Source organism: Lacerta agilis, chromosome 8 (assembly GCF_009819535.1).
Source record: "Lacerta agilis isolate rLacAgi1 chromosome 8, rLacAgi1.pri, whole genome shotgun sequence".
Taxonomy (NCBI): Eukaryota; Metazoa; Chordata; class Lepidosauria; order Squamata; family Lacertidae; genus Lacerta; species Lacerta agilis.
In genome coordinates, this window is record NC_046319.1 from 3,237,898 (window position 1) to 3,299,731 (window position 61,834).

General features: G+C 45.0%; 2 protein-coding genes across 3 annotated transcripts; both read right to left on the reverse strand.

Moving 5' to 3' along the window:
- Positions 1 to 21,968: 21,968 nt before the first annotated feature.
- LOC117052261 (stAR-related lipid transfer protein 7, mitochondrial-like) lies at positions 21,969 to 42,316 on the reverse strand. 2 transcript variants are annotated; one of them, XM_033159054.1, is made up of 10 exons: positions 42,198 to 42,293; positions 41,787 to 41,894; positions 38,599 to 39,042; positions 31,557 to 31,747; positions 30,664 to 30,713; positions 29,740 to 29,850; positions 29,571 to 29,653; positions 28,663 to 28,762; positions 26,323 to 26,407; positions 21,969 to 24,061 (listed from the first exon to the last, which is right to left on the reverse strand). In XM_033159054.1, exons 3-10 carry the CDS (start codon positions 39,021 to 39,023, stop codon positions 23,862 to 23,864), a joined length of 1,245 nt encoding a protein of 414 aa, XP_033014945.1. In that variant the 5' UTR covers positions 39,024 to 39,042; positions 41,787 to 41,894; positions 42,198 to 42,293; the 3' UTR covers positions 21,969 to 23,861. The 2 variants fall into 2 exon arrangements, with proteins under 2 accessions (XP_033014945.1, XP_033014944.1); XM_033159053.1 differs by lacking the exon at positions 41,787 to 41,894 and having other exon boundaries at positions 42,198 to 42,316.
- A 2,727-nt stretch (positions 42,317 to 45,043) lies between these two features.
- LOC117052263 (transmembrane protein 127) lies at positions 45,044 to 58,406 on the reverse strand. The gene is made up of 4 exons (XM_033159055.1): positions 58,290 to 58,406; positions 55,708 to 56,133; positions 49,411 to 49,575; positions 45,044 to 47,843 (listed from the first exon to the last, which is right to left on the reverse strand). The coding sequence occupies exons 2-4, from the start codon at positions 55,949 to 55,951 to the stop codon at positions 47,536 to 47,538; spliced, it is 717 nt and encodes a 238-aa protein (XP_033014946.1). The 5' UTR covers positions 55,952 to 56,133; positions 58,290 to 58,406; the 3' UTR covers positions 45,044 to 47,535.
- Positions 58,407 to 61,834: the final 3,428 nt, after the last annotated feature.

Here is a 61,834-nt window from a genome sequence, read left to right on the forward strand (position 1 = left end):
GGTGCTGAGTGGGAAATGCTACAGCCAGGTGCTGTGGGAGACTCCCAGAATCACAGAAGATAAGCAATGCCAATTGCTTTTTTAAAAAAGCACAGTATTCTTATTAGCAAGTGCATATAAAGAATAAGTAGATGGTTGCAACCACAACCCGTTTTTTAAAAGGTCTCAATGCTGGTGCCTGTAACCTGTAACAGGGTGAGTGCATTCATTTGTGAAATCCCTAGCTGTTATATCATCACCCATACAGTAGCTAGGTCACACTGGTTTATGCAGGATTCACTGGGTTCAACTGCAGGACTTTTGGAAGACATCTGAAGGCAGTCCCGTATTAGGAAGTTTTTAATGTTTGATACTTTACTACGTTTTATATATGCTGTAAGCTGCCTGGAGTGTCTGAGGAAATCTAGCCAGGTGAGCAGGGTATAAATGACATAAAATAAAATAAAAAAGTAATACAGTTGTGAAACACAGCAATTTACCAGAAGATTGCAAGTTAAAGCAGCAATATAATCCAATCTGAACAACAATAAGAGGCTGGCATTTACCATTAAAACCAGCTAAAAATTCAGTTCAGTTTCAGCAAGGGATGCCATTGGATCTTTAAGAAGAAGTGGAGAGACCCTCCACCCAGGGGTGGCCTGTCATTTACCACCTGAGGTAAAATGGGCTCCACCCCGCCTCATACAGAACTAATAACAGCTCTGCATCTCAATTCAAGCTTAAATAATTTTTAATAAGCCATGTCCAAAGAGGTTCTAATCAGCTTCCCCAAGGAGCCTGGTGCCCTATAGGTGTTTTGGACCACATCTCCCATGCTGACAGAGCCACATGAACCCGGCCTTGTCCAGGCAGCAGACCCCACTGTACTTGATACCTACAGCTCTTTAAACTCTGAGGATTTTTCAAGGTGGGGAGAGCGGCCTGAATCAGAGTGGTGACATGTCACAGCATCGGCATGGTTCATTGTAGGGTGAAAGTGAAAATCCAGACCACATGCACGCAGTGTGTGTTTGTGTTCCATTCAGATTTTTCTAAGTCAGTTCTCCTTTGAAGCTCAGATCTCAGCCTTCCCCCCATCTGCAGGTGGTGAAGGGAAGGAGCAGCCACACGTGTCAGAAAGCAAACTCTTTGCAAACAAGGAGTGGGAGCTGGACTGAGTAAGCAAAGGCTGGGAAGCCGGCAGAGCTTCAGCACAAGCAAAGTGTAGAACTGGGTGAGGCTCCTCCACCCACTCTGGCCTGGGCGAGGTGGCAGCAGCAGGAGCTCGTGTCACAGGCAGGTGACAGGCTGGCCCACTTTAGGGTGCAGAGTGGGAGAGCAGCTTCGGGAAAGGCGAGGTCAGAGAGTGAGCATGGGTCCCAGACTCTGCGCAGCATGTCGTCAGAAAGAAGGAGGCAGGGAGGGTGTGAAAGGGGGCAGCCATAGCTGGGTCCTTTGCCCAATGCCTGCACTTACATGTTTTATGGCACATTGGTGGCAATGCCGATGCCCGTCCAGCCTGCAGGGTCAGGAGCATTGGAGGTGCACCATGTTTATTCAGTTACAGGTAGGTACCCGTGTTGGTCTGCCATAGTCAAAACAAAATAAAAAAATAAAAAAATTCCTTCCAGTAGCACCTTTTGTTGTAGTTGTTCAGTTGTTTAGTTGTGTCCGACTCTTCGTGACCCCATGGACCAGAGCACGCCAGGCACGCCTATCTTTCACTGCCTCCCGCAGTTTGGCCAAACTCATGTTAGTAGCTTTGAGAACACTGTAGCACCTTAGAGACCAACTAAGTTTGTTCTTGGTGTGAGCTTTCGTGTAGATGCACACTTCTTCAGATAGAAGATGAAGATGATGAAGAGTGCATGCACACGAAAGCTCATACCAAGAACAAACTTCATGTTTATTCAGTGAGCCTGAAACTTAGAATCATAGAATCCTAGAGTTGGAAGAGACCACAAGGGCCATCCAGTCCAACCCCCTGCCAAGCAGGAAACACCATCAAAGCATTCCTGACAGATGGCTGTCAAGCCTCTGCTTAAAGACCTCCAAAGAAGGAGACTCCACCACACTCCTTGGCAGCAAATTCCACTGTCCAACAGCTCTTACTGGCACCCCTCTGCACGTCCCTTCTCTAGGGTTTCATCCACACCTTAAAGCACTCTTCCCTCGTGGCTTCCCTTAACACAGATGTTAAATTAAGATTATTGGCCCCAAAGGGCATCACTTTTACATTTATTTACATTGAATTGCATCTGTCATTTTACTGCCTGTTCACCCACTTTGGAGAGATCCCTTTGGCACTCCTCACATCCCTTTTTGTTTGAGCCACCCTGAACAACTTATTATCAACAAACTTGGTCACCTCACCACTGACCCATAACACTATATTGTTCCCTGGAGGACTCCCTGGAGAATCCCTCCATTGGGTGAACTCTCCATTTGCTCCTACTCTCTGTTTCCTGTTTCCTAACTGGTTACTGATCCACAAGAGGACCCTTATTCTATGTCTGCTAAGCTTCCTCAGGAGGACTCAGGTGAAGGACTTCATCTGAGCACTGTCAGAAAGAGTAATATTTGGCTACATCTAACCTCCACGATCTCATTCAGCAGGGCTCCTCTTGTGTTCTTACAGCCAGTTTGTTCCCCCTTTTCCTGGATAGCCCATGTTTCTATGTGTGGAATGAAGGCAGTCATCTAAGGGGAGACTTGAATTCTCTGCTTCCTGGGCTCCAGACAAGAGCCTCCTCTCTTTGACATTGACCGCCCAGCAAAACCCTTTCCAAATATCTCCAGGAGGCTTGAATTCAGTTCTCTCTCACTGGCCGGACCGTGGCAACAGGCTGCCCTGCACTCAGCAGGCCTCCAGTGCTTCCGTCACATCTCTGACCTACTGAGCTGCATTTTGCTATGTGCATTAATCCAGCGTCAACCCTGGTTCCTGTCCCAGGCCTTGGGCATTAATAAGTCTGTTCTTTCAAGGCAATATATGCCCATTAATTTCAGCCAGAAGCTGTAATGCAGCCTTTCCAAGCAAGAGGGAGGAGCCTGTCTATGAAAAGAGCAAGCTTGTTGTAATTTTGTTTTGTGTTTTTAATTTATTTTTATTGCATTTTTCTATTTGCATATCATACATTACTGTCAAGTATTCTTTCCATATAGACTTCCCAGCCAAGCCTTCCATTGCATTCATACTATACCTAGCACTGCTGCATATCCATATATTAATCTACCCTGCTTTTTCCTTTCTAGTCCTTCTTTGTATTTAACTGTTGTTCACAGAATTACCCCTACTTGTAGCTTCGCTTTAGTATCAAATTTTCTTAAGTGCTTCCCAAAGGTATACCATTCCATCCTGATTCCTTATTTTGGCTGCCATGCTCACGAGTAAGAAACGCATAGAAAACACAGGAAAACTTTCTCTAAGACGCTACATCTTCTCAAGAATCAAAGAAATTGTTCTTGTTCAGTTGTTCAGTCGTGTCCAACTCTTCGTGACCCCATGGACCAAAGCACGCCAGGCACGCCTATCCTTCACTGCCTCTCGCAGTTTGGCCAAACTCATGTTAGTAGCTTCGAGAACACTGTCCAACCATCTCATCCTCTGTCGTCCCCTTCTCCTTGTGCCCTCCATCTTTCCCAACATCAGGGTCTTTTCTAGGGAGTCTTCTCTTCTCATGAGGTGGCCAAAGTACTGGAGCCTCAACTTCAGGATCTGTCCTTCTAGTGAGCACTCAGGGCTGATTTCTTTGAGAATGGATAGGTTTGATCTTCTTGCAGTCCATGGGACTCTCAAGAGTCTCTTCCAGCACCATAATTCAAAAGCATCAATTCTTCGGCGATCAGCCTTCTTTATGGTCCAGCTCTCACTTCCATACATCACTACTGGGAAAACCATAGCTTTAACTATACGGACCTTTGTCGGCAAGGTGATGTCTTTGCTTTTTAAAGAAATAGAAACTATATATATTTTATACACTTCTCTAAAAAAAAAACAACGAGCTGAGGAAGGCGTCTACACCAAAACGGGGCCCTGTCCTGGTCTCCAGTTATCTCATTATACATCCGACACGCATCGTAGAAGCCCTTACATCAACTTCTAAAAGACTTTCAAGGGATTTTTCAATGTGAAACTACTTCTTCATTTAAGACTGTAATTCTTAACAGGATTGATACTATATTTGTATTTACTTACGAGTAAACACATCTTTTTGGTTGAAACTTCCAGCCAGAGTTCTTAATTATATTTATTTCAGTGTATTTTGTAATAAGAACTCCAACTTTATTTATGCTCATGAGTTTGGCATATTCTGTCAATTTATACAGCCATTGTTGATTTGTTGGTATTTCTTTCTTTTTTTCAACTTTTGGCATAAAGTATTCTGGCTCAGCTTGTTGCAGTTTTGGAACCTGCTCGGCGTGGGAGCTCCTCCAGGCACTGGTGATTCTGGGAAGTGTGGCAGGGTGAGGTGCTCTGGGCTGGCAAGGTGCCCATGTGTGGTTGGACAGGTAAGGCAGTCTCCACCAGACAGGGACAGGAGACAGCTGTGTGCTCCACAGTGCCGGGATGTGCATCCATCTGCCTGCATGTGTATTAGCGGCAAAGCACCTCCACCCACAAACCCCACAAGCCGGAGAGATTTAATTGCAGAGACCTGGGAAACTATAACTGGCACAGACAAAACAGTAGGTAACCGAACACCCCCAAAAGTAGGGTCAGTGATTTATTGGTGCTGGAAACTAGAACATTGGAGCTGTCCTAAGTAACAGCAAGTATTGCATCCTGTATACCAGTGTTCCAAGGACACGGGGCAAATGGGAATTGCAGCCATGGGGGGTGGGGAGAGAATTTAAGAACACTGCAAAAGCAGCAAGCCAGTGCCAGGTGATAAAATCCAACCAACAAAAAACATGCAAATGCTAAACCCACTAGACTACCTGCTAGAATAGGAAAAGTCCTTGTCTGGCACTGAAATGAAATCAGGAGAGGCAACAGACAAGCATGCCTTTGGAGAGGATTCTAGATATGAGGAGTCACCACTGGGAAAGCCACCTTGTTTCTGTCTGGCTTCTGCTATTGAGAAGAGGTGTTGGAAGCTCAACAGCAGGGATCATTCCTTTACTGTACTAACCTAAGGGTTAATTCTGTTGATTGTTAGTCAGCCAACCAAGAGGTGGTGGTGGAGTTGTTGCCTAGCAAAAAATCAGAATGAATGATCCTTGCTTGCTACCCTGACTGGGGTGTTAACTACTGGATGTGCAGTTCAGATGGAGTTTTCTCCTGTGTGTGTTGTTGAATACATTCCTGCCAGGAGCAGGATTTCAATCCTGTGAAAAAGGCAAAAAACCTCTGTTTATTTCTTCTTGTACTGTTGGGATTGGGCAAGGCTTTCCTGAAACCTGCCTGTGAATGTGCCAAAGACTGCTTTGACCTTTGGTGTAGTCACACCATTGGTTCATCTAGCTCAGTATTGTCTGCACTGACTGGCAGTGACTTTCCAGGGTTTCAGGAACAGGCACATCTCCAGCCTCACCTAGAGATGCTGGGAAATGAACCTGGGATCTTCAGCATGGGCCTTTCCCCAGGTATGAGGAACACTGGAAGATGTCTTATATGGAGCCAGGACATTGGTCCACAAAGCTCACTATCATCATAGACACTGGGAGTTGCTCTCTGGCATTTCAGGCAGGCAGGGATCTTCCTGCCCTACCTGGAGATGCCAGGCTTTGGAGCTGAGGCCTTCTGATCAATGCACAGCCCTTTTCCATTTCGCTTGATTTAGGAATAAACCTGGCTGCGAGCTCCACAATCAAGCAATTAGGAATACAGGTCCATCGGTCCATCTAGTTTAGCATTGTCACTGGCTCTCCAGGGTTTCAGGCAGGATGCCTTCCCAGCCATAGCTGGGAATGCCAGGAATCAAACCTGAGGCCTTCTGCCAGGCAGGGGCTCTAGCACTGAGCTATGGCGCTTCCTCTTGAGCCACCTTGGTTAGGAGTATGGCGGGATGGTACACTAATGTCTTGGGGTCGGAAGGGCATCCCTTGGGGGAGGCAGCAGTTAATGAAGAGGCCTGAGGTCCCCTCTTCAAAAGGACCAAGGGGAAAGGTAACATCAGGCTCATTCTGAAAGCAGATAGCCTAGTAAAGAACATGGATGCATGTGCATATGAGAACACATGTGGAGAGAAACGGCACTGGGCAGGAGGTATAGGGAAGCCTACACCAACCTGGTACCCTCCAGATGCCAGTTGGCAAAGCTGGTCTAGGCTCTTGGGCATTCCTGCGCCTGCCTGGGCCCCTCATTCCTGGGCCAAACATTCCAGCTTCTTTTAGCACAGCGTCAGTCAGCCTGGCATCCTCCAGATGTTTTGGATAGCCTGTCATGGGTCGTGCTGGCTGGAGCTGATGGAAGTTTTAGCCCAAAGGCTCTATACTTCTGTGGTTCTGACTCTGTGTGATTCTGTAAGAGGCACCAGGTTGGCAAAGGGTGGTCTAGTGCCGCTCCATGGCACCCACCTGACGAATCTTCCCGCTGCCCCACACCAGTTGCTAAGCAATGGGATTAAATGCTGCTAAGTCCTGCTACCTCAGTCCCCACTGATCCTGTCAAGGCCAGCTAAAATTCACTCACAGAGCCCAAAAGGATTAAGGAGCTGAACTCTCCCTCCTCCGCCCTGTAGCCCAGGCACCAGCAACACTCACAGGATAAGCAGGGATCAGCCAACACGGCTTGGCAGGGAGGCTAATATAGAGGCACAAATCCGGCAGAGGGTGCAAAGGGTCACAGAGGTGTAGCCAACAAGGCCCCTTCTTTCGCCAACCCTTGGCACACAGGCTGTGGCATTTGCCAGCCGCTGTCCTTCATTAAGGAAGTGACCTCACAACTGAGCTTCCCACCATCCTCAGGAAGAAACGCTGGAGGAAATAAAAGAAAGAAAAAGCAAAGGCCTGCTTCACACAGGACACTCTTACTCCGTAGAACCTGCTGCCACAAGAAGTGGCGACATTGGCCAGGAGCTTAGATAAAGCCAGTGTGGTACAGTGGTTAAAGTGTCGGGCTGGGACCTGGGAGACCAGGGTTCAAATCCTCACTCAGCCTTGAAGCTCAGTGCGTGTGACTTTGGGCCAGTCAGCCTGACCTACCTCACAGGGTTATTGTGGGGGGTTAGACAAGGACCAGGAGAACTATGTACATCACCTTGAGCTTCTTGGAGGAAAGGTGGAATATAAATGTGATAAGTAAAATTAATAATAAATAAAGTAGTGTCAGAGGCTGGTCTATCAATAAGTACATTAGTCATGATGACGAAATGGAACCATCAAAGGCAACCATCCCCTGCATACCAGTTGCTGAAGAGCTACAGTGTGTGTCTGGGGGCTGCTGTCATGCTGTGCTTGAGGGCTTCCTGGGTGCCACTGTGGCAAACAGGCCTAGGGCTCCTCCACACTTACCTTTGCTCTGTGCTTTCCTTGCACAGATCTGGGTTTTCTAGGTTTAACTTTGAGCAGTTTTATTTTGTCCCAGTGCTTTCCCCGAGAAAACCCACCTTTTACCACTGAATCAGAGCAATGGCAATTTGAGGAAAACCTGATTACCGTTTGCTTTGATTCAGCAGTAAAACACAGGTTTTCTTGGGGAAAGCACCAGGACAAAAAACAACAACCTGCTCAGACACAGACCTGGAAAGCCCAGACCTGTGCCTAGAAATGCAACACAAAATGAAGTGTGGATGAGCCTTGAATGGGCCTGTGGGCTGCTCCAGCAGGGCTCTTCTGATATTCTAAAAACATTGAGTTATATCCCAGAAATGGAGTTTTCTTCAGGGTTGTTAACACACATGCATTCTGCAGAGCCAGACCAAGATATTTTGTTGCCTGAGGCAAAGGATTCAACATCCTACCCCCCCCCCCCTGCAGATTCCAGTCACACTAGCAGTTGAATCTTACTTCCACACTGCACATCATTCAGCTGCCTTGAATTGAGACATTGTGGATTCACAGGAGCTGCCTCTGTGATGTCCCGCTTCTGCCGCCTCACCTTCTGTGGGTCAGCTATGACAGTCTCCACCAAAGGCTGCACCGCCATCATGGCTGACTTCTGCTGCTGCCTTATTCCCAGAAGCAGGCACTGTGCACCTGGAAGCACACTTCAGGACGCAGCAGGGGGCCACTTCTGGCAGCCGTGGCGAGACTGAGAAGGCTTTGCGATAGGCCACAAGAAGGCTAAGGCCTAGCCACAGCGGTGCAGAGAAAGAGTCCATGAAAGTAAGCCTGCGATGGGGTGGGACATGACAATTGGGCGGATGGGGAGGAGAGAGAGTGCACAGGTGTCCTGCTTTGCCTTCCCCAAAAGTTGGATGGTATGAACTGGCAACAGCAGGAAAGCAGAACTCAGGGGCAGCAGGCTAGCATAGAGGACAAAGTGGCAAGCTCTTAGTTCACCATGACACTGGAACCCAGGAACATCTGACGAAGCTGAATGTGGGAAGAGTCAGGAGAGATGAAAGCAAATACTTCTCTACACAGCATCCTCCCTCAGGAGGCAATGATGGCCAGTAACTTGGATGACTTTAAAAGAGGATTGGACAAATTAATGGAGACTAAGGCTACCAATGGTTACTAAAGAGCTCAAATTCTGCTTGCAGGTTTCCCATGGGCATTTGGTTGGCCACTGTGAGAACAGGATTCTGGACTAGAGGGGCTACTGGCCTGATGCGGCAAGTCATTTTCTTATGTCATTCTGCTGTCCCTTCCCTCCTCCCACAGCACCCACCACCTGAAGTGACTGCCTCACTCTGCCAGCCCTAGAATTCTGTCACTTAGTGGAAGTTGTGTTAAGAGAAGGTGTGAATGTGAGAATGGACTGACGCAGATATGGTTCCAGGGCAAAGCTATACTCTCTGTTCACAGCTGCCTCCAGATGCAATGCTTTCCATTGCCTAGTTTGGACAGGAGGGAGGAGGAGGAGAATACCTCAGAAGGGGGTACGTTGGGAGCAGCCCACCCCGGGTGTCATCCCTGAGGGGGGTGACATTCGGCATGCCACCCGCCCATGACTCCAAGCGTACCCTGGCCGTCGGGGGAAGGGGGAGATGCACCCCCCTCCTCCCAACAGCTCGAGGTACACTTGGAGTCGCGGGCAGGCAGCGAACCAAATAATCCGCCATCAGCGGCTCGCTCTGCCTCTGGCTGCAGGGCACATGCGCCACTCCAGGCACCCAAGCAGCTACCCCGCGTCTGGGAGGGCACCCTCCATACTCCTTGGAAGTGTGTCCGCCCTGGGCTCCACCGCTGATGAAAGGCCCCACCTCACATTCTGTGGCTAGCTAGACTAGCACAAGCTTTGAGCCAGGGGTAGGCAACCTAAGGCCCGTGGGCCAGGTGCGGCCCAATCACCTTCTCAATCCGGCCCACGGACTGTCTGGGAATCAGCTTGTTTTTACGTGAGAATGTGGGCTTTTATTTAAAATGCATCTCTGGGTTATTTGTGGGGCATAGGAATTCATTCATTTTTTTCTTCAAAATATAGTCCAGCCCACCACATGGTCTGAGGGACGGTGGACCGGCCCACGGCTGAAAAAGGTTACTGACCCCTGCTTTGAGCAGTCCCTTGCTGGGCATATATTCATGGGAAACAGCTCGATAAGACTCCAGTGTACACTGTTTCACAGAAAATGACAATGAGTGCTCCACATTCCCAACTGTTTCCCCAAAAGGCCATTTCCTATCCCACACACTCAATTTTTGGGGTGTGTGCACATGTCGGGGGTGATCCCAAAAAAACTGGAAGGTTTGATCCAGCAGCCATGGCAGGAGAGAAACCTGTCTGGGGGAGTCTGGAAGGAAACCAGTTCTCCTGCCTGATGGCACAAGGCAACCAGCCACGTGCAGGCGGAAGAGGGAGAGAGAGAGAGAGAGAGGCCTGCGTTGGTGGAGGGAGTTATCCAAAATGGCCCTGGGCACTTTCCCAGGTGACAGATGGGAAAAGTGAATCTGCTTAAGAGGGGGCGGAAATTGGTGTGACAGGAAATTGCAGGGAAGTGGCTCTGGGCGGTAGCAACAAGGCCTTTCACCTCCACGAGGAAAGGGCAAGAGTGAAGCAGCAGCCGTGACAGGCCCAGCAAAAAAGGCTCCTTGGCCAGTTGGCCTGTTCAGCACAGGAGCCTGAGGCAGCAAGGAGAGGCTGGCCTTTCTGCTCTCCTCTTCCCGTCACGCTCACACAAGGCCTGTAGAAGAGGGCAGTTTCTCTAGGGTCACAGCCTGACAGGAAAGAAGGCCAGGCCAGGCTGCTCTTGTGCTCTTAATAGAAGTTTGATGTGCATAAAACAGCAAGGGAGAATTTTCTTAGCCAAGGGAGAGTCATTGGCTTGCTCACTGCATTTACACAACTCCTTTCCTCCGAGGAATTCAAGGCACTGCACATGGGTCTACCCCCTCTGTTTTATTGTCACAACAGTCTCTTGAGGTAGGTTGTGGCAACAAATAGTGACTGGTCCAAAACATCTGCAGGGCACCAAGTTGGCAAAGGCTGCCTCAGACCACATACTGGGACCAACACTTCATACACTATCATAGAATTGTAGAATCATAGACTTGTAGAGTTGGAAGGGACCCCAAGGATCACCTAGTGTAGTCCATCTCCCTGCAATGCATCCATGACAGGCGGCCATCTAACCTCTGCTTAAAAACCTCCAAGGAAGGAGAGCCTGCTATCTCCGGAGGGAGTCTGTTCCACTGTCAAACAACTCATACTGTCCAAAAGTTTTTCCTGGTGTTAGTCAGAATCTCCTTTCGTGTAACTTGAAGCCATTGGTACAAGTCCTACACTCCAGAGCAGGAGAAAACAAGCTTGCTCCCTCCTCCATGTGACAGCCCTTCAGATATTTGAAGATGTCTATCATATCGCCTCTCAGTCTCCTCTTCTCCAGGCTAAACATACCCAGCTCCTTCAACCTTTCCTCATAAGGCTTGGTTTCCAGACCCTTGATCACCTTGGTTGCCCTCCTCTGCACACGTCCCAACTTGTCAACATGCTTTTTAAATTATGGTACCCAGAATTGGACACAACACTCCAGGTGTGGTCTGATCAAGTCGGAATAGAGTGGGACTATTACCTCCCTTGATCTGGACACTAGACTTCTGTTGATGCAGCCTAGGATAGCATTAGCTTTTCTTGCTGCTGCATCACGCTGTTGACTCATGTTGAGGTTGTGATCCACTAAGAACCCTAGATCCTTGTCTCATAAGAATGCTAAGATGAGCACTGGACTTTGGTGAGGAAGATTCCAAACGTGCAGTCTAACCATTTTTTAAAAAAGCTAAAGACAAAAGAAGTTTAGTTTGTGGACCTTCTTTTCAAAAGTCCACCCACGTAGTCTTCACAGAAGTGTTCAAGTTAAAAGTTTTCTGATGATTGTCCCACCCGTGACAGCATTTTTCCCTTAATTTTGTATCGTTAAATTTCTTAAACTTAATTTCTGATTGCATAGTTGTAACCAATAAACATTGATTTAAACAGATATGCTGAGTTTATCAGTGATTCACCTCCCAACTCACAGAGTTTTTCCATAAATCAAACTTATCTCAAGCTCCATGTCCTTTTTTGTCCCACCCGTGACAATACTTTAACATTTAATAAAATTGTCAAAAATATCCATAAAAATATAAAAAATAGTAAAATGTTCAGTATCTTATTAAGAACATAGTTTAAATTTTGGTTGTTAATTTTTATGTATATTTACATTGTTACACATGTGTGAATACCAAAAAACATGGTCCAAGTGTCCCACCCGTGACAATGGAATGGCCCAAATATGTGGTTTGATTTTTTCCATGCAATGTTTAAGATACCTTTTTAAGACCTGGGTGTCAGCCAGGATCAGGCCACCCTCCCTCCCCTGTCACAGCCCAGCACAGCCTTTGGTCTGGCTTCATGAACTTCCCATCTACCTTCCACCCAGGCTGAGGTCTGGGGTGTGTCACAGGGTTTCATAGTCTCCTGCTGCTGGTAATTACACAGCAGAGCAAGGCTTGTTTTCTTGATCACTGTCAGGTTAAAAGGTTGCCATTATTTCCCAATACTCAATATTCAGTACTTTATTATTATTTTAAAGAAAGCATAACCTTCTTTATCTCTCCTGCAGAACGAGTTACACCTAAACCAGGAAACAATTTTCTTTGTTGTTCACCTCTGAGTATTTTCCCACGCTGCCTGTCTGGTGTGGCAGGGACAGGAATTTTGCCTTTGAAAGCCCGGAAAAAATTCACTTCCCTGCTAGGCACTTTACAATTCCAAGCAAGTATGGCCTTTCCAGCCTAATGGGACTTTTGTTGTTGTTGTTCAGTCGTTCAGTCGTGTCCGACTCTTCGTGACCCCATGGACCAGAGCATGCCAGGCATGCCTATCCTTCACTGCCTCTCGCAGTTTGGTCAGACTCATGTTGGTAGCTTCGAGAACACTGTCCAACCATCTCATCCTCTGTCGCCCCCTTCTCCTTGTGCCCTCCATCTTTCCCAACATCAGGGTCTTTTTCCAGGGAGTTTTCTCTTCTCATGAGGTGGCCAAAGTACTGGAGCCTCAACTTCAGGATCTGTCCTTCTAGTGAGCACTCAGGGCCGATTTCCTTGAGAATAGATAGGTTTGATCTTCTTGCAGTCCGTGGGACTCTCAAGAGTCTCCTCCAGCACCATAATTCAAAAGCATCAATTCTTCAGCGATCAGCCTTCTTGATGGTCCAGCTCTCACTTCCGTACATTACTACTGGGAAAACCATAGCTTTAACTATACGGACCTTTGTCGGCAAGGTGATGTCTTTGCTTTTTAAGATGCTGTCTAGGTTTGTCATTGCTTTTCTCCCAAGAAGCAGGCGTCTTCTAATTTCGTGACTACTGTCACCATCTGCAGTGATCATGGAACCCATGGCACTTTACATCTCGGCAAATGTGTTTGCAGCAAAAGGCTAGTGGGTGATAAATATTCAGAGGCTCAAGTACAATGGGGGGTCCCCCCAGGCCTCTCTGCAAACGTCCATCAACTGAAGTCCTGTGTTCCATGTCCTTTCAACACACAATTTAAGGCTTGCATTCATTCCACAATTGTTGTCTTGGTCTTCCCTTTTGTTTTATGGAGGTGCCATATTTCTGAGCACACAAAGTGCATCATTTTGTAATTATTATTTTTTTTAATACAAAACCCCACGCCAAGGGTGGGTGATCAAGTGTGGGTGATGTTTAGCCCTGGGAGGAGCCTTCTAAAATCTAGATTTTATTGGCTGATTAGGACTACAAGACCAACAGAACATGGTTGAATACTGGTCAAATAAGAAGATATTGGCTGGTTAGCAACCCTAAAAATGCAGTACCCTCCCTGCATTTATCCATAACTCTTCCATCACTACAGGTAATTGATGCATTTTCCTTTTTTGTATTCATTTACCCGATTAAAACTTTTTTTTTTTACAGTCCTACACTTATCAATGAAATGGTGTATTAAATTTCAATAAATCTTTGTGTTACCAAACTTTCGCAGTATAGATATCTTTTTGGAGATACCAGAGGACATGTGAGAATGTACAATTTGATTTATTTACCCAGTATTTTGATTTCAACAAAATTAACATACCACTTGATTGTAACAAGAAATATTTTAGCAGCTGCTGAAAAGAGTACATTTCATGACTGCTTGCATGGAAAGTCCCAGCCCAGCCAAATATAGCTCCTTCTTCTTGGTTGTGGCTTCTTGGAGAACTGGTTTGTACATTCTCACCTAAACTGACTGCCTCTCATTCACTTCCTCCAACCTCTGTCTGAAGAGCTGGCTTTTGCACCCTTGACACAGGGAAGTGGATCAAAGTCCCTGTTGCAGTTCAGAATAAGGGCTATTGGGGGCTGGCCTTGGATCAGAAGAGGAAATCTCTCCCCGCCCCCATCCTGTCTTGTCCAAACTACTCCTGCTTGCAGTTTGTACAACTTGAGCTTTCTGATGGGTGAAGCATTTTCTAGAATGAATATGCACTTATGAGAAAAGCTTCGCCTATTGACATTCTGCCTGCCAATCTCCTTGGTACTTGTGTTGCGTGTGACCTCTTGTTTATTTTTATGTGGAATATCCCATTGGATTCTTCCGTTGGGTCAGATATATATCCAACTCTCACACTGCTGCCTGAGACAACCTGAAATCCACCTTAATTTCACTTTTCCTCATCGCAGAGTTGTCTCTGATCCAACGCAAAAGACTCCAGTTTCTCTGTAATGTGGGATCTCCTTCTAAACTGTTGACTCTCAATCCTGCATACTGAGATATTTAGGATATATCCCTCTACATCAGGGACGGGAAACTGTCTTGAACAGAACCAGGCTCTTGGTTCATTGAGGCCAGTGTTGCCTGTTCTGGCTGGCAGCAATTCTCCAAGGTAAGATCCTTTTGACTGAAGTCACCCGCAACAGGATGAGCTCCCATTGCTCGGTCCCTGCTCCTGCCAACCTAGCAGTTCGAAAGCATGTCAAAGTGCAAGTAGATAAATAGGTACCGCTCCGGTGGGAAGGTAAACGGCGTTTCCGTGTGCTGCTCTGGTTTGCCAGAAGCGGCTTAGTCATGCTGGCCACATGACCCGGAAGCTGTCTGCGGACAAACGCCGGCTCCCTCAGCCTATAGAGCGAGATGAGTGCCGCAACCCCAGAGTCGTCCGCAACTGGACTTAACTGTCAGGGGTCCCTTTACCTTTATTACCAGGACCTAAGCCCAGGATCACCTGCATGGCAAGTGGATTACCCCTCTCCACCAAGGCCCCATCTGCCCTATACATTTAAAGCAGTCATGGTAGTTTGTTAAGGGTGTCGACAATTGTTAAGAGACCTATTCCACTCACAGAGCTACAATCTGTAGAGTGGTTTAACTGTCAATCTCCTTATCTGCAAGTTGTGATTCTGTGAGAGAAGCAGGGGTCTCCTAACAACTCTCAGCACCTTAGCAAACTACAGTTCCCAGGATTCTTTGGGTAAAGCTATAACTGTTTAAAGTGCCTTGATACTGCTTTAAATGTATAATGCAGATGCATGAAAGATGAGATGGTGAAAACAGTGATGATTAATTGGGCAAAAGACATAGGACATAACAATGTTGGAGGACTGGGAAAGGTTGTGGAAACAAGGGGTCAAGTTCACTGCATGTTATGAGCTGAAAGAAAATATGATGAAAATGATGTACCGGTATAGATGGTATTTAACACCTGTAAAATTAGCAAAAATGTATCATACACATGATAACAAATGTTGGAAATGTAAAGAGAAAGAAGGAACATTTTATCATTTGTGGTGGACATGTCCAAGGGTAAAAGACTTCTGGGTAATGATTTATAATGAGTTGAAAAAAATATTTAGAAATACTTTTATTAAAAAACCAAAAGCCTTTTTAACTGGAATAGTAGGAAAAGAATTGCCCCCAAAAGATAGAAAATTCTTTTTATATGCCACAACAGCTGCGAGAATACTGCTTGCCAAAAATTGGAAAATACAGGACATACCAATGATAGAAGAATGGCAAATGAAGATGATGGAATATATGGAACTGGCCGAAATGACTGGACGAATCTGTGACCAGGAGGAGACGATAGAGCAAGATTGGAGCAATTTTAAAGTGTACTTTAAAAAATATTGTAATATTTGTTACAGAGGAAAGGTTTTGGAAGAAATTGAGGCTTAGGTGTGTATTTAGAATTGGAATTAATTAGAAATTAGATAGTAAAGTTAGATAAGGATAGAGTAAGAATGTAAATTAGAGGATTATAAACAAGAATGTTTAAAATGAGTTGGAAGACTGCTAAAGATGTATTATAATGAAATCAGCAAAGAAGGATTAGAGGAAGTCTTGAAACAAAGTGAGAAAGAATAAGAAAGTTTTTATATGTTTTCAGTAATGAGATGTATTTTTTCTTGTTATAGAAAATAAGTTTTAATTGTTTCAATATGTGAAAATCAATAAAAAATAATAAATGTATAGTGCAGATGAGTCCCAGGACCAAACCACACATTCAACATTGCATAGACAAGACTGCACCACTATGTCCTGGTTTCATTTTAGCATTTTCTTTTGGGCTTTTACTGCCAAGTGTTTCTTTGGTTGGTTGCATTTATATTCCATCTGGGAGGGGTAAGTCTCACTGGCACAGGCTGCCACCTTTGCTGTTTTCTCTTTTTGTTTTGTTTTCTCTGTTTGCCCATGAGTTACTTTGAGTATTTGTAGGAGAATGGTGGCCCATTGCTCATTCATTCCAATCAACCCAGCAATCAAAACAACAGAGTTATGGGGCAGTGTAGTGCTGGGTGGTTAGGGAGTAGGGAGTCCTGGGTTCAAGTCCTCTCTCAGCCATGAAGCTCACTTGGTGCTCTTGAGCCAGTCATCCAGCCTAATGAAGCCCTAGTGGTTAAGAGCGGTAGACTCGTAATCTGGTGAACCGGGTTTGCGTCCCCGCTCCTCCACATGCAGCTGCTGGGTGACCTTGGGCTAGTCACACTTCTCTGAAGTCTCTCAGCCTCACTCACCTCACAGTGTTGTTGTGAGGGAGGAAGGGAAAGGAGAATGTTAGCCGCTTTGAGACTCCTTACAGTAGTGATAAAGCGGGATATCAAATCCAAATTCCTCCTCCTCCTCTACCTCTACTTCTTCTCACCAACAACGGCAGATCTAGGGGGGGGGGTGATCAGTTTGGACGCACCAGGTGCAGAACATCTGGGTGCCACAGCAGGTGCCACAACTGTGATAGCCAATGGAGAGCAAGAGATGAAGGGTGCTAGATTTTGGCACTGCACAAAGCACCACTGAAATTTGAGGTGCCTCCAGATGTTTCTTAGGGCTCAGTTTGAATCAGTGCTCTCTACCCAACAACCAGCTTTGAATACCAGGTTCCAGCTTGAGACAAAATGAATGACACGAGCAGAATGTTTTTCCTTCACTCCCAGTCAAAGCCCAGGCAGTACCCCGAGAGCTCCCAATCCTGCTCCCTTTCTAGACACAGACCCTGGCTGACAACAGTGTTAGCTTTCCAGTGGCCAAGCAAAGTGGATTTGGCTTCCTTGCATCTTCATTGATTATAATCCCTATTCATCTCTTCTGAGCTTGACTTGGGGCATTTAAGCACATTATATTTTTTGAGAGGACAATCAGCATGGCGTAGTGATTTGAGAACATTACACTAAGACCAGGGTTCAAATCCCCACTGGGACATGAAGCTCACTGGGTCACCTTGAGGCCAGTCACTGCCTCTCAGCCCAAACTACTGTGCAGTGTTGTTGTGAGGATTACAGTAAATGAGGAGGGGGAGAAACATGTATGCCCCCTTGAGCTACTAGGAGAAAAAAGGTGGGATATAAATGCAGTAAATAAATTAAAAATTAAGTGTACACTTAAAACAAACAAACAAACACACATTCAAAATATGAATATGACTGCTTGCAAACATGGGCATTAGCTTATATGTCTACTCGTTGGAGAGCTGATAACAGGCTGCCCACTTGGCCACACACTATTTCCACATTGAATGTGACATGAATGTGACACATGGCACAGCCTCATGCTTTCATAAGCTAAGGTCAGCATCAGGAGCCTTGAAAGTGGAGGAAAAGCCCACATATTTTCAAAACCTCCCTGGTAGACAGGAGGACCCACACACAGCGCGCATAGCCTTCCTGTTTCCATCACCTCATGGCTTATTGAACTGTGTACAGTAATGTTGGTTGCTTCCTTTTCTGAGTGCAAGACAACCCTGCCACTCTTGGTCTCACCCCCTCCAAATCATCCAAGTCTTTTGCAACCCCCTCAAATGTCAGTCAACCCCCCCCCCACCTACCTAAATTCAAAGGGGAGATGAGCACCCACCCTTTGCTAGAGAACAGGTGAGCAACAGTTCACCACTACTGGACGCCAGGAGAGAACCATACACAAAGGCTTCCTGAGAACCCACAATAGAGGAAGTGGCCTGCCGGGTCTCTTTACAAATGGCTGCTTGGGCTTTGCTTCCTTGCAGTCAGCTGGGTTGGGTGGAAGGCAACTCTGTTGCTTGCAGTTGACCATTTGATCATTCCCACTGAAGCAAAAAGATAGCATTTTTGTGCCTCTGTAGGAGTCCCTGGCAATGCTCAGCAGCCAGCCATTTATCAGGAAATGCAACCTTTACTGTAAATGGAGTCTTACACAGCAAGCCTTTATATGTCTACTCAGAAAAAAAGTCCCACAGTATTCAATGGAGATTACTCCCAGGTAACTGAGTCAAGATTGTACAACCTTGCACTGCAATCCAAAGCATTTTGACTCAGAAGTAAGTCCCACTGAGTTCAATAGGATTTACTCTCTGGTATGTTCCTGATCATTCTCAACAACTGATAGATTGATTTTCCACCTTTTTCCCTAACAGGGACTCAATGCAGATTACTACTAAAATTTTATTTTATTCCATTTATCTGTGTGGTCTTGTACAGGATCCTTTCTCTTGCACATTTTTTTATTACAACCCTGTGAGGTAGGTGAGGCAGAGAGCTTGCCATTGCTTCAAGGTGAGCGATGTATCTGTGTATATAATGTCTATGTGTGTGGCGAGATTAAATGCGGGAGAAGCCTCCTGATGCAAAAGAGGACGCACCTATTTTCATCGGAGAAATGTTGAAGGGTATGCTCTAAGAGAGCCTAGGCCAGCCAGGTGCCCTCAACTGTATTGGACTAATTATGTTCTTATTGCTACCTTAATTGACTGAGTAGATGAAGTAGGGTGAAAGAGGAGAGTGCAAAATATGGTCTGAAGCTCAACATCAAAAAAACCAAGATCATGGCCACTGGTCCCATCACCTCCTGGCAAATAGAAGGGGAAGAAATGGAGGCAGTGAGAGATTTCACTTTCTTGGGTTCCATGATCACTGCAGATGGTGACAGCAGTCACGAAATTAGAAGACGCCTGCTTCTTGGGAGAAAAGCAATGAAAAACCTAGACAGCATCTTAAAAAGCAAAGACATCACCTTGCCGACAAAGGTCCGTATAGTTAAAGCTATGGTCTTCCCAGTAGTAATGTACGGAAGTGAGAGCTGGACCATCAAGAAGGCTGATCGCCGAATAATTGATGCTTTTGAATTATGGTGCTGGAGGAGACTCCTGAGAGTCCCATGGACTGCAAGAAGATCAAACCTATCCATTCTTAAATAAATCAGCCCTGAGTGCTCACTAGAAGGACAGATCCTGAAGTTGAGGCTCCAGTACTTTGGCCACCTCATGAGAAGAGAAGACTCCCTAGAAAAGACCCTGATGTTGGGAAATATGGAGGGCACAAGGAGAAGGGGATAACGGAGGATGAGATGGTTGGACAGTGTTCTCGAAGCTACTAACATGAGTTTGGCCAAACTGCGAGAGGCAGTGAAGGATAGGTGTGCCTGGCGTGCTCTGGTCCATGGGGTCACGAAGAGTTGGACACGACTGAATGACTGAACAACAACAAAGATGAAGTAGGCCTTAGGTTCTAGGAAGTACAGTGGAACCTCAGGTTGTGGACGTAATCCGTGACGGAGGCAACCCGCAGCGTTCACATCCTGAAGCGCTGCGTCTGTGCAGGCACGATTTGGCGCTTCTGCACATGCGCGAGCGGCAAAACCCAGAAGTATCCCATTCCAGTACTTCTGGGTTTCCCGCGGTCCGCAACCCGAAAACATGTAACCTGAAGTGTCCATAACATGAGGTATGACTGCAGGCTCATTGAGCATATGAGGTAGGAGGTTGAAAACCTCCTTTACCGAGGAGCATTTTGTTTCCATCTTGAAACAAGATTTTGTTACTTATGACTAAGTCTAGCAACAGTCATACAAATGAACTTCCTCACACAGGTGTAGAGAAATGTATTTAAACCACTTTGAGTGCCCTTGTTAGGGCCAAAAAGAGTTCTAAACACCCTCTCCTTGACGCTACGACTACAGGATTCTCAAGAGATGTGAACGCGCTATATAGCCCTGTTTAACCTGTCTTGGTTTCAAGGTGAACTCTTTTATGCTCCACAAACTCTTCACACACCAAGTGGTGCTGGCACAAGTTTACATACTAGAGACAGAATCTGAAGGATTTAGGTTTCCTTTACAGGTTTACAGACAAGACCATTCTTCGATGTTATGTGGTAGCATGCTGCAATCTAGTGGTACATAGATGAAACAGCAACAGTGAAAGGATCACACAGAACAGGATGAAGTCAGAAAGCATCTAAATCAACACAAACACAGAGTGAACTGCCAATAAGTTAACTAGCAACTTTCACATGGTGTTTTATCAGCTGCAAAACTATACAGTTGTATGAGAAAGGTTTTCATGTTTTGCCTGGGATGCTCATACACTAAGAACTACTATGCTAGGTTAGAAAAAAACCCAACTTGTTCAAGCCATTTCCTGGATGTCACCAAATTGCCAGAGCCAATATTTCATGCACAGCCAAGGATTTCAGTGCAAGAGTTCCCTGTCCTGTCCTACGTACAGGATGCAAAGAGAGAGACCTTTAGAGAAAAGGCAAGTAAGAGGTGACACAACAGTTTATAAAATTATGCATGACATGAACAGAGAGGAGAGACAAGTGTTTTTCTCCTCTCATAAAACTCAGAACTCATGGACATCTAAAGCTGAATGTTGGACAGATCAAAGGAAGCACTTTTTCATTAAGCACATTGTTAAACTATGGAACTCGTGCTCAGAGCAGGTACTGATGGCCACCAACTTGGATGGTTTTAATAGAAGATTGAACAAATTAGACAAATTCAAGGAGGATAAGGCTACTGACCATGATGGCTTGGCTTTGCTCTGCTTCCTGTCACAGGCATTATCCTTCTGGATTCCAGTTCCTGGAAGCTACAGAAGTGCTCTTGTGCTCAGGTCCCATTTGCAGGTTTCCCACAGGTGTCTGGTAGGCTAGTGTGAGAAGAGGATGCTGGACTAGATGGACCACTGGCCTGATCCAGCAGGCTCTTATGTTCTTAGAGAGCTTCTTTAGCCCTGGGGAATGTGCTCAAAGCAATACCTAAGGGGCAACTCTAAGGCATAAAAGACAGATGTTCAAAGCTAGTCAACAGACTTTTAGAAAGTAAAAATAGATGCAATTCACTCCATTGACTCAAGACTTGTGCAGAGCTGCTAGTTGATTTGGATGGACCTGGGAGATGCCAATGGAAAAAGGCTGTTGAAGCTCAGAGGTACAGCACCTACTTTGTATACACCAAGTCCCAGGTCCTATCCTTGGCATCTTCATGCAAGGCTGGGAGTGCCACACACCTGTAACCCAGGAGAGCCTCTGACAGTCAGTGCAGACAATACTGAGCTAGATATGCCGGTGGTCTCATTGGCATTAAGGCAGCATTCTATGTTCCCATGCCAAATCCACATACGCCTGGTTTAAAACTTCTTGTCATTAGGGCAATAGCTTCTTTGCCTCTCTCCATGACAGGCAAAGTCAAAGAAATGAAAAATCGTAAACGACTTCAATGAAAATTTGCATTATCAGCATTTTCTTGTCACAACAAATGGATTGCTCCAGTACACAGTTGTAATTTGTTGAAATCATGGAGGCACTTGACAAGCTTGATTAGGTTGCTGATACAGAGAAGGATGGATTTCTGCAGGTAACTCACAAGTAACAGGATAGCTCTGAGGCATCCTTTCAGTCTTTCAAAGTCCTATATCCCTAGTCTCACCTTCGTAACTTTTGGTATGATGTTCCTGCCAATGGATTGACTTTTTTTAGGTCTTGATGTGATAGTATGAGAAGGTACAATACATGACTGCATTGCTGATGAGCAGCAAGGAAACTAGCGCTGCATTTCCATTTAATCCCCAAGACTTAAAACCACCTTTGTTTTTGGAGACAGAAATGTGCATGGGGCACGAGACAGATGTTCCACACAAACAAAAAAAACCAAATTGCTCTAGTGGAAGGTTTTGTCTCATTCATTCCCAAAAAGGATTGACTCATGAGGCTGTCGTACCAACTGGTTACCTTTATTGGTGCTTTGGTTCTAATAAAAACACTAGCTTTAATTAAAAGCATCAGTAGCTATGTTTAACAGGCCAAACTGGCCACAGAGCAAGACCAAAGGGGTCTTCATGCACAATTTCATCCCACCCCGCCCCATAGATATAGCCCCCTGGAACTCTCAGCTGCTAAGCCAAGAGGTGCTTTCTCATTTTAGCACTGGGTCTCCTCAACACAACCTGGCTGTCTCCTTTCTGCTCCACATGAAGCTTCTTAAAAAGACATCACATGCTTCAATGCACTGAATGAGAGGGCGGGGAATGCACCCAATTTTTCACTGGCCCAGAAGTGGTTCCTTGAGGATATTTATATACAACATCAAGCTTCACTTACAATTCATTCTACTTTGCGTTCTTTGAGGACAGTGCAAGGAGCAGAAGAACCCTCTCACTGAAGAAGTAGGTATCCTGGGTGTTTACCAACAGACCCACTTCAGGACAATTCAGCTTATGGTGCCTGTATCTGGAAGGAGAACACTGGCACACTCCTTTGCTTCACAGGGAAGATAATCGAAGGCAGTAGTGCACCCGTATAGCAGGCATGTAGGAATGTAATCTCCCCCGCCAGCCTCAATGATAAATGAAGAAGTTGAGACTCACAAATTAGTACATTCTAGGTTGTGGAAGAAAACCAAGCCAATGATAAGTTATTAAAAAACGTGAGAATGTCTAGGACAGATGCATGTGCATCTTCAACTCCTCCTCCTCTCCTGAAAACCAAACTGTTTGTGTTATAAGATGTTCAACTTTACTTTCTAATCGACTTTTAATAGATGGTTTCAAAGCCTTTCATGCCAAAACAAAAGCATGTTAGACACTCTGACCTGAGATGCACACACACACACACACTAATGTCAGGTATTCCAGTTCTATTCAAGGGTTTCTCAAAGGAAGCTCGATTTCCTCCCCACCACCCTGGAAACATATTAGAGAGAAGTCGGCAGCCAATAGGCGCTTCTCCAAACCCAGTGACGAAATCAACTGACAAAAACCAACGGATTTACAGTTGACACAAGCAGCACTTGTTTCTGCTTCCAACAACTACAAATGAAACATTTGGGGCTACCATCAGTTTGACAAAGGGAGAAAATAACTCCAGCCAGAACTTGAGCCAGTAGCTGTTGAATGTTATCAACCCAAGGAGAAAACAAAACAAGATGCATAAAAATATAGCCTTCCTTCACTCTACAGGTGCCAGAGATGCAACAACACCACTGACCCAAAGCCTGGCAGTGTCTGCTTCCAGCAGCCTGAAGCTGCATTCGGTAGTGCCAGAGGAGAAAAAGGCACGTTGGCAGCAGAGCAACACACTGCACAGGTGGCACACACAGGGCCCCAAGAAAGCATTCAGGCCCTGCTGAGGATGCAGAGATCCTGCCCCAGCAACAAGTATTATGGATTGGCTTCACTCAACATGCCAGTGGAGGAACTGCAGGTGCTCATGTGCCACAGTACCTGTAAAAGGGTCAAGGCTATAGTGGCCCTGCTGGTTTTGCAGGGCCACCTCTAAAAGGCATCTGGCAGCACCAAAGGAATGGCGGGGATGTGTGTGAAGAGAAAAGGAGAGAGACTTTTGCCATGAACATCCCCACTGGGAAAAAGAAGATCACCAGAACACAAGTGGCACACAAAATTGCTTTACAAAGTTGCTGAGCCTGGCTCCCAATGGCAAGATCACTGCCCTCTTCCGAGATGGCACAGGAGAGGGAGGAGTTACAGACAGGAAGTGACCAGCTGAACTAAGGTCCCAAAGGCATCCCTGCAATCTTCATCCTTCCCAGCTTGCAGAACGAAAGGCTTGGGCTTCCAACTCTGAGCGGGGTTGGGGAGCACTCTCCTTTAAGCATAGCCTATCCGAATAGGGCTACAGGTCCCTTCACCTTTGTGCTCCTGGCCGGGCATGCTGCCCTTCCCCTCCTTGCTGTCACTGCTGCCACACTGCAGGGGCTTGACAGAAGAGATATAGTCCTTCACTTTGATTTCCATGTTCTTGGCTTTCAAAGCTGCCATGTGCAGTTTTTCCAGGAAGTCTGGCATGCCTGAAAAGGAAAGAAAGGAAGAATAACAGAGAAGTCAACCCATATCAAACTCTCAGCGTAAAAGGATTACATACTTTTGCTAAGGCCATGAATCCAGACAAGAAAAAGGTTCTGTGGGTGGGCAGGTCTCAGGTCTGGGAATTGGTAGGTCAGCCAGTTCTAGATGGGGTTGAATCATGCCCCTCCCCCCACAAGGAACAAATGCACAGTTCTTTCAGTCATCTGTCACTTGAGATCAAGGTGGCCTCAGTGGCTAGGACTGCTTTGGCAGTTGCACCAACTATGACTATTCCTGGACAGAGAAAGTTTAACCAAAGACCCCCATGCCCTGGTAACTTCTGCACTGGACTACTGCAATGTGTTCTATGGGGCTTCTGTTGAAAATGGTCAGGTGACAGGCAAATTATAAACATAGGGAAGTAAGTAAATAAACATTTAAAAAAATCTGTCCCTAAACCCCATGGTTGCTCCTTTCAGAGCACTTTGTTCTGGGACTCACTGAAGGCCTGTGCCATCTTCCGTGTGTAAGACAGTAACATCAGCCATCAGCTGCTGACTTTGCCATGTGGACTTGCGATACCCATGGCATCCACAGAGTGTGGCCTCTTTGGTGCTTTAAGAAATGGAGGGAGGCGTTAAACCCAGGCAAACTCAAGGGCAAATCCCACAAAGTCTGTGGGCAGTTGCTTCCACATAAACCTGGATATGACTGTTAATTTTAAAAAGTTATACGCAGTAATTCAAAAGGGAACATGGGTATCTCCTGTGAAAGCACTCTGATGAAAGCATCTAATAGTTCAGGAAAGATCTTGCTAAAACAGAAGCAAACAGCCCTCAGACACCAAGCACAGTGACCAGCAGTGCTGCCAAACAATACAGCCCTACAAGCCATCATGCTGGATCAGGACCTTTGATCTTAGGATCTAAAGGACTGCTTATGTCAGGAAGATGCTGGTACCAAGGAATCCCCAAGGAACACAGCAGTCATTTAAGTCAAACCCCCTTGAAAGGCCCTTGTTTAAGAAGGCAGTATCAGACAACCTGGTGCCCTCCTGATGTTTTAGACTGCACCCCACCATCAGTCCTTGCCATTACAAAACTTAAATAGTCCTGAGATGGTATGTTTGATGTTGTTGGGGGAAATAACAGAACACCACTAGTAATCACACACAGCTCCCAAGTTAAAATAGTACAACGCACCATCAGAGATCTACAACCTCTCCTAGACAATGACAGTTCTCTTTCTCAAGTTCTGGGAGAAAGACCTTTCATCGCCTACAGACAGCCACCCAATCTTAAACAACCCACAATAATACAACAACAGGACTTAACATGGACACTGGTACCAGAGCCTGCAATAAACCCAGATGCCAACTTTGCTGCCACATACACCCGGACAACACCATTACTGGCCCCAACAACATCAAACATACCATCTCAGGACTATTTAATTGCTCATCTTCTAACATTGTGTATGCCATCAAATGCCAACAGTGCCCTTCAGCTCTCTATATTGGACAAACAGGCCAAACCCTATGTCAAAGGATAAATGGACATAAATCTGATATCAGGAACCACAAGACAGAGAAACCAGTAGAACACTTCAGTCTCCCAGGACATTCTATACAACATCTCAAAGTAGCTGTCTTACGACAAAGGAATTTAAGAAATAGATTGGAAAGAGAAGTTGCTGAACTGCAATTAATTACCAAACTTAAAACCATGGAGAGACCTGGTCTGAACAAAGACATTGGATTCTTATCTCATTATACATGACAAAGCTATCTTTAGCCATCTCATCCATTGCTTTTTCCTGTAAGACCAATTGCAGTCGTTAGCAGTCGTCAACAGGTTTTCCACACCCATCAGCCAATCACCCATTCCCACCACCCTTCTGAGTAATACCCCTCCCCACCCTCTCACTATATATAAGGGTCTGGTGACTTCTGTTTCAGTGTATCTGAAGAAGTGTGCATGCACATGAAAGCTCATACCAAGAACAAACTTAGTTGGTCTCTAAGGTGCTACTGGAAGGAATTTTTTTATTTTTTATTTTGTTTTGCAGGGATTATTTTGTCACTGATAATTTAATCCATGTCTCTGGCAGGGAAAGTTATCAGAGAGGGCCTTCTTCAGCATCCTGGTTTTTTGATCCCATGGCAAGCATTACACATCTGCTAGCAGAGAGTTCCTCTGGTCAACAAGTATAGCGTGAGGCTTCTTTGCTTGTTAAACCAAGAGATCCCAATGCAGTGACTCACCACTGGAGACCATCCAGCTGACACAGTACCGAGGGAACACTGTCTGCGGGTTGTCACTGTACGTTAGCAGGTAGTCAAAGCCATTCTGAAAAGAGAAAGGGAGTTAGCAGGCCCTTCCTGGGAGGTCGACCAGCAAGGACAACTCCATCCCTTTATTCACTCAATTTCTCACATACACTTCTACATAAAGGCATAGAGAACAAATGAAAAACACAAACCAAAGCAGAACCTCTAAAAAGACTAAGGTAGCATGGAAATATTTAACAGAAGAAAAACCACACTCCAGGACCACCAAACTCAAGGTTCTAATGGACAAAGGCAATTCTTGGGGAAACTGACTTCTCAAAAACTTAGCACCAACACAAATAGGTAGCCAGTCTGCAGTCCATTTGGCAGGGGCTGCTAGCTTTTTGGGGGCCTGTGGCACTTGCAAACTGAAGAACTTGCCATATGCCTCAAGCAGACACCACACCCCATTTTCTTGGGCTGCAGCAAACTGCTTCTTTCAAGATTAATTTTAGTGGGGATAGGGACCTCTATGAGTCCCAGAGAAAGCAGCAGTGGGTGCCACAGTCCCCTGCAGTACGGAACTGATGTGGATCATCTGGAAATGGCATAAAATGTTTAAGGGAACTGTGTATGTTAAGGAGGTTAGCTCCCATCTGGCCTTCTGAGGTGCAAGAAAAGTTTATGAGCATGGCATTGCCTCATGCAACTTTATACACAGGCTTTATCTACCTGCAAATCATCTGACATCACATGGTTCAAATTTCAAGCCAGGAGCAGGCAGACATTTGCCCCGAAGGGTAGGCTTAACTGAGAGGCCCAGAAGCCAGATGTTCCCAGTCCTGGAGTATTTTTATAGTACTGTCCATCCTGACAGCCAATAGCTATGCAGGGTCTCAGGAGGCAAAGAGAGGCTCCCCCTAACAATGCTTCCTGACTGAAGCCCTTTTAACTGGAGGTACCGGGGTATGAATGTGGGATCTTTTGCATTCAAGGCACTGTGCTGCAATAGCTCCCTAAATAGTAAAAGCTCAGCAGCCAATTGGAATCGCAGAAGCCCCATCAGATGTTTGGGTTCCAAAGAACGTTCGCAAACCAGAACACTCACTTCCGGGTTTGCGGCGTTTGGGAGCCAAAATGTCCGAAGACCAAGGCGTTTGGGATCCAAGGTACGACTGTACTTAGTATCTAAGTATTCAGGACAGACAAAAGAAAATATACTGGTATGTACAGTGTACACTTAAACAATAGAAACTACTCCCACAGAAGGGAATGATGGCCATAAACTTGGATGCGTTCAGAAGAGGATCAGAAGTGGTGGTCCTGTCCAGTGATTTTGGATAAAAGCATTTCACAAGGCTGAAATGATTACTAATCAAACAATTATTTAGATGCAAAGATTGCTCATTGGTCAACACATGATTCAGAAGCCCAAGACCTTACCCCAAAGTATCTTTGACAGCAGCAAAAAGAACAATTTCCAAAACACAGCTAAATACAAAATTGATGGAAAACTTGCTTTTCACAATTATAGGACCTGGTCCTCAAGGGAATTAGCCAACAAGCTACGAGAATGAAGAAATGACAAGTTTTATGGTGTTTTATTAGTTGTGCTGTGACAAAAGAAAATGGATGCAGAGCACAAACATCTCGTGGTGATCTATGGGAAGACATATTTATAAGATGGGCATTGACTGGAATTGCTTTCATTCAGACATGATAGGTTGTACTCATCAGTGGGGTAGAAGGTTATTCATGTTGTTTATATTTGAGATTTAACAAAATGAAGAAAAGAGGATAAGACAAAATCATGGAGGATAGGGCTATCAATGGCAACTAGCCACACTCACTATGCTCCACTATTAGTATGCCTCTGAATACCAGTTGCTGGGAATCTCAAGTGGGGAGCATGCAGTTGTGCTCAGGTCAGATCCTCCTTTCATGATTACCATAGGAGGCATCTGGTTGGCCGCTGTGGGAACAGGATGCTAGGTGAGGTGGGCTAATCTTATGCAGCGGTGCTGCAACACAGGCCCATAGAAAATTAATCACTCCTGTTCAAGACACACTCAACACCTTTGTAGGAATTCAGATCAGCCGCAGTGTTCTAGGTGAGGGGACCTTCCAAATGCATTTTCATACTTTGAGGCCTTGATATGGGTCTCTCCAGAAGCCATCCAATACAGGGCACATTAGAAGTTAGACTCAACACATTTTAAAAAACTGGGTATTTTAATTCAATGACTTATCACTTGGTTCAGTCTCGCCTCTGGGGTAGATTGCTCTGGAAAAACCACCCAAACAAACTTTCTCCTGTAAAAATTGGGCACTCACCTCATCAAACGAACTGTGAGGGCGGATAACCATTTGAGATTCATAGGTCTGAACACGGACGAATACAGGATCTTCAGGGACATTTGGGTGTTCAACCGCTCTGGTAACCAAACAGGAAAAAGGACAGACATTTCAGAAAAACTCTTCGAAATTCCCCTCAGCTCTATGTGCAGAATTAATCACAGTTAAATAAATAACCGAGTAAGAATATATATGTCCCACCTTTCTCCAAACTGGGACTCAAGGCAGCTTACACAAGTTAAAGTAGATAAAATATGAAAAGCTAAAAACATACAAAAGGTAATAATTAAATATAATTAAACTGAAACAGAATGGAATCCAATATATTAAACAAACAAATAAAAATATTATTATTATTATTAAAATATATATTAAAATACTGAAAGTTAAACGTATTCCACAGCTCAAAGATTTTTAGAATAGTGATGAAAGTTCATCTAAACCAATCAAAAAGTATTACAATATAAATATATCTCAGACATATAGGTATTATCAGGTGAAACCAGCTGTAGGGCAAGTAGATTACACCTCCAGATGCAATTTTCATGTCTTCCTCTCCTTTCATTTCCCAGCATTTCCCCCCATAACCTCTCCAAACCTTGAGGGCAGAATTATGCAAAGTAAGTACAGTAGTACTTCGGGTTACATACGCTTCAGGTTAAGAACTTTGCTTCAGGATAAGAACAGAAATCGTGCTCTGGTGACGCAGTGGCAGTGGGAGGTCCCATTAGCTAACGTGGTCTTCAGGTTAAGAACAGTTTCAGGTTAAGAACGGACCTCCGGAACGAATTAAGTACGTAACCAGAGGTACCACTGTAGCTCTATAGAGAAGTTAAATTTACAGAATAAATGCAGCTGTATCTTCCACTTGGCCCAGGATCCCTTACCGTGACACAAGCACCATCAAATTGTTCTCCTGGTCCACACTGTACCGTCGCACATACACATAGTCCCGCGAGTACATTGGATACTGAAAGAAAGAAGACACAGCTGTAATCCTGGAGCAGCTGCCATCAACACACCAGTTACAGGGAAGCCAGAGAAAGAAACACTCACCGGAAAATGAGTTACCCAGTGAATAACCTCTGATCCAGTGTCCTGGTCTCTCTCAATCACCTCCAGTTTGATGACTAGTGAGTCCCATTTCTTTCGATATTCTGTATCCAGCTAGAAGGTAAGAATCCAGAAGAGTTCCCTTAAGATGATCCTACAATTTGTTTCTTACTTGTCCAAGTGCCAACTAAGAAATGATGGAATACTGTGACAATTCACTAAGAGGCAATATGAGTTTTATGCCTCCTGGATTAATCTGCATTTCAAACACCCAGGGGAGGCAATGAAGTGATGTCACTTGAGCTTGCTGTGCCAGGTAGAGAAGCTTGTCCTAAAGGTCCGCACCTTGGCTACGAAAGGTATTAACTCTGGGTCCAGTTTCCCTTTATTTCCAAGGAATGCAAGTAAGAATCAGAACTCAATTATAGGGAACAAGAGGAGGTACTAGCATTCAGTACAGAGCTTTCAGGATCCCCATTTACAGAAGAGGAGGAATGGCCAGACATGTCCAAAGGCACAGAAAACCGGGGGGGGGGCATCATTTGGAAAGGTGGAGCTGCACAATCCCACCAAGCATGACCAACTACTGCAGCCAGGATCGCTGGCTCCTGGTTGAGCAGGAAATGCAGCTGGATTGAGACCACTGCATTCCGGTGCCCTTGACACTCCCCCTAGTAGTCAGACATCTCAAAGAACAGGAACAGCAACAAGAACAGGGGCATTCAAAACACAGTATGTGTTGAATCTTCATTGCACCAGCCTTTGCCAAACTGGAGTCCTCTAGGTGTTTTGGACTACAACTCCCATCAGCTTCAACCAGCACAAAATGGACAGGAGGTGTATTCCAAAGGCACCAGGTTGGTGAAGGCTACGTTAGAGACATCCTTCAGTCAGTGAGGGGCATGGAAGAGGGATGAAAATACTCACTTGCACATTGAAAAACTGCCTAGGTGTCACATCTGTGTATGTCCCAAAGACTACAAAGGAACAACAAGACAAATTGTTTTTTGTAAATTGTTAATGTTCTATATGCATCTATGTTTTGGTCAAAATGTAAGTCTAATGCAACTAATAAGTTTAACAATAAGTGACTAACAAGTTTACTGCTGGCAGTGATAATACTACTACTATTATGATTAATGCATGGATTTCAGTTACTCTGTCCATGCTAATCTCTTTGCTTCTCATCAAGCGAGTCTTCAACCCCAACCTCCCATAAAGATGACATCTTTTTTCTTGCTGTTTATTCTGACATGAGTTTACATGGTGCCCATAAGCCAGTGCCACTTTTCCAATTCATGTCCACCTGCAGACTAACCCTACAGCTACCAGCAAACATGTAAACCATGCATCATCTATGGTGTTTCCCCTGAACAAGCAGGTGTCCACACCAAATTTCCTCACTCTGCTTCCCTTCTGGTGAGAGAAGCTACCCACAGCCTCCAGCCTGGCTAAGAAAATAAACTGCAGGTGTCCCCCCTGCCATTTCCTTCCTTATCCAAACTGCAGCACAAGCAAGGCTCTCCCTGGAGCTCTCCAGCAAGCAAGGGGCTCAAGGAATTGGGAGCAAGGACAGAGGGATACTGCATTTCCTGTGCATTTCTCTCCCCCCCCCCCCAAATGCAGAGACTTTTGCATTTGTTTCTACTGATTAAAAAAAAGGCTGTGAACCCAGCCCAGGTTAAAATAACTGTTTTTATCCCCTTTGTTTTTAGTCTGTGTTCTTCTGAAAGCCACTTAACAAGTTTGCTGTTGTTTTTTCAAGTGCTCTTGCCACACAAATGGGCTTCCAAGTAGGAAATACAGGAAGAAGGAAGTACCTCGGTACTGATACAGATGAGTCCCTCCAATTAGGCGCCGCCATAGCTTGAAGTGCTTCTTGTCAATAACCATTTCCCAGCTCTGCTCCCTGGAAACAGAACCTGCATCCTTTGGCTCCTGTGTCTGGCTCATTCCTTTGTTACTGTGCAACACACTGATTTCTTCCATGCTTTTCATCTCTTCTGCAGACCTTGTGATGAAAGGACAACAGTCATCAGTCAGGGCTTGCTCAGTCTGATTCAACCTATCAGGACATCTTAGATTACCATAATCACTCCGGTTCTTTGGTTTAGAACTGGGATGGGGAATGGGGTGGCATTTTTATGAGGGCCAATGTTGTGTGGAAACTGCAAGCAGGATGTATGCATGAGCAGCACCAAGTCCACAATTGTGTTGTGTAGAAACACCCATTTCCAGTATTATCATTTATTTCATTTAAGAATCCCTGACATCCTTGCCCATCTTGGAAAATATTCAACAGAGCTAGTTATGGGGTGGCTTCTAATACCTGTATAGTTATTTTGCATATTTATTGCAGGACTGGTATCCAAAAGGGTTGAATTTTGGGGCAATCCCACATGTGGTGATATGTAGCGATAGAGGTGCAGCCTCTCCAGCATTTTGGTGAGGTTCCTGGGTGTATCAGCGCCAACTTACATGGTGTTATGTAACATCTATAGGTAAGTTTCAAGGTGAGTTCCCTTATTTTGGCTGAGATGGGTTTAAAGGGAGGTTTAGACCACAGTTTAGTTCATTGGGAAGAGTTTATGTTGTAGCCTATGTCATGCTCCCATTGTTTTTTGATTGAGATGAGGGGATTTGTGGGATTCTGGAGCAGTCTTTGTACATTGTGGATGCCATCCCCTTGCCATGTCCCTCTACTGTCAGCAGAAGGTTTTCAAAGGTGGTCAAAGGCTTAGTGGTTGCTGTTTTTACTGCTGTGTTGTTTAAGAAGCATGCAGTTGACAGTGTGTTAGCCAGGGCATTTGGGTGTCCCCTAGTTTGTCCTGTATTTCTTGTGTCAGTATGGGTTTATTATTTTTGTAGAGGTCTGTTAGGCGATATAAGCCTTTGGCTTGTCAAGTTTTTGTTAGGAGGTTTTGGACTGTGTGATGAAATAGTGGATGATTTTCCTAAGTTTGTTTTGGAGGAATGGGTATCCTGTGGTGGGAGCATTTTCAATCGTGTCTATCCATCAAAATAAATAAAATATAATAAAAAAAAAATTGCTGCCAGGTGAATCAGGTGTTTTGCAGATTAGTGCAGTTGCAAAAGATGCATCATAATATCCTAGGTAGGATTACTAAATATTGGAGGGGTCATAGCTTAGTGGTAGAACACATGCTGTGCATGCAAAAGGTCGCCGGTTCAATCCTTGGCACTTCCAGTTAGGGCCGAGAGAGAATCCTGTCTGAAATCCTGAAGAGCCACTACTAAGCAGTGTAGGAAACAGTGAAGTAGAGGGAGCAATGGTCTTGACTCTGTGGTGGCTCCCATGATCCTAGGACACTTGGACAAGATAACTCTTGCCCAAATCTTATTCACTGCAGTGGAGCTTGCACAGCTCCATCCTGGGTTGCTGGGCTTCTGCATCTTGTACAGTTCTATCCTCAAGGATAAAGGAAATGTTTTATTTAGGTACTTAAAGGCTGCCTTTCAGGATTGCTCCACTCAAGGCAACTCAAAACACAACACATTACAAACTATTAAAAAATGAAAGCATAATCTAAAAATACAGTATTGTCAGAGCAGTATAATATCAAGAGAACATACACATAAATGCACGCAGCAAAAATAGCAAACTAAAACAACTGTGGCAGATAATACCAGTTTAAAGTAATCCATGTAGGGGCCAAATGTAGCTACCTAGAGAGGGAATTCCATAAGCATGGGGCCGCTACTGAGAAGGCTGCATCTCTAGCGCCTGGCAACTAATACTTCTTAGCAAGGGCCCAGAATCGAAGCTTCATAAAGGTTTTATTCCATAATGTGTTTGTCAGTCATACATCAGCTGTGTAATTCTCACAGCCCACCAAAAACAAGTTGATGATGGCAGCAAAGGAAGACACTGATACTATGTTATTTTGGAAGCTGCTAGAAAAGATAAGAAGAGTACAGCTGCTCAATCTTGACCTTGTTATTAGAGACAAAAGCCTTAACAAAAGCAAGTGCTAGCATCCAGCTGGTTTCAGGTGGCCTCTTGGGACATTGCAACTTGAGCGTGATTGCACAAAGGATGAAACATTTACACAAGGCTTAAACATGCAGAGAGCTGAGGTCAGCAATATGCTAATATCTGAAAAAGTTACCCAGAAGATTCCTTTAGATTGGGTCAAGAACAGGTTTTCCAACACACTGATAAACAAGTTCTTCTCTATAAAAGCTGAGAGCATGTCAAAATATTAAACACTACTTATGGTGAGTTCGAGTAAAGTTAACCTCATAGTAGTACAAAAAGTTCTTACCAGCCACCCGCCCCCCCTTTACAGGCACATACTTGAAGACTGCAGTCCATCTTGATGGTAGGAGGAAAGGTAACAAAAAGCCACTCACACCACCAAACTAATGAAGCTGAATTTTCATTGAAATTTCCCAATTCAGCTGTAAGTCCCAGAGGCCAACCAAACATGCTTCCAAAAGGCTAAAGCTGAGCACTTTTGCAGTCTGCAATAGGACGTTCCAAAACACACACTCTCTCTCTCTCTCTGTGTGTGTATGTGACAGAGAGAGAGAGAGAGAGAGATTGCATGCCAAACATACCGGTACACCATGAAAAGCTAGCTTCCTTCATACTTTTAATCTCTGAACCAGATTCATGAATGGAATCATTAAGAGGGTCACAAAGGGAGAGACAGTCCACCACACAGATGTCTGACACACAGAGATGTCTGATGCAGGCACTTTGCAGTATCTTAGGATCCAAGAGGAGGAGGAGGAGGGTCTGGAAGACAAGCCAGCCATTCCCAGGTTTTTACCTCTAGGTTGTTGTTGGCATCCGTCTGCCCCAAGAAACAATGGAAGAGTGCACCATCTGGGGTAAAGTCAAACCGTTGGCGTTACAGTGCCTGTTGTGGCTGCAGAGACCAATACGGGAGAGACATGTTTTGCAAGAGAATTAGAGATAAATTAGAGTGATGGGTCTATTGCTGGTTATTAACTTAATGAACCACTGGCGGACATAATGATTTCAATGTTTTTATAACAGTTAAGTCACTTACAGAAAACTGTTGTTATGTGGCATATTAAATACTTTTAAAAATCAGTGCGAAGGCAAGTCAAGAGATGGCATAGGAAGCCATCTTTCTGGTTGCAAAGATAGTTTAAACTGAAAATAAACTGCACTTTTTAAACCTCTGCATGACAAACAGCAGAATCCCCTCAAACTGGGATTTAAGGTGAGGAATTGCCAGCCCTATTTTACTTCCCTTATTGGGAGAATGAAGATGGTTCAAGGATAGTCCAGCTCTGAGGGCCTTCTGGCAGTTTTCCCTCGCTGCAATAAGTGAAATTACAGGGAACCAGGCAGAGGGCCTTCTTGGCAGTGGCACCCTCCCTGTGGAACACACTCCCTTCAGATGTCAAGGAAATAAAGAACTACACAACTTTAAGAAGACATCTGAAGGCAGCCCTGTATCAGGAAGTTTTTAATGTCTGGCATTTTATTATGTTTTTATATGTGCTGGAAGATGCCCAGGCGGGCTGGGGCATAAATAAAATTATTATTATTACTACTCCTACCACCATCATCTGATCATCCCCAAGAGATATACTGACCTATCCTGTTCCCACAATATCATCTGCCACTTAACAGAGCCTAGGGCTTGCTGATCAGAAGGTCGGCGGTTTGAATCCCCGCAACGGGGTGAGCTCCTGTTGCTCGGTCCCTGCTCCTGCCCACCTAGCAGTTCAAAAGCACGTCAAAGTCCAAGTAGATGAATAGGTACCACTCCAGCGGAAAGGTAAAAGGCGTTTCCGTGCGCTGCTCTGGTTCACCAGAAGTGGCTTAGTCATGCTAGCCACATGACCTGGAAGCTGTACACCAGCTCCCTCGACCAGTAATGTGAGATGAGCGCCGCAACCCCAGAGTCGGACATGACTGGACCTAATGGTCAGGGGTCCCTTTACCTTTTAAACACATTATCCAAGGAGGATTCTCCAATGTTGTTTTTGCTGCTGTTGAAATACTGCAAATGTTTGCAAGCGTACTCATACACACACAGCTATTCATGACAAGAGTTGATAGAACAATTCTGATCCCAAATACCCAATCAGAGGAGTAAAATTCCTTCCTATTGCTCAAATAAAGAGGTTGACTAGGATGGTTGCAAGGGAGAGGAACACTTGTGAAATCCTAAGAGGCCTCAACATGACCCAATGTTTATGGAACATTATGGAGTCTTGCAACTACTCATGGGCAAGTAACCATTATTTCAGGGCAAGGAGCTCACCAAATGCTCTGTGAACATGACCTTCCTTCCTTCCTTCCTTCCTTCCCTCTCACTGCCTCAAAGTCACCTTTTGGGAAATCCTGCCATTCCTCCTCACAATCAAACATCAAGTAAGCCACATTGCTCCTTCAGGACAACATTCTTATTAAATGTGTACTCAAGCTCCCCACACTGCACACACACGGCAGCTAGCACACAATGTGCCCCCACAACCCTGCCCTCCAACAACAGCAGAACAAAATAAGTGAGTAGCCACTAATAAAGATCTGCAAAGGCAAACAATCACCCCATCAAGTCAATGACCTGCTTGAACAAAAAGTTCAAAGTTTACAGAGGTGGGGTGGAAGGAGGAAAAAGAGGCCCTTCTCACAGTTCTATTGCAGCAGATGGCAAGGGGGGGGCAAATCTGAGGGAGGACTTTCTCCATGGCAGCACCCTGTCTCTGAATTCCCTCTCCTGGGAGATCAGGCACTTTCCTGATCTGAATATGTTCAGGAAGAATTTGAAGACATTTTTCTTTGCCCAGGCTTTTGGAAGGATAGGAACACTCAGGCAATTTAGATTTTAAAACCTGTCATTTTTATTATTATTTTGGAAATGGTAATCAGATGTTATGCTTGCAGTTGCCCGGGGCACCCATTTTATGGAGGACACGGTTGCCCAGGGGGATGGACTGGGTTTCCCTTGGGAAGGAGTTTCAAACCCTTGTTGTAGCCGCTGTGAAGGCCCTATTATACGTCCTCACTAGACACACTTCAAATGTTTGCAGTACACAGAGATCTTAGTCTCTCCCAAAAATCTTAGAAGCAAGGCACTTCCATACAGGGGAAGGGAATGCATCAAGTATCTTGATCCTAAGCCATTTGGGGCTTTACAAGTCATAAAAAGCACTGTGATTTGTTCCTGGAAATGCATCCAATGTCAGTTACATTATTCAAACAACAGAGTCATGTGCGCTCCATAATGGACCCTGTCCTCAGCATTCAGGACCAACTAAAGTTTCCGAACACTTTCAAAGGCAGACTCATAGTCATCCAAATGAGATTTAGTTAGGGTAACATCCTTCTTCACAAATTACAGACTAGCCTTTGGAGATTAGCCATTTCCAAATACAGAGTCTGTAGTCCATCCTTCACTGCCTGTGGACAGGATGTTTCATTTAAAGATGCCTCTCTGAGGTCAGGGGAGATTCTCAACAGGCCTTATATACCAGCTACTAAATCTGGAATTGACCCCCCCCCCATGTACAATACAGACAATAATAATCCAAAAAGCCACACATCCAAGCAGAGTACTATAAAAACTTTTGCTTTTTTTAAAAAAAATGCACCAAGGGGTAAATAGTATAGTGAAGAAAATAGTAGCACTATAAATTTTAAAAGGAAAGTTAACTACTGTAGTGCTAAATTGTTAGGCCAACCTATCTAGAGCTAACCAATCATAGAATCGTTTATTGGTGTTCAAAATAGGTAGTTGTCATGGACTGGTTGAATGCAGAGAAGTGGTGGGAGGCCCAGTTGGGGAACCCCCACAGGAAGAAGGCTCAGAGCCAGGGGACTGGTGATGGGATGGCGAAAAGTGGTCAAAGGGAGAAGAGGGAGCAGATTGGGAGGAGGAGGATGTGTCAAAAGCTGAAGAGGTAGCTGGGCTTAATGAGCAAGTGGAGGCAGGCTGGTCCTGCTGTGATCAGCTCTCCTCCGCCCTGGTCTCCTAGAAGACGCAGAGAAATGAAGAGGGTGGAGCATAGAGAAAGAAGACGAAGGAGCCTTAATTTGCTGAGGAAGGAACCTTAGACAGCAGTGGAAAGGCAGGGATCTTTAGTCATCACAACTGCCACAATTTGGGCAAGACCTACTGGGGGAAAGCCTGTACTGTTTTGGTTTCTTTGAATAGAGTTAACTTAACTGACACCAGTTGTTTTATTGCTGACCTACGCCTGGCTCCGGCTGCTGACAGTAGTTTAGAAAACACAATTTCAGCTATTTGAGACTATGTAGGATGATGAAACCTCTGCACCTTGACTGTAAGCCATAAGCCATCACACCTATTACTACCCATCTATCACCTCTCTACCTATTATCACTTTGCTTGATTATTTAAATATTCCTAGCCGAGGATGACTTTTAATTTTTTTGAATACCAATTAACAGAAATGCCAACTACAAACTGCAACAAGATCACACACATCCCTATTACTCAAAGGACACTATAAAAGAATCACTGGCCAGAGTCCTCCAAGCCAGGAGCTGGTCAGTCTTGCCCCACTGTTGTCCAGCAGACCCGGAAGAACTATTGTGCCACTGAAGGGACAAGGTTCCCCCTCCCCAACTCAGTCAGAAGTTTCATTTGACAGAGAAAAAGATAAAGTTTGCACAGTCATCCATAGAGCAACAACCATTTATTTGGGTGGGAACCACAACGTAAATATTCCACTTGACCTGGCACTGCCTCCAAAAATACAGATCAAAGATACTAATTTCAGAGCAAAACATGAAAACAAAAATAAAGGGAATATGCCATGTTATCCTCAAAATTTAAGAGCACACAATGTTTTCTGTCTACAATGGCCCTTAGAAGGAAAATTAAAACCCACCTTTTCAGCTCCTCTTCTTTGATCCTCTCCTCTTCCCACAAGAACACACCAGTGACAGCTGCCATCAGCTTGCAGGCACTGGTATAACGCCCTAGGAATCTGCGCCACAAAGAGCTGAAGAGGCTCTTGCGTGTTCTCTCAGAGTAGATGTTACTGTACAGCTGTCCAATCTGCTGAGCACGCTGGACCCTTTGGCCAGTCACGTAGCTGCACTGGTTGGCCAGGAGTGAAAGTAGGTTTTTCTGCCTTGGACATTGCTCTGTTCCTTTCCGTAGCCAGGTGAGCAGCCACTGGTACCTGTCTTTCAAGGACTTCTCATTTTGCCAAACAAGTTGTAGTTTCCCTTTGTAGCCGATGAAGCGGGCAGTATTTGTGTAGTAGGAATAAATGCTGGAGGGAAGCCTCCAATGAAGTAGGTGGAACATTCCTGCCAAGCCTCACGGACTTGGGAAGAGAAATCAGAACAGAAAATTAGTCATAAAATATGCCAACAGAAGTCTTTCACACCTACGTGCTTAGAATATGCCCTACTAACTTTGCACCTCTGCTGTTCCCAGGCTTTAGTTCAGGGGTAGGCAACCTAAGGCCCGTGAGCTGAGTGCCTTCTCAATCCAGCCTGTGGATGGTCCAGGAATCAGCATGTTTTTACAGGAGTAGAATGTCCTTTTATTTAAAATGCATCTCTGGGTTATTTGTGGGACTTAGGAATTTGTTCATTTCCCCTCCCCCTCCCCCAAATATAGTCCAGCCCACCACATGGTCTGAGGGATGGTGGACCAGCCCACGGCTGAAAAAGGTTGCCGACTCCTGCTTTAGTCTCATGCTAGGCTTCCAAAAGCCACCAAAGGATCAAAGAAGCAAGTGTAGCCACATTAGAAAACACCCTTACCCTTCTTTACCACACTAACATCAAACAGACGAAGAGCAACTATGGAATTTCAGTTACCTGAATGATAGTAATGCAATTTCTAAAAGCTCTCACCATAACAGACCCTTGTTTCGTTCAGTGAGAGTATGCAAGATTTTTCTGTGTTATTGCATAGCAAAAAGTTTCTAAAAAATTATTTTGCCATGCTGTGTTTTATAGATGAAATCACAAGCCACTTCATCCAATTAACACACAACACAACCAACAGGATTAGTGTGCTGTTATTCCCAATGCATAATTGCTGTTACTATTTTAGTTTAGTCATTCTACTTATTTTAAAACAGAATTTACTCTGTTGTTTGAAATTAGACTAAGCAAACTCAATTACGCCAAAAGAGAAGGTGGCCAGGAAATTTATAATACACCAGCAGATATGTCAGGTTATGCATTGTTTGAATCTGTAGTTTCTAACTTTCCCTTCTGTTCAAGCACAGTCTTTCTTCAAGTGGATACCAAGCAGGTCCACAAGAAAATATATAAATTAATGATTAGCTTCTGTCAGCCAGCACAGTAATAGTCAACAGGAAGAATACAGAAAAGGTGGAGGAAAAATATTCTGAAAAGTTTCATTTTGAAAGCTTGCTTCCAGGATTTGAGCAAGTAGCTTGTCTTAAAAAAAATGTCTCCCCAAAAGCAGTAGAATCATAGATATGGATTGCGGGGAAGAAATAGAATGAACACAACCAAACTACACAAATCAAATGAAAGGGGCCAATTGTTCACTGCATTCCTTTGCCAGAAATTCTGCTTATCAAACTGGCTTAAGAGGAGACACACCCTCTCACAATTTTCCAGTGATTTGACCTCCTCTCCAATCAGAGAAGGAGCCAAAAATAAACAGGCTCTCCTCCACCTTGCTTTCTCAGTACAGTAAAACCTGGCAGGTAATCTGCATTAGCAGCATTAGCATTCAGTCTTTCAGAAAGCCTAAGCTTAACAATCACCCAGCAATGACCCTGGTGCAGGACCATTAATAGTCACTTCTGTACTCTAAGCATGAAAGAGGAAGAAGTGTTAGACAGGCATCTTTTTGCAGACAAGGGTAGAGTACATAGCTGTCAACTTTTCCCTTTTTTTAAGGTAAATTCCCCTATTCCGAATAGGATTCCTCGCAAGGAAAAGGAAAAGTTGGCAGCTATGTAGAATATTCTGCAGCAGCTGCAATGGAACACCCTCACCCAGGATTGCTTCAGGCTTTGCACAAGAATATTAAGGTAACAGATAAATGAGCAGCAATTGCTTCTCTTTCAGCTACAGTAGCTGATCCCAAGCACAAACCTATTAGTCCCTCAATGGCTAAGAAGTTTGTGGACAGCAGCAGGAAGCTCTGGATACAATCTTAAAACCAACATTCCTATCAGCCTTTGCAATTCTGTGCTGACAAGCAGCCATTGATTCTTTGATGGGACCACAGTAAGCCACTTACAGCCCTAACCTAGATTGTGAGTTGGAGTTTAGTCCCAAATACAGTGGACGCTCAGGTTGCAAACGTGAACCGCGCAGGAGGCATGTTCGCAACCTGAAGCGCCACTTCTGTGCACGCACGGGTCACGATTTGGCGCTTCTGCGCATTTGCAAAGCACCATTTAGTGCTTCTGCTCATGCACGAGTGCTGAAACCCGGAAGTAACCCATTCCGGTACTTCCGGGTTTGGCGCGGTGCGCAACCTGAAAACATGCAACCCAAAGCGTCTGTAACCCAAGGTATGACTGTAAGTGCAGCCTTACTCTCTCAGGTGTCACAGAAAATTTTGGTTTAATACAGCTGCAGGAAGTAGGTAGGTGGTAACACTCTCTTTCCTTGGAGGTTTTTCAGCAGAGGTTGGACGGCCATCTGTAAACAGGCGCCATGTGGAACCTAGATTGTCTACCTGACTTGCTCTAAACCAGTTCCCAATTTGTTACAGGGCCAAATTCAAGGTGTAACTCTGGGTATATAAAGCCCTTAACAGAACAGTAACAGATTCTACAGAAAACTTTAATGGTTTAGTTAAACATGCTACCACTGCGTAATGTTTCATTTAATTTTCATCAATTTTAGATTTTTATTCTTTTCAATATTTTCCTAGATTATTATAAGCTCCAACCTTATTTCAGACATGCTGATATATCGAGATATCAACGTTTAGCTGGCATTATACCGTGATATCGAAAACCAGAAATTGTCCAGCCCTAATCACAGTATAAAAACACACAACAGAGTAACAAAATCACGTGGCACGCTAAGCAGCTCAACTCCGGCCCATCAGCTACGCACCCACCTGTCGAAGCCGGGATCTGCGCTCTCGCCTACGCGTGTGCTAGCATTCCATCGAGAGGCGTGCAGAATGTGGCAATAGGGCCCCGCACGCAGAAGCTCCACGTCTAGGCTAAAGGAGAGAAAAGAAGGGCGAAGCCCGCAGACTCGGCATGAAAGGAAACATGCACAGGCCGCAACTTAGGCATTCGCTTAACGGGGGGGGGGGGGAGAGAGAGACGTGAGGGGCTTCGCTTGCCGGTTCTTCCTAAGGAGTGTCTTCCCCGTCGTAACTCTGGCCAGGGCCTCCCCGAGAATTCGGAGGGACCCACTACCAAGCCCTCCCGCGAGGAGGCTGCAGCCGTCGCCGCTTCCACTCGCTGCTTTGCGGTAGAACCGTCGACGGGCGGGCGGGCGACCTTCAGCACAAACTCACCTGGCGACGTCCGGCCCCTCTCGCTGTTGCCAGGGGCGACCCGCGCCCAGCGGCCTAGCTGACTGAGAGGCGACGAGCTCCGAGTCGCTCCAGCCTGCCACCCTCCGCTCCCCGTGACAAGCGAAGAAGCCCCCGCATGAGCGGCACTCCGCTCGCGCGCCTCGTCCCGCCCTCTGCCCTCTAGGCCCCGCCCCCTGGAACTTCGACAGCGCTCCGCCATTGGCCGCTGCCTCCCCGTCCTCGCTCTCCGATTGGAGAAGAGGGGCATCCGTCTCCTTTCCTTTCCCGCAGCCAACAAGTTAGGCTGCCCCAGCATCTTCGTTTGATCTTGCTGTCAGCCGCCGCCGCCAACCCTCATCTCTGCCTTGTGACTCGCTCAAGGGCGCCTTGGAGACAGCAGGACCCCACTCGGGGCTGCCCCTCGCGATGCCTGCTTGGGTTGCTGGAGGATTGGCTGTGTTTTTTGTAAGGTCAGGCCACCACCGCCGACTCAAATGTTGACACATTTCCCCCCCCCACACACACACACACCAAGCTTCAAAAACAAAACCTCTTATCGCCCTTAAGAACGGCGTAACTGCACTGGGTATGAAAATCAGCAAGCGCTACCACCAATCTTCATGTACTGAGGAAACGTAAAACATTTCACCCTTCTGCGTTTATTTTTTTCGTACAAGTGACCGAAAAGGCAGTGCAGAATAATGGTTGAGCCGGGACACCAGGGTCCCAATCCCCAGTCAGCCTTGAGGCCCTACCTCAAAGGGTTGGTGTAAGAACAGAACACGGCAGTCCCTTGTACGTCACCCTGAGCTCAATTATGAGTTAGGCAATTGTGAGTTACACAAGTTCAATTAACTAATGTTACTATGCTGCTGCTCTTTCTCCTCCCTCTCCACCAGGTTCGGAGGCAAATATTTCAAAAACTTTGAACTCCTGCTAGGACCAGAAGCTTAGGAGCCACACACTTCCATTAAAACTTTTATTGATGAGAACCTGCGACCCTCCAGACATTGATGGGCTCCAACTCCCATCAGCAGCAGCCAGCCAGGCAAATAAACAGGTGATGGGAGTTGTAGTGGTGCAGCATTCATTCCTGCACTGAAATGGCAGGACAGGAAATGTTAAAAGATGTAGTCTCCCTTGTAGGCATAACAGAACTTTCATAAAGCGCTAATGATCACTGTACTTCAGACACCTCAAGCCAATTAAAGCTGACAGCAATCAAAATCAATTTCAGTAAAACTTTTAATCCTAGATTTTCAATAATTCTCATAGGCTTTGAACACGTTTTTGAATCATTTTGCACTGCTATATTGCCATAATGGGGAATACTGTACATGGTTCCAGTATTTTAAAGATAACACATCTAAGAAGTTACTGGTAGGTAGCCGTGTTGGTCTGCCATAGTCAAAACAAAATAATAATAAAAATTCCTTCCAGTAGCACCTTAGAGACCAACTAAGTTAGTTCTTGGTATGAGCTTCCGTGTGCATGCACACATCTAACAAGAAGTGGCTTTTATTAAATGTGAAGTTATCATATCACGGGAAATTCCCTCGCATCAGGATCTTGAAAACAACATATTTGTAAAGGTAAGGTAAAAGAACCCAGAACAGTTAAGACCAAATTTGACTAGCGTGCAGCGCTCATCTCTGGCTGAGGGAGCTGGCTGAGGGAGTTTTCTGGCTGAGGGAGCTGGCATTTGTCCAGACAGCTTTTCCAGGTCATGTGGCCCCATTGCGTGGATTTGAACTATCGGCAAGCTCTAGAGGCGCAGTGGTTTAGACCACAGCAGCACCCACATCCTCTTATAAAGATGCATATTCAAACCCAAATGTGATCAGTTGCTTAAAATGCAGAAGTTAATCGCTTTTTTAAAAAAGTTTAAGTAGATGCCACCCTGCAGAGCATTTAAGTAGATGCCACCCTGCAGAGCATTTGTCTTTGAATTTCGTTTGGGTAACATGTTGCCAAACCTTTTGAGTACAGTATTTTACAATTAGGTCAATTGGGGGGTGGTAGTGTGAGAACAAACAAATCTAAAATACTTAGGATGTGAGATGCTGCCATCCTCTCTGGGGCACAGATGTTCAGAGAACAAAGAAAGCAGTATTTGCTCTGAAAACCTGTACCTTGTAAGAGAACTTGAGTTGGCCAAGGTATTACAGTCAAAATAACTTCAGTCAATATACCTCTCTATATAATTGCTCTCATTTTGCAAAGCCACAGGCACCCAGATCTTAGAGCAAGAAAATCCACAAATCCTTTCCATGTCAGCTGAGAAGCCAGGACATACTCTATACCTCTCCCACCTCCTGGAATCAAAATTTAGATTGTATGTCCCTAATAACAAAGACCTTTGTTTTGTGATTGTCTGTCTGTCTGTCTGTCTGTCTATCTCTGCAGCTTTAGACACATTCTCTTGGTAGTGTGTATATTGGTGTTTTCACAGGTAGTTCCACAACTTTAAAACTGCCTTCCTCCAGAGATCCAAGTGCCCTCCAGTAGTGATGCAAGACCCCTACATATATCACTAGCCTTCATAGATAAGAGACTAGAAATTCTAATTCCTTGTCATGCATTAGCCTTAGAAGCAAACAAGTTCAAGACAAGTTGACAAGGAACAATTCGCACTTAATGACAGTAGTATAATGGTTTTAACAGCAAAGTAAAAAAGCTTTTTAAGATGCACGTGCAAGGCAGTGGTCTTTGGTGACTGACAGACAGCTTATACACAAGCAGACAATAGGCAGGTTTGGTTAATGCTTTCTAATGGTGTGTGGGTGAACAAGATTGCCCATTTATGTGGTAATTTCTCTCAGTCATAGTATAAACACCCAACAAAAGACTATTTACATCCTTATTTTATTTTTGGTAGAAAAGGGTATTCAGGATTTTACAGATGGATTTAATCAACAGTGCTTCATGAATGTTGTTCAAGGTCTAAAAATGATCACAGTAACCAAGTACACATGGAAACCAGTTTTGGTCAAGTCCCCTCTGTGGAAACAAGCTGAATGGAGCCACCTCCACACTGGAGATAAGTCAAACTCCCTTTGGCACATGGAGGTGCTGCCAGTGTTGCTTCTCAGGGCCAGAAAAAGAGAAGACTGCAAGAGTGACCAGCAAAATATTCCCAAGACCAAACATTGATCTCTTCGATAACCAAAGATTAGAGATTAGGTGGAGATAGTAAAATTATGCATACTATTTACAGCCAAACTCTTTTCTCATATGCAGCAGTGGGGAGGGGGAGGAGACAGGGGGAAGAGACAGTCTCTGCTCACACCACATACAAAAGGAGCTACGGAGTGAGCTCTGTTGACATGTGGAAGGCCCTCCTCTGGTAAAGACAGTGAGTAAGAAGAGAACACAAAATGAGAATGCACCAGTGGCACATTCGTCATTCACTGGACTGGAGCTGAATGAAAACCACTCTTTGTCTAATCTCCTACAAACTGCTTTTACAGACAGACTTCTTTCAAATTCTACAATTTAGTCCCGTTTCTCTATCTTTTGAAGGACACGGAAGCACCTTATCAGAATTCAATTAAAGCCCCAGTTTTCAAGCAATTAGGATAACACAAAGGAGTCACTCCTCACTAGAGTGATGTGTAACATTTCATACCTGTAGCAGGAAAATCTCAGCTACACTGCACAATACTTCTGCATGAACCAGTTCTGGACAGAGAGAAGCTAGTAGACTGAAATCAGATAGACCTCTCAAAGACTGGAGTGCCCTCAGGATATAGCTTCAGCATATCCTGAATGGAAACCTGTTTCATGGAAGTTTCACTGCTTAATCTCTGCCTTCATATGTTAAAGCAGGTCTTGCTTTTAGTTCTCCAAAGTGCCATCCCCTTATTTTTATTTTAAACTGAAACAGGCATCTCTTTCATCCCCCCATCTTTTCAGTTCAACATAACATCCCACCTAGTCATCAAAATGAGCTGCAGTGAGTAGGTAAAGTTCCTGGCTTATTCAAAGCAATTTTAGTTCAAAGCACTACAATACACTAAGAAAAAGGGGGAGTCAGTCATTACACAGAGCATCATGCACCATCTTGCATCACTGCCTGCAACTATCAGGAATATCTCTGCCTCTCTGTGAAACAGTGGCTTAAGTTGGAAGAATTGCCTTTTGGGCTAGAGAGCTTAAAAACCAGAAGTAAATAAAGTTTCAATTAAAATAGATTAAAAAATTAAAATCAAGCCTAGGATGAGATTTTGCATATAGTATTGTGATAAATGAATAGGTGCCAATGCTATTTCTTAAAAACTGGGACATGAGTGTGCACACAGGTGTGTACACATGTGCCAACACAAACACACACACACCAGCACCAACTGGAATGATAACCCTTTTAAAGGTAGCCCAGTCCATCCAGGAGATATTTAGTAGTGGCAATATCCTGGAGGTGGCTCTGCCAAGTTTTGTTGGTCCTCCCCCCCCCCCTTCCCAATGCCTATGGAGGAATGGGGGCTGTGAGAACAGCAAATAAAGTGCAAAAATGTTTCTCTTAAGTAGCATGAGGCAGAATGTGGGAGAGGAAGAAGCAATGGTGGCAGCAAGCTTACCATGCCTTTCAGAGAGCACATGAATCAACGCAAATGTGTCACCTCCCCACAAACCAGTGCATAGAGAAGGATTCCCACCTTTTGATGTGCTGAATGAAGAACATCTTTGCCCCCAGGTGTGAATATCAGTGAGAGTCACATTCCCCCCCAAAGAGGCAGTGCCTCTGAGTGTGGGTGGATGAACAGTGCAGGACTGCTGAACTCACTACCACAAGTGTGCATACTAGTGTGAAAGATCTTATCACAATGCAAAAAACAAAACTGTGGACCCCTCCCCCCGTCTTCCCAAACACTTAAGTCAAGCTTGCACATGCCATCTCTTTCACATACAAGGCAAGACCTCTCCTGGAGTAGCTGTGCTTTGCCTCTCTGTACAGGAGGACACCCAAGTGACTGCAAGTAGCTGGACTGCCCGGGTCAAGTTTGCTGAGTCACAAAAAAGCACAAACCTATAGCTGGGTCACACCAGTCAGTTCTTTGAGTCACTTGCTGTATGAAACGCAAGGGGCTGGGAAAGAAAAATCACCCAGAGGGCTGCTTTGGAAGTCACAGCATGAGCAAAGCTTCAGTTTGCAGCTCCAAAGTGAGTTCTCTTCCTGGCTGGGAGGTCATAAAAGTGAGTGAACCACCTGGGAAAGAAAAGCACCAGTGAGTGGCTCCAGGCAAGGGAATGCAGTCCCAAGTGATTGTGTGCAGTTAGGATCTGCAGCTGGGCTAAAAGAAAGCCTTCTTTCCCACAGCCCAGTCGTTCAGTGGTAGCATTATGGTGTATATGCTGGAGGTGGCTGGAACTGGTTGATCACTTCATATTCTGCTGGATAAGGTTCATTCTCTTCCATCTCCGAGAGGAGCTCCAATGCCTGCTCTTCCTCTTCAGTTGGGTAATGGCGCAGTAGGTTGGCAGCTGTGGCAAGGATGGAGGCCCCGCCAGCTCCAGCCACCAGGTAAAAGCTAACGGCAAAGGTAACATACACCTGTGAGCCATGGTACTTTTTGTGCTGCTGCTGCTGCGCAAGGATGAGCTCCGAGGCCCAATAACAAAACCCAATCACAGTGGCACACTGCAGCACTGAGGGCAGAAGCAAGAGAAAAGAATTAGAAGCAAGCCTGTTCCACAGATTCTATATTTAGGAATTTATATCACAAGCATTGCTCAGTGGAATTTGTTTGGCTCTAATGCAACTTCTTAAAAGCTTGTGGATATGGGTAATGTGGGACATAATCCGAGAAGTCATTTATCAGAATGGTAACACATATACATTTGACTAATTGGAATTTATAGGTGTGCATTTTCTTGTTTCTATGCACAGACATGAAGATTTAAAGATGCAAGCTATTTATCAGACTCCCGTTTCTCGGCCCCACCCTCTTGCCTGACCTCAAAGGACATCAATGGAGCTTTGCCTAGCTAGTGAAGTTTGAAGAACATTTTCAGGGAAGACAAAAGGATGACAAAAGAAAACAAAGTAGGTCTCACAAACCTGAGGTCTGCCCAGCCCTGGCCTAAGTAATGCATGCACAACACCTGAGATTTTTCTGCGCAAAATTCCTAAGTCCCAAACCAAAGAACTCAAGGTGCCCATGCAGAAAGAAGGCAAAACAAGGTATTTTATTGCTACAACTGCTCTAATATTTTTATTACTAGTTATATATATAGTCTTTAATGTACATACCACTTTATAGAGTAATATAAGCAGAAGGCAGGTCACAGGAATCATAGAATTGTAGAGTTAGAAGGAACCCCAAGGGTCATCTAGTCCAACCCACTGTAATGCAGGAATCTCAGCTAAAGCATCTGTAAAGGTGGCTATCCAACCTCAGCTTTAAAAACCTCCAAAGAAAAAGAGTCCACTGCCTCCTGGAGGAGTCTGGTCCACTTTTGAACAGCTCTTACTGTTTTGTAACTTGAAGCCATTGGTTCAGGTCCTACCCTCCAGAGCAGGAGAAAACAAGCTTACTCCATCTTCCATTGGGCAGCCCTTTAGATATTATCAACATGCTTCTTAAATTATGGCACCTAGAACCAGACAGAGTACCCCAGGTGTGGTCTGATGACAGAATATAGCCGTACTATACTTCCACTGATGCAGCCTAGAATAGCATTAGCGCCTTTTTTCTGCATCTCATGGTTGACTCATGTTAAGCTCATGGTCTACTAAGACCCCTAGATCCCTTTCACATGTACTACTGACAATCCAAGTGTCCCCTAACTTATATTTGTGCAGCTGGTTATTCTTGCCCAAGTGCAGAACTTTGCATTTGTCCCTATTGAAATTCATTTTGTTAGTTTTGGCCCATTCTCCAATCTGTTAAGGCCATCTTGAATCCCTGTGTATTCTTCTTGACATAGGAATGGGTAGCAGAGGGAGAATGTGCAGATGAATTTATGTTTTGATTCGGTTAAAAGGCAAGAGGTTCATAGAAAAGGAGGGTTTGGATAAGGAGAGAGGTGCCACTCCAAAGGAACCAGCCTAGAATATAATTTAGCAGCCACATGGGTCTGGAGAAATTGCAGAGGCCATGAGCAGACTATGAACCAACCACCTGGGCAACCCCTTTTTGAACCATGGCTTGGAAACATAAGCTTCAGGTGCCCAACACAGTAAACGGAGCAGATCAATCCCCTTTAACATTACCTGTGAGGATGTGGGCAAATGCGTAACGTCGTGTGATCTTCAGTGCAGGGTGTTTTGGTCCAAATACATCCAACAGGAAAGCTGAAAGGCTGCAGATGATTCCCAAGAAGCAGAAGGCAGCAATAACCCGAAGCAACAACACTGTCTGGGGGTTCATGCAATAGTCTGTGGGGTGGGGTGGGGTGGGGAGGGGGAGAGAATTCAAAGTTAGATTTCACACATGTAATTTACTATTCCTAAGACCAGCTGATTCCTGGGGTATTCCGAGAATTAAACATCTTAGTTTGTAGCTGTGCCAGGATCTACATGATACTTGGCATTATTGCCACATTACCTACACAATATAAATTCTGCATCTATGATGGGCTAAGCAGAAGTGAGGCTGTTCCTGTCCATATAGCTTAGAGCAGTTTTGCATTTGTTAGCTGAAGACGATGAATTGCCAATGGCATGCTGAAGACAGAAATAAAAGTTGTCACCATTTTAATGAAGTATTATAATATTGCTGGCAACAAGTTCTATGTGCCATGCTGATCAAACTGGTTGGCACCTCTGTCATAAGAGCACAAATGTGAAAATACTGTAGCCTGATGTGGACAATAAACCAACACACCTTTTCTTATGTGCATAAATAGGAATTTCTCTCTTCCAGACCCACCAAGGGTTATTGCCAAAAGTCATTGCGCAAGCTGAATAACTTCTGCTCATGGAACATAATTTGCCCTCGCACTCCATTTCTCGCCCCCTAAATCAACTCTGATGCTTCCCTCAACCGTTTGCAGGAAAAGGGAAAGTTTAATTGTGGAAGTGTAGTATTAGTTCTACACTGTGATGACTTCATTTAATGCAGGCATGGCCAAATTTGGCCCTCCAGATGTTTTGGGACTACAATTCCCATCATCCCTGACCACTGGTGCTGTTAGCCAGGGATGACGGGAGTTGTAGTCCCAAAACAGCTGGAGAGCCAAGTTTGGCCATGCCTGATTTAATGGATACAACCACAAAGGACAAACAAGCCTCTTATTTAATGGCTGCGTAGTCAGTCTAGCACTATTTGATAAATGAGGCAGCTTTTTCCTTTAACACATCACTTACATATCAGTCCCCTTTGTTTGAAATGGAAATTGTGCCCAACCTCCCAGGGTTTTGTGGGAAAGACTATTATATAGCACTTTTAATATCCAATCACTTTACAAATAGCACATTGGTTATGCAAGAGCAAATTTTGCACTAACTCTACCCTCAGAAATAAGAGCACATTTTACAGAAATAAAAGTGCTGGGATATCATCCAGTCATTTGTAAAAGTCTTCACAAAATACACAATGCACTTTTCAAGCTATATTCCACAACCTTGAGGATCATAGATGTGCTTTCTTGCTTTACGGTAAATAAAATTCATTTTCAGAGAATCCAATGACAGAGTAGAAACTTACAGAAAGCTTGCAAATTTTGGATCGGCTACATTAATAGCAAATAAAATGAACTTGGGGAACTTGCTGCTCTAAAATCATTTTATTTGCCATTGGCACAAACGGAGTTACTCTATTATAGGCTTGTTGCAAGATTCCATCACAGACTGCTTGTAACTGGATTCCAGCAGGATGTCTTTCTCAGTCTCAGGTTTTTTCCAGCTTCCCCCATGGTTGGGAACTTCTTTCTAGCCTTGCATTGATTTGATAATGTTGATCACCTAATATTTCATCCATTCTGACCCACAAACGGACTTACTTCAGTCCAAAAGCCTCATACATTCTATTTCCTCAAGGACATTTTCTATAAGTTTAACAATGGTTTTTCTTGTTGCTTTTCACAGCTTACAAGATTACTACGTGCTCCCTAAAACACCGGAAGGGAATACCAAACACGAATAACTTGATCCAAAATATACAAGGAGGTGGAGATCAAGCTAGGTTAGGAGGCAGGAGGGTGCTGTGTGTTACTTAGGCTTGAACAGGTTGTGGTAGCCATGTTGAATTCTTGACTGAACGTCTGGAAAAACTGACATTCTCCCCCAACGGCATCATTTAAAACTCATTCCAAAACTCATGTTTGCCATACTTCATGGAGTGGGGAGAAAGGAGCTGCTGTTTAGAAGTAAACAAAAAGTCTCCTGGGCTCTGAAACTCATTTCACAGTACAGAAGGCCAGCCACTTATGGTTCTGGGGGTATGTGTGCCAAGGCGAAATCATCCAAAGTTGGGAATCCCTGAATTGTCCTGCTACCACAAGGGGCTCTGAGACAGTTTCAGAAAGGCCCTGGGAAGCTCTCAGGGCCCTCCTGTTATCTTCAAAGAGCCTGGTAAGCAAGGAAAACCCGCTGGGTGCATGGATCGGTCAGTGAGTGAAAATACATGGAGAGAAGAGAATTTCATGGACTAGTCGCTTTTGCAGACCTCTTCGTAGGGGTCTTTAAAACTGAACCCACAGTGCTTTATCTTCTTAAAAGTGAAAACGGAAAAGTCCTGAGAAGCGTTGTTATTTCCATTTCATTAAAATTTAAAATAAAATAATTTTTCTTTTTAGTTCCTCACATTTTCCATCCTTTCTGCAAAGAGCTAGAAACAACAACAAAAATGAAACAGGGATTCTGAGATTTCTAAAGGAACCCAGAAACTACCTAGACTTTCTTCAACATCTGTTGGATGCAGATCCTCCCAAGACAACAGGCTGTTTTATGGCAACTTCTCCATGACAATGAGCACCATAAAAACCAGTTTAGTAAGATATACTGTGCTTTGTTTCAGATCAATTCATTTGCATCTAGTGCAGCAGCCACATTATCTAATACCAAAAGCATATTTACCGTACTTGAAACCTGATGTATAAAGCTAAAACACCACAGTACCAGCAATACCAGAATGAATCAGCCTCATTTGAATATGAAATCAAATTCCTCTTGCTCCCATTAAGAGAACAATGGCATGTATTGACTTTTCATAGCAGGGACATAGTGGGGGGGAGACACAGTTTGGGGGAGGGGCGCTGCTCATACTGCCCTCCCCAAGCCAGTGGCATGAGAAGGACCCCAGCCAAAGTCAAAGGCTGTTATGTCCTTCTCATGTGCCCTCCCCAAGCAGCTTTGTGAGGAGCATTTCCATGGCGTTCTGGCCACCAGAGTGACACCTGACACAGTGAACTACATTTGCCCTCCACGTTTGCCCTCGGGGAGGGTGTGTAAAAAGGATCCAGATTGAAGTCTAGGATCATTCTGCCCTTCCCAAGTGCTCCAGGGCACCATGGGAACATGCTCCACTGCTGGTTCATTTATTGTTGTTTAGTCGTTTAGTAGTGTCCAACTCTTCGTGACCCCATGGACCAGAGCATGCCAGGCACTCCTGTCTTCCACTGTCCAGCCATCTCGTCCTCTGTCGTCCCCTTCTCCTTGTGCCCTCCATCTTTACCAACATCAGGGTCTTTTCCAGGGAGTCTTCTCTTCTCATGAGGTGGTCAAAGTATTGGAGCCTCAGCTTCAGGATCTGTCGTTCCAGTGAGCACTCAGGGCTGATAGGTTTGATCTTCTTGCAGTCCATGGGACTCTCAAGAGTCTCCTCCAGCACCATAACTCAAAATCATCAATTCTTCGGCGATCAGCCTTCTTTATGGTCCAGCTCTCACTTCCATATATCACTACTGGGAAAACCATAGCTTTAACTATACGGACCTTTGTCGGCTGGTTCATAGTGCACTGCAAAGTAACAAAGTTAAAAAGGTAAAAGGTACAGACGCGGGTGGTGCTGTGGTCTAAACCACTGAGCCTCTTGGGTTTGCCAACTGGAAGATTGGAGGTTCAAATCTGCACGGCGGTGAGCTCCTGTTGCTCTGTCCCAGAGCACACCAGTGCAAGTAGATAAAAAGGTACCGAAGTGACGTTTCCGTGTGTTCTGACACCTGTTACAGTGTCCCGGTGTGCCAGAAGCGGTTTAATCATGCTGGCCACATGACCTGGAAAGCTGTCTGTGGACAAACACTGCCTCCCTCGGCCTGAAGCAAAATGAGCGCCACACCCAATAGTCTTAAACGTCCAGCGGTCCTTCACCTTTACCGCAATGCAACTGATACAAAAAAGCAAACAAACCAGCAAAGGGAGGTGAGACAGGAGAGAGGCATACTCTACAAGGGATGAATAAGAGTCACTGCAATTATTCACACAAAGGCTTCATTTCAGTTGGGTATCAGAAGGGTTTAAGTAACAGTCATCATGGAAACCTTGGGTTTCATGGAGGTTATGGAAAGAAGACAGGTGGTACACTATATGTTATATAGACAAGCCCACATGCATCAGGGTCCTCCTCCCACTGATTCCCCACGTCCCTGTTGCCCAGGCATAGGCAAACTCTGCCCTCCAGATGTTTTCGGACTACAACTCCCATCAACCATGACCACTGGTCCTGTTAGCTAGGGATGATGGGAGTTGCAGCCCTAAAACATCTGGAGGGCAGAGTTTGCCTATGCCTGCTGTTGCCCAACTAACTAGCCAGAATAGCTGAGACATACTGCTCAGCTATTTCTGTGCTAATCAGTTGCGTGGCAGAAAGGTGCATGATGGCATCTCCTCACCACTGATGAGGTGTGGGTGAGAAAGAGGGGTGGAAGGGACACCTGACCCACAGGCTACATGTGCCTCCTACCCACCACCTATGATTGCATGGTAGGTGCCATTGGAAGCAAAGAGGTTGCCTGGCCCTGTGGGTGTTCTGGAATTTTCAGGCATAGTAGGCAGCGTGAGTAAATGAAATAAATTGCTTTGGCAGTGGTAGAACAGGAGCAGCGAAGATAACTAACCAGGCACTTTATAATCCTCAAAGGCACCTATTTTGACAGTAGGGAGCTACTTTGCCTGCTAGAAGAGAGCTGTTGGGACACAGCCAATTGTTGGGTTGAACGTTAACCACACACAGGGTTGTAAAAAATGCTATCTTAATTGTTTGGTTACTGGCAACCTCTGCAATCTCGGTTGGGTTTCTTCTTATATGCTTAATGCGTGGTCTGACCTTGCCCTCTCCAGAACACAAGCATCACATTAAAGTTACAAGGGAAATGTCACTGCAAGTGGTAAGAGGGAGGAAAAGGAATTATTGAAGAAACAAGTTTTTTGAGCCTGCAAGAAGTTGCATTCTTTCTAGTAGTGACAAGCTTCTTGCCAGTTATGATCTGTTCTGCATTATAAACATAGCCAAAGCTGGGAATATGAAATTGCATGGGATGTATGTTGCAAGATCCAGCTAGAGCTTAAATAATATGTTTATGATTTAAGCACGTGTCTAACTTTTGTAAACCACTCTGAGGTTTGTTTGTATTTACAATCAAGTGGCATATAAATTTTATGCAATAACTTTATCCCACTGCAACGAATAGAACATTGGCAGTTAAATGTTCACAAGATTAGTGCTCAAAAACACTGAACATTTAAAATACCATTATAACAAAGTTGATACAAAGTATCCTTTTGACAGCATTTACCGTGTTTCTCATAAAATAAGACGTACCTATAAAATAAGCCATGGCAGGATTTTCAAGCGTTCACGAAATATAAGACATACCCCGAAAATAAGCTGTAGTGCTGGGTGCAGTTCTGGAGGGCGCCAAGGAAGAGGAAGAGGCCTGTCGGGTTGGCGCCCAGAACCGGATGTTGCTGCTGCTGCAGCCCCGTCAAAACGCCCAGCAGCGCATGCCGTGTGAAGCCACGAGACAGCGGGACCCAGCAGTGCTCTGTACTGTAGCAATTTGAATCCTCCTCCTCCTGCTGCGCCCCGAGCCAGCTGGACCCAGCAGCAGCAACGCCGGCCACGGCAGGAAGAGGCAGGTGCCCAGAACCATACGGTACTTAATAAAAAAATAAGACACCCCCCCCTTGGAAATAAGCCATAGGCTTATTTTCTTGAGCAAAATAAATATAAGACAGTGTCTTATTTTATGAGGAACATGGTAGTTCTACAAAAAGACAACTTTGGCTGCAGTCCTGTTTAGCTGTAAGTAAGCTCCTCTGATGACATTGGGATTTACATCTGAGTAAACATGCAAACAAGAATGCACAAGCTGTAGCGGTAGGTGGGGCAGCAAGTTTCATTGCCACAGGGACCTATCCCTTCATAACTTCTGGGTTGGTAAATATTTAATAAGGAGAACCATGAAACAAGAATCAACTCTTCTACAGGCAGTTGATTATATGACACCAGGAATCACACACACAAAATTCACCTTGGTGAACACAAGATTACACTGAACAGCTACTGTGTGAACCAACCTACCCCAATTTCTGTTTAAAGAATGCACACTATACACAATTCACTCTCACCTTTAAGTAATTCCGGGTCTACATATCCTAGCACATCAGCAACTCCCAGCTCTTGGCGAGAACAAGTGCCCCCATGAATCCGTAGCCAAGCAGGCTCTGCTAGTGCAGTACACAGGGCAGTTATTGAGAGGGCACCAGGCAATGCAGACGCCAGGCTCCTCTCTGGCTGCTTTGGCAAGGCACTCCCATCCTGGCCTCTCCGCCTGCGCCCACTGGGCAACACCGAGCCACTTGGGGTGTACATGGATCCTCTTTCTGAGGCCAAATAAATCCAACGAAACACACTATGGACAGAAGCCCTCGGGATCTTCTGGAATGGGTGAGTGGCCAATGATTTTAGGAACCAGTCAGGGGGGAGCAGACTCAAGGAAGGCCGCTGGCAGAACAGAGCACCCGATGAAGTGTCTCTTCTGCACTCAGAAGAACCTGAAAAAGACAAACAGATCAAATAAACTCCCACCTGTGGAAGTTAAGGGCTGTCTTAGGGTGACCAAGTCTGACAAACATTTATTCCTTTTTTGGTACAAGTGAGCAGACTCACTGATTTCTGTGGAGATTCCCATGGTTAAGCAGATGAAATACAGCAGTTTCCCTGCACCCCACCCCGAACCTGCGAATACTGAGATATAGAAAACGGCCAAGCACACAATGCCAAGGCACCTGGGTTTAAAAAGTGCTCATTAATTCTCAGGCCAAAGGAGATTAGGGCCAGAGTTCACAAAAGTGGCAAAATATTTGCTAATTAAAGTTCTTAATAAAAGAACTTCAGAAAACTACAAGTACTATCATGTATAATAGATGCATTATGTTCCAAGATTAAATTGCACAAAAGCAGTGTTTTTTAAGAGCACTTATTGAGGCTCCCATTTTATACCTCATACAGCAATGCTAGCAAACCAAATCAACCCGTCAAATGGCAACGGCCTATTCAGCATTTGTAAAACCAGTGAGTTGGTCATGGATATTATACATTCCTGTAAGGATGTATGAATGTATGGCTTGAAATTAGGAGCACCGGTAGCCCCCCCCCCCAAAAAATAGCATTTCTTTATTTTTAGGCAAATGGATTTGTCCCTTTGATATGCATATCTAGCACCTCAACCAACTAAATTGCTTCTAAACAACAGTGAAGCCAGTTAGTGTTCCAAGGGTGCTCCACTGAGACAGAGTATAAATGGAACACATATCTTGCATGTTATCCCACTGAACACTTTCAAAAAACAGTGCGTAGATTTAAGCTGGCTGGAGATAATCAAACATGGTGCATAAAAGAGCTGAGAGACAAAGGGACTTTTGTATTTTTGTCAAAATGGCACCTTTGTTTATCTACACATACACACACATAACCTTTAAGCAGAACAGTTATTGCCTTTGACATACCACACTGTGTTGTTCATTTAATTATTCCAAGTCCAGTGAATGCATCACACAAGAGCCATTCAAGTTGTGTGAGGTCAGAGGATATTAGACATTTTCATACATCTAAGTATTTTGGAATAAAGAATAAAAGGAAATCATCGCTCAAACCATCACAGCTCAAGCAGCTGAGTCTATTTAATAAATTCCACAGAAACCATTCAGTTTACTTAATATTAGACATATACATGATTAAACAGTAACCAAGTCAAAGTAACATAAATAACTATGTATTCTTTCTGCTTTACCTTCTTCTGTTTATCCTCTCATTTGACATAAGGAACCCTGTACATGATCAGGGACATGTTTCTTTCACCAGCCAAAAAAGGAACGAAGATGCCTTTTTTAGTTTGGTTTGCTCCCACTGCTCCCTCCCAATCCCCTTTCCTTTTGTGTTGTCTTTTAAATTCTAATCCTGAGAGCAGGGATCATCTTAATGAGCATTATAACCTTCTCCAGGAACTTGTATTTTGCTGAGGGGCAAGGTAAACAAACATACTTCAAGTACACATATAACTTGGAAACAACCCTGCCCTCACCTTTCTTAAACTGTTCACTCTCTGTACAACGAAAAGTACTTTAAAGACATAACAAGTTTGTTACAGAGGAAGCTTTCACGGACTAGGGCACAGCTGGCAGACTTCAGTCTTGTGGAATCTCATTTATTTTTCCTTAGAACCCCCAAGACTCACCACCCGGAGTCAGGTGCTAAAGGGTTGCTGCCAACGCTAGGCCCGTGGAAATCAATGGGCTTGAGTTACTCCTGCCCTCTGATTTCAGTGGGTCTACTCTTGAGCAGGACTAGCATTGACTACAACCCCCAGAACTAAGGAATCATACGGCCAGGGATTAGTTTTGGGTAGTAGAACTCGACTCGGACTTGTTCACGTAAGGAAAACATCCACTCGGGGCTCACCCACCCATTTCAGTGAGTGGCAAAGAGGAGGAGTGATTTTGTTGTCGTTATCAAAACACATCGGAAGCCGGAAATCCAGGCCACTGCACTTGCGACCCTCCTGGGGAGCAGTGGGGGCCGATCCACTTTCCACCCACCCCCGGCCCCCATTTCCTCGTTCCTCTCCCCCTGACCCTCCCACCCCAGGGGGAACCCTCGGCGACACAAAGGGGCGCCGCCCTGACCCGACCGGTCCGACTCCCCAACTCACCGCTCGGCTCCTTTCCCGGGCGCTGAGCCCCGTCGGGCCTCGCCTTTCTCCGCCAACCGCTTCCAAGGCCGCGGCACTCAGCGGGGGCCGGCGCCTTCCTCCTCCTCCTCCTCCTCCTCCTCCTCTTCCGAGCCCGACGACAGCCCGACCCCCCCCGCTGCCACCAAACAACAGCCGGCGGCGACTTCCGCTTCCGGCCGGTCGCGCGCCCGACGTCACGGCGCTATGGGCTGGAGAAGCGGGCGGGGGGGACACGCCTCCTAAAACGTAGAAAAAGTCAAAACACTGAAACAGATTAAAATTCACGTCCGCATTTCTCAGCCCTGACTTTTTCTTGGCTTTATCTTTTGGTAAACCGCTTTTTTACCTCAAGGGGTGAAGTAAAATAAATAAATAAATAAATAAAACAACTTTGTTCCTTTGAAAGTTGCAGTGCGGCCAGTTCAAGAATTGAGTAAAGAGGTGCAGTCCATCTTTCCTTGTGTTGTGTGTATACACACACGCACACACACACTTTCTCTCAGCACACTGACTCTCGCAAAGCATGCCGGGAACCGTAGTTTCCGCGTGGGGTCTTCACTTCCGCTCCGGAAGAGGGGGGGCGGAACTCACGGCGAGGGAGTGGGCTGTAGGGGGCGCTGTGGAAGGAGCGTCGCTGCCCGCGTTGCCCTGAGCGCCTGCGCCTAGAGGTCCCCTGTGGGAACTGGGGAGGAAGCGCAGAGGCAGGTTGGAGGCGGCGACGGAGCTTGGGTGGCTTCCTCCGGGCTGCCGAGGGAGGGTTTGCCGGAGCTGAAGGTACATGGTTCTTCTCCCCCTCCCCCTTTAATTCCCACGACAACCCTGTGAGGTAGGCTAGCCCAAAGTCACACCTCCTCGGTCTTGGCAGCCCGACACTCCGCTACACCGCTCTGGCTCTCTCGTCCAGCTATCAGACTAGTCCTTTGCTACCATTTATCTGTTTTCTTTTATGCCCAAGACATGCAGCTGATAGAACTTCCTTCCTAGTCCAGAGGCAGAATACCTTTGCATAGCAAACTGCAGGAGTAAAATAAAAGAGAAGAGCCGCTGCTCTCAGAGGCATCTGGTTGGCTGCTGTTAGGAAGTGAGATGATATACTAAGTTGAGTCTTGCTTTGGACAAGAAAGAGAAGTGCAACGTAGGGATAGATATGGCTGCATGCGCGTGATAGCTGTGAATGAGCTGTTGTGTACAGAGGCTGTGGAAGCAGGTGATGCTGGGAGTGATCAGTAAGGTTTGGTTGTTGGTCCTGATCTGATTCCCCTGGAAGCACTGGCTGAGTGGGATCTCGCTGTGAGCCAGCAAGGTTCGCACACAAACACACACACAAATCTCTTTTCGCTGGATGGCTAATTCCTGTGGTGTTGGATGTAGCTCGAAGTGTGTATTTTTCTTGGCCCCCACCCCACCCTCTGCAGTGGCTTGATTCTATAAATGTTGACAGCACCTAACGGTCTGCTTAGAAGTCTGTTTTTGAAATTAATAAATAATGCAATAGGAATTGAGGTTTATTTCTGGCATGTTATTAGGTACTGCACATTATTTATAGCTGTGGAAAAAATAAACTCATAAAATTGTAGAGTTAGAAGTGGTTATCACCTACTCCAATCTCCTGTAATACAGGAATCATAGCTAACAGGTTATGTACTAAATCAAACCAGAGAAATGTAATGTTGAATTGTGCAATATATTTCTTCTTCAGTTTGAATATACTTTTCCTTTCCTTTTGAATGACATTCTCAACAAATGTTTTACCAGGCCTTAATTCAAATTATGTAGCTTCTGAGAGCCGCATAAAACTAACCCTCTGCAGCAGTGTTCCCAATTGGTGGTCCACCTAATCCACCCAGGAGGTCTATGGCACATACCCATCAACTGTCTGGTACATCTCAATTTGGGGTGCCCTCCTCTCCCACAGGTCATGCATCCCAGTTTGCGTTGGGACATGTTGGAGGGTATGTGGCACCATTCACATAACAAAAATTCCCACAAGAGATATCAACAATTTCAAAGGCTTGGCTTTTGGAAAACGGGGTCCTCAGTACTTAGCTAATGGAGAACCATTGCTATACAGGCTTGTGGCCCTTGTCCTCCTGTGATCACAGAGTCAAACAGAAACCTACTTATGTCACATTTCTTCCCTTGTCTGCAAACACGCAGTTCTATACTGTAAAAGTAAAGGTAAAGGGACCCCTGACCGTTAGGTCCAGTCGTGGACGACTGGGGTGGCGGCGCTCATCTCGCTTTACTGGCCGAGGGAGCCGGCGTACATCTTCCAGGTCATGTGGCCGGCATGACTAAGCCGCTTCTGGCAAATCAGAGCAGCGCACGGAAATGCCGTTTACCTTCCCACCGGAGTGTTACCTATTTATCTACTGCTTTCGAACTGCTAGGTTGGTAGGAGCAGGGACCGAGCAACGGGAGCTCACCCCATCGTGGGGATTTGAACCGCCGACCTTCTGATCGGCAAGCCCTAGGCTCTGTGGTTTAGACCACAGTGCCACCCGCGTCCTGTAGTGTACCAGTTCTGTAGTGTACCAGTTACCAAACTTTCTGTCCCTCCCCACAAGGACCACTTGAAACTTGCTGATGATCTTAGTGGACTACTTTAATGATTTTTCTGTCCAATGTAGCAATTGTAATGCACTGTGCTAGATATGGTATACTTTTAAATTGCATTTTTATTGATTTTTCTATTGCACTGTAGTTTATATTCCATAGAATTCAAATCGTAATGCAATAAAAGAAGCAATAACAATAAATATTACTATTGAAAGAAGACATGATGTGACCCACTGGAGTGAAGGTTGCAGATCACAGTTTTAAAACACTTGCATAATGCAAAAGGCATGTGGGCTGCATGCCTGGAGGATTGTTCATTACACACCTTGATAAAATAAAGGCTTTATTCTGCAGTTGCAAAACAGTATGTTAGAATGCTGTGCACTCTTGTTCAGGAGATGCCTGAATTGCAAGTTTTAAAATCATTCTTCCTTTTTGTTGGTCTCATTCTTTGCTGCTTCATAGGTTCTGCAAGGACCGTTTGGTGTTATGATGAAGGATTCCTTGACACTTTTGTCTCGCATCCCAGCACACCCAGATTCCCGATGCTGGTTTCTCGCTTGGAACCCTACAGGGAGTCTCTTAGCTTCCTGTGGTGGGGACCGTAGCATTCGAATATGGGGGAAAGAAGGTGAGTTAGTCTGCCAGTTTGGACCGCAATCCTAACACAATTTACTTGAACTCAGTAGGACTGAGTAGACATGGTTCAGATTGCTCTCCTTGTTGTCATTCCTTGAAAGTAGGGGGAGAGAAACAGACAGCCAAGTCTTTGGTCAAGGGTGTTCATTGTGCAGTTAGGAGAAGCATTGCACTCTGGATTCCATGCTGCATCTTATGCTGGGAGGGTAGAGAGAGACCTGTGATCTGTGACCCACCTATAGATGAAAGACAGGCGTCAGGAATCTTTGGACCTCCTATCCCTTGGCCATGAATTTCTGTCATCCCATATCAATGCCTAGGCCCAC

Excerpts from the sequence above, each read along its gene's own strand:
- LOC117052261 (XM_033159053.1), bottom strand. The coding sequence starts at position 39,023 with ATGTTCCACCTACTTCATTGGAGGCTTCCCTCCAGCATTTATTCCTAC. Across the intron at positions 28,763-29,570 it reads TTGATGGTGCTTGTGTCACG|AGCGGTTGAACACCCAAATG; the intron begins GTAAGGGATCCT and ends TTTGGTTACCAG. Across the intron at positions 24,062-26,322 it reads CAGCTGGATGGTCTCCAGTG|GCATGCCAGACTTCCTGGAA; the intron begins GTGAGTCACTGC and ends TTTCCTTTTCAG.
- LOC117052263 (XM_033159055.1), bottom strand. The coding sequence starts at position 55,951 with ATGTACACCCCAAGTGGCTCGGTGTTGCCCAGTGGGCGCAGGCGGAGA. Across the intron at positions 49,576-55,707 it reads AGACCCGGAATTACTTAAAG|ACTATTGCATGAACCCCCAG; the intron begins GTGAGAGTGAAT and ends CCCACCCCACAG. Across the intron at positions 47,844-49,410 it reads ATTTGCCCACATCCTCACAG|TGCTGCAGTGTGCCACTGTG; the intron begins GTAATGTTAAAG and ends TTCTGCCCTCAG.